We start from the raw sequence: 72,089 nt of genomic DNA on the forward strand, positions 1-72,089 counted from the left end.
TACATAGGTATTAAAGGAGATAATTCCCTACCCTAAAACTGGTTAAGCTGACATTCAACCAACGAATCACTTAAGCAAGTGAGCATTTATGGAGCATTTATTATGTGTCAGGCCCTAATGGTAAGTTCTACAGAAACAAGGAAAAAGCAAACTTAGTCCTTGGCCTCTGGGAGCTTACATTCTAATGGGGAGGATGATATCAAGCAATCAATTAATAAACATTTATTTACATGATTGCACATGTATAACCTGTATCTAATTGCTTACTGTCTCAGGGAGAGGAGAAGCGAGGGAGGGATAGAATTTGGGACTCAAAACTTTAAAAAAAATTTAAATGTTTAAAATTGTTTTAACATATAATTGGGGGGAAATAAAATATATATTCTATATAATATATATTTATATATTTTAAAAGCTAATAAACATTTATTAAGCACCTACTATGTGCCATATGGGCAGCTAGGTGGCTCAGTGGATAGAGTGCAGGGCCTGGAGTCAGGAAGACTCACCTTCCTGAGTTCAAATCTGGATTCAGACAATTACTAGCTGTATGATGCTGGGCAAGTCACTTAACCCTGTTTGCCTTAATCCAATGGAGAAGGAAATGGCAAACCACTCCAATATCTTTACCAAGAAAAACCCACAGACTGGCTTAACAACAACAAGATATAAGGTAACTTTAGGGAGGACTAGCAATCTGGGGGACGAGGAAGGACCTCCCACAGAACGGAGTTGTTGAACTGAGTCTTGAATGAAGACAAAGTGCCTATGTTTTATTTTTTATCATATCTTTTCTGTTATTTAAAAAGTCATTTCAAAAGCAGGGGAGATAGTAATTCTGCTCCCCGCCCCCCCACCTTGGAATGGAAACTTTACTAAACCAGGTGTTGGATTAAGTCTGTGGAATACCAAAATATCCAGTCAATTGAGTACAAATAAACAGAAATCAGGCAGTTCAAGCAAGAATACAGTCATATGCTTGTTGTTGTTTTGTCTGATACAGCAACCGACTAACTGATTATTATTTTTGTACCTTTTAAGCAAACTGCTGTGGCATTGGCAGACCTAATTCCAGGGTTCCAGTCTTTCTTAAGGAACGATTTACTTTTCTCATTAGCCAAATATGTGTGTTGGGGGGAGGAGCTCATACCTGAAAGTTTTTTTTCTGTCATGGGGGAGAGATTTTCAACATATCTAATGTGATCTAATATGTCTAAGACGTAAAATGTTTGGTGAGCAAATGTCGTATCTTCTCCACTAGCAATTGTCCTATATCTTTGCCCCCTTTTTTTGATTAAACTCCTTGAGAAGGCCATATAGTGCCTAAACTTCCTTTCCTCTCCCTTTCTTTTAAAGTCTCTACAGTCTGTCTTTAAATCTCAATTTGACCAAAACTACTCATTTCACAGTTACCTTCCCAGTTGCACTTCTTGGGACTGGGCTCCATCATGTCCCCACAGCTGGGTACCTTCCCTTCCCTTTCACTTGGTGTTCTCCTTAACTTCAGGACTCTCTCTTTCCTCTTATAGCCAATCTATTGCCAAGGCTTGTTGATTTCCCTTTTGTAGCATCTCTTAAACACATCCCCTTTTCTCCTTGTACATTGGTGCAAACCCTCATCACCCCTCACCTGGACTACTACAATAGCCTCCTGGTTGTTCTACCTGTCACAAGTCTCTCCCTACTCCAGTCCATTCTCAACTCAGCTGTCCAAATGATCTTCCTAAAGCTCACTTACAACCATATCAACCCACCTGAATTCAAGTCACTCCCTACAACTTCCAGATTTAAATATAAAATTCTTTGGCATTCAAAAACATTTGTACTTTTTTGTTCCCTGCATTTCCATCTTTGTACACCCCACCTCACCAAGTACTCTGTGATCCAGTGACACTGGTCTCCTTGCTATTTCTGAAACAAGACAGTCTATCTCTAGGCATTTTTTCTGACTGCTCTCCCTCCTTACCTCTGCTTCTTAGCTTCCCTGACTTCCTTCAAATCCCAGCTAAAATCCCACCTTCTAAAGGAAACCTTTCCTGATCCCTGTAAATGCTGGTGCCTTCCCCCTGTTGAATATTTCTAATTTATCTTGGATGTAACTTGTTTGTATATGGTTATTTGCATGTTATTTCCCCCATTACACTGTGAGCTCCTTAAGATCAGGGACTGTCTCACACCTTTCTGTTTATCTCCAACACTTAGCACAGTGCCTGACACATAAGTGCTTAATAAATGTTTATGGACTAACTTAGTTTAATTTGTTTCCACTTGGACATTATGACAAGGCCAATAGATTCAACTACCAAAATATTTTATACTAAGCATTTTATTATAAAATTTAAAAATTATCTTTATTTTGAAAGCTGGATGAAATTACAAATGAATAAGCCAGAAGATGGCGTTGAAGATTAACCGTGTTATTTTTAAACAAGGTGAACTGGTGCTGTTTGAAAAGCTTTCCTTTAATGACTGTTGTTTTGTACTTTTGAAAGCGGAGGATGTGGATGTGTGAGGGAAATGATGAAACTGACTAAACCTGTGCAGAGAGGACACGTGTATGAAAGGCTGAAACCCTCTAAGAATGATTTTTGTTCCAAATCCTCTCCTTCCTCCTCCTCTGTCACTTTATCAGTATTTTAATGAAAAGAAACTTAACTGATTTAAAAAGAATGGGGACCAAAATCCAAATTGCTGTGGTGATTCTTTCTGAACAAAGATGCTATTTCACAGTTCTTGGCTAGTTTTATTATTTTAAGTTTTGTTAGGCACCCCTACTAGGGAGTGGTCTTTCTCTGAGATGAAAACTGGTTTCCAAGTGGGAATTAGAGTTTAGGGACAGCAGAATACTTGGATAATTTATTCTCCTTCTTGGCTACCTCTGTAATTTAGACTGGGAGGGGCAGTTTGATATATCCAAATACCCTCAATCCACCTTAATTCAGACACGATAGGGCATGGACATTTGACTTGGTATATCTACAGTATGAGACGCAAACTCAAATAGTGGACAGAGGTATGGCTTTGTAGAAGACCTGGGATGAAATCCTGCCTAGGAATGCTTCCTGACCCTGTGACTCCATAAGGCAAGTCACTAAAAAGTTTCCATGCCCCCAGACAGCTAAGACTAATTTACAAAGCAACTGCCAGCCCATATCAGTGAAATGAGTTTCCACAGAAATGAAATCTTAGGTCCAGAGCAAACAACAAACAAAAAGTGTGTGTATATTATGTTCTCCCTCTCTCTCTCTCTCTCTCTCTCTCTCTCTCTCTCTCTCTCTCTCTCTCTCTCTCTCACACACACACACACACACACACACATATTCACACACACACACACACACACACACACACACACACAAGACCACTACTGATACAAAGTAGTATCAATTTAAAGATTCTTTTTTTTTTTGAATTGTGCTACTTCCTTACTTCCACAAATAGGTAGGTTTCTTGGTGTCACTTGGAGGCTGCTGTGACCACTGCTGCTGGCCTTATCATCATCATCATCATCATCATCATCTTCTTCTTCTTCTTCTTCTTCTTCTTCTTCTTCTTCTTCTTCTTCTTCTTCTTCTTCTTCTTCTTCTTCTTCTTCTTCTTCTTCTTCTTCTTCTTCGCTTCTTCTTCTTTTCTGAATAGTACTAATCAGGATTTCCAAAGCAAATCGTGCCACGGTGGTTAACTCCTCATTTCCCTCTTTTAATTCTTAGGGCTAGAACGCTAAATTGTCAAGCGCCACAGCTGGGTGGCCAAGGGAAAGAGTTTACGCCAGAAGTAAACTCTTCCAGGCTGCTGTGGACAGTTCCCTTGAGATCCAAGGAGTTTTCTTAGCTGCTAGGGAATCTGGGGTGGCTAGGACGCAGGGTTCAGTCTTCTCCCTGCAAGCGTTGTACGAATTTGGGTCTCCTTTTTCTCTCCTCCTCCTCCCACTCTCCTCCTTCTCTTTTTTCTCCTCCTCTTTCTCCCTCTTCTCCCCTCCTTTCCCTATTCTTCTTGTCCTCCTCCTCGCCATCCTCCACAACCCCAGCTCATGCTTCTGCACAAAAAGAAGCCAATTCAGTCGCTACAGTGCTTTCCAGATCGCACATGTTTCCCCGCCCGGTCCCCGTTATTAAAATAGCAGAAATTCGTGTAACAGAGCCTCGGTCCCCGCCCTGGGAAGCCGCACCCCCTTCCCGCCTCCCTCGCATTCTCCGCCCTCAGCCCACTCCTCCCTACACCAGCCGTCCTGACCCCTCCCCGCCCCCCTCCTGTCCCCGCCCCCAGCAGGGCTTTCACGCTTCATATAAAGTTCCTCTTTTCCCCCCACAGGCTTGTAGTTTCACCACTTTTAGCTTTGGGACCAACACTAGCTATTTCTTCGGAGGCTGGGGACAGAGGTAAGAGCTGTTGGTCCCGGGAGCCTCTGCCAAGGTGGGAGGGAAGTATTAGCCAAGGAGGTCTAAGGAAGCTTGTGTGAAAAAGAGGGGTTATCCCTGGGAGTCTCAGCTGGGAGGAAGTGAGCAGGGCTACCCCGAAATTCGCAAGCGCTTATTCAGGTCACATGCAGGTGATGAATGGTTACCACTGAACCGCTGTCACGTTGGAGTGTTGCTGGAAGAAAACTCTCACGCTGAGTGAGGATTCGAGACAGAAATCCACGTGTGGGTACGGGAGAGGAGAGGAGAAGAAGAAAGGAGAGGGGAGGAGAGGTGTGATATAGAAACAGAGAGAGACAGACAGGGAGTGACAGAGAGAGAGAGAGAGAGAGAGAGAGAGAGAGAGAGAGAGAGAGAGAGAGAGAGAGAGAGAGAGAGAGAGAGAGAGAGAGAGGAGAGCCGGGAATCACTACAGTTTTCCTAGCAGCGGCCAGGGATGGGAAGGGAACAAGCATTAAACGTCTCCTATGTGGCAAGCACTATGCTAAGCGTTTTACAAATATTATTTCAGGATGCTATGTGACTGACATCACGAGGATAGTTGAAATCTGTAGGCTGTGAGGCTGTAGGCTGTATATTCCTGCGGGGAAATACAGAGTGTCCCCAAAGTCTTGGTGCAATGTTTAGCTTTAAACTAAGACTTTGGAAAGACCCTGTATAAGTACCCTTGCGCTCCTCTGGGCACTTTACTAAAGCTTCACGTGGTGGCTGCTAACGAGTGCAGGAGGCGGAGGCAGGGGGTAGAAATATGGTGAAACAAATACAAGCAGCTACTGGTGAGACCTCGGTAGTTTAATTCCTGAGCAAAGGAGAAAAAAATGGACAGAATTTGAGTTGAGTTGCGGAGAATCTCTGAGCTGCCTTTTCCGGCGCAGTTCGTAGGTGCCTGACGAGAGTAGGGCTCTCCCGTTACTCGCCCTGGATCAGAAGTGTGGGAGTACTCTTAGCTCTGTTAACTCCACTTGAAACAGGGGTGGGCTTAGATGCAGCTCTTGAACTGACACTGCACCTCCATCCTCTCTTTTCTCTGGGCGACAGTGACCAAGGTGGGGTCTGGAAACCCTGTGGGTCTCTTGTAAAGTTACATCAGCTCTTGACTTTGATACTACTCTCATATCCCACCAGCTTCTCATATTCTATCTCTTCTCCCCAATCAAATAAGCCTTCCTAGCTCTCATCTCTAGTCTCGGGACCCTGATCTTTTCCTTATAGCACCGTAGGCACATTTATCTTGGGAGTGATGGAAAGTTAACTACGGTGTAAGGAGAGCGTGAGAGTAGAGGCAGAAGGCGTCTCTAAAGGTAGAGTTAACTTTTTTGCTTGGAAACACTGTGAGGCCAGGGTCGGGAAGAGTTTGCCTTAGCCCCCCATAGCTAGGCGTGCTGGGGGTACGGCTCCCACAAGACGTATTCCCAACTGATGTGGCAAATAAAAAGTCCCCGCGCTCACGTGGGAGGGCATAGCAGGTGTGGAGAGCCGTGCGAAGTCTAAAAGGAGGGTGTTGGGTGTGTTGGGAGTGTGCCCAGAGAGGTCATAACTGGTAAGAAGATGATGCCTTCCAGATGAGGAAACGCGGGCCTCTGATGAGAGAATTGGTGGGGAAAGGAGAGAAATAGCTAGCAAGCCAGAAGTCAAAGAAAGCTGATTTACGATCCCTAAGAGTGCGCACTCAGGGCTTCGGAAGTCCTGAAGGTGTCCGGAGGAGAGTAGTGTGCAAAAGAGTGTAGTACGCACAGTCTCAATTGGGAGAGTTGGAATCCTTAATAAAGCAGAAGCCTCCTTTCTCTCTTGATTGTGGGGTTAACGGGAGGGAGCAAGAGTGGGGCTGAAGAGGCTTCACTGGTGCCTCTGAGCTCCCAGGGTCTCCAGTGACTGAAGGGGCCGGGCTCCTGTTTCCTTATCCCCTCTCTTTAGTTTGGGGCCGGGGCGTTTGCGAGAGGAGCAGAGGCAGCAGCAGAGGCGGCAGCGGCGGCCTCGGCAGCGGCACCAGGGGACCCGGCGCGCGGGGCATGAACTTGGAGGGAGGCGGTAGCGGTAGCGGCGGCGGCGGCGGCAGCAGTAGCGAGTGCGGGATGAGTTCTGTGAGTTGCGGAAACGGCAAACTCCGCCAATGGCTGATTGACCAGATCGACAGCGGCAAGTACCCTGGCCTCGTGTGGGAGAATGAGGAGAAGAGCATCTTCCGCATCCCCTGGAAACACGCCGGCAAGCAAGACTACAACCGCGAGGAGGATGCTGCCCTCTTCAAGGTTGTTAACGCATGGGGAACTAGGAGAAGAGCTGAAAGGGAGGGGGGAGGGCCCTTGAGCTCCCGACCTAGGGATACGCCTTGTCCCCAGGCGAGGGAGCAGGGGGAGAGGGGGGAGGAGGGAAGCTTGCTCTCACACCCATCCCAGGTCTTGCAAGTAGCTCTCCCCCAGTTACTGTTTGCAGTAGCAGGCAGAGGAGGCAGGGGCGGTGGTTGGGGTTGTGGGGCTGTTAGGGGAGGACCCGGGAAATGGGTAGATGTCTGTGGGATCGGAACCCTTAGGTACAGTCCCGGTGGAGACCACATGAGAAAACGAAAAGCTGGTAGCTTTCTGAGGTGTTTGCACAAATGAGGGGCCAAGTCACAACTCCCGAGAGTGCTAGGTGAGCAATATCTAGAAATTAGTGCTGCTGGCCCAGACAGGGAGATCTCCTTCCCTAGGCAGAGGGAGCTGAAGGGCTTAGGTTTAGGATATGAGACTCCATTTGTCCCTCTGTCTCTAATACCTCTCTCTGTTTCAGTCGGTCTCTATCTCTTTTAGGTCTTTCTATCCCGGTATCCCTGTGTGTGTCTCTTAGTCTGCAGACAAAACTTGTTCCATTCTAGAGCAGGTTATATGTTGATCTAATGAGAAAATAGTCTTGCCACCTGTAATGTTACAAAAGCAAAGGAGAGAGTCTTTTCTTAGATTTCAGGTTCCTAAGAGTTTAGACAATCCTTCAGAATGTATTCCTTATACAGACTATCCTTCTTTTCCTGTTTCCTTTTCCCTCCTCAACCCCCCCACCGCACCCCCAGGTCATCGGAGATGAAAAAGTCTTGGATTTTCAGTCGGATGATCCAGGTTCCTATCCGGGAAACCCAGTCTTACTACCTGTGTGACACTTGGGCAAACCATTTCTGACTTTAGTTCCCTCCTGTGGGAAATTAAGCCTCAGTTTCTTTATCTGGAGGGGATGATCTTTGAGGCCTCATCCAGATCTAAATCTCTGATTCTAAGATAATGAAGCTGATTATTTGAATAGATAACCACAGCCTTATCAAAATCCCTAAGCTCTTTAAGCTTCCTTCCTCCATTTTTGAGTCATTTTGACATGTAACTGTCCAGTCTATCAGTCAACCAGGTATTCCTCTTACTCAGACCATTTCTCTTGAGCTCAACAATGATATTTCTCAAAGGAAATAGTGTGCAGAAGTACTACTTTATTTGTAAATCAATACCTCTAAGCAGTTTTTTTTTAATGACCAGCATTTTAATTTTAAGTTTCCCTTCTTAACTTTTCTTCTCAGGCTTGGGCACTCTTTAAAGGGAAGTTCAGGGAAGGTATTGACAAACCAGACCCTCCAACCTGGAAGACAAGGTTGCGCTGTGCTCTCAACAAGAGTAATGACTTTGAAGAGTTGGTTGACAGAAGCCAATTGGATATCTCAGATCCATACAAAGTTTACAGAATTGTTCCTGAAGGGGCCAAGAAAGGTAGGGGGAATTTACTTGCTGTTGTTATTTTTAAAATCAAATCTCATTTTCTTGCATTTTAATCTGTTAACAGTGGAAAAACATTCAGTGCCTTAATTCTATTTTGTCAATTTTTTTTTCCTGTCTTCTTGCAAACTGCCAGTCAGGTTGAAAACTCATAAAGGTTTGGCCTCATTCTTTGAGGCACTAATTTGAGTTTTCTAGAGTATTCTTGAGTGTGATTCCAGTCCAAGATCCTATCACAACTTTCCCCCTTAATCACTCCTCCAAGCCTTCCCCCTTCCAGACTTCCCTATTATGATGAAGGGCATCTCTATTCTTCAAGCTAGCCAAGTTCTCAGCCTGGGTATCATCCTCATCCTTGATTCTTCATTTTCTATTATCTTCTCCCCCCCCCCCCATATCTAACCTGTTGTCAAGTTCCATCGATTTCACCTTTGTCACATCTCTCCTTTGCCTCCTCCTCTCTTCTGACACTGCCACCACCTGGTACAGACCCTCACCACCTCATGTTTTCTCTATTGCTGTAGGCTTTTGGTTGATATCCCTGACTTGTCTCTGCCTACTTCATCCTTCTCTTAGCTGTCAAATTGATCTTCAAGTGCAGGGCTGACTATTTCACCTCCCTAATCAATAAACTCCAGTGGCTCCCTATCACCTCAAGGATCAAATATAAAATCTTCTGTTTAGCATTCAAAACCCTTCATAATCTATCCCTCTCTTACTTTCCCAGTCTTCTTACTCCTTATTCAGTCCCATGTACTCTGATCCAGTAACTCTGGCCTCCTTACTGATCCTCAAATGAAATATTCCATCTCCCAACTTCAGGTATTTTCCCTGGCTGTCTTCCATGCCTGGAATCATCATCACCCTCCTTATGTCTGCCTACTGGCTTCCTATAAGTCCTAGCTAAAACTCCCCCCTTCTATGGGAAGTCTTTCCTGATCCCCCTTAAGAGTTTTCCTTCGTTGGTATTTACAATTTGTCTTGTACATAACTTGTTTGTACAGAATTTGTTTGCATGTTGTCTCCACCATTAGACTGTGAGTTCTTTAAAAGTAGGAAATATTTTTTAACCTTTCTTTGGATCCCCAGTGCTTAGCATAGTGCTAGCATGTAGTAGGTGCTTAACAAAAGCTTATTGATTGACCGCCTGACATCACTCACAGAGAGGCATATTACAGATCCCCTGACATTCTTTCTTTGATCAGTCAGTGAATTACTCTAGTAATGCCATAGGCCACATTTCTGGCCATAACTAGATGAGCACTGGACACTGGGGACTTTGGTTATTCCCAAGAGCCTTTAGTGACTACCTACCACCCAAAAGGCTAAATGAGTTTATTTGCTCTTATGAGTATCCTGCCCATCAATCCTTGTAGGAATCCTTTTCTCATTCACAGAAAAATCTACAAATATTGCTGGCAAATATCTTGTTTGATATACTTTCTGGACTGGATATTTTCTCAGGTCCCTTTTCATTCTGTCTCCAAATTTATTTTTTAACCTTAAATTTTATTATTATTATTATTATTATTATTATTATCTTTAATGTACTATTTCCTCTTTGCCTACATACAAATAGGAGCTAAACAATTGGGCTTGGAGGATCCCCAGATAATTATGAACCACTCTTTTGCAATGCCTGCTCCCTACCCATCACTACAAACTCAGGTGAGTCAATGAATCTTGTGAGAGTAAGTCATAACAAAACAACTAGTAAGTTCAGTTTTTAAAATCAAGCTCGTTGGTTATGTGGTAAGAACATGGAAAAAAACTAACGTTTTTTCATTGACAAAATTTTTAAATTTTCAAATGGTTTGTCAAAGCAACATTGGTTTAACTGATGGTGGGTTTTATAAGAATTATGTTTGATGGGAGCAAGGAAGAGAGAGACAGAGACAGACTGAGAGAGACATAGGCAGAGATTAAGATTGAGTTAGAGAGAGAGAGACAGAGGGAGACAGAGAGACACAAAGATAAGAAGGCGTAAGGAAAGATTGAGGAGTAGAATACCTTTTTTTCCCAATTGATTCTAAAATCTTCTGGGAAATAGGCCTTTTGTTGAAATTTATAACTTAGGAAGAAGTGCTTTATCATGTGAAACCACAGGGCAGCTGATCCTAGCTGGCTTTTTCTAAAGTGAATTACAGCTCTGTTTGATTGAATGTGGTGGGTGAAGGGAGTTAATTTTCCCTGTAGTATTTTTGGTGCCAGAGTTTAGCCATATGATGAAGCTTTGCATAAATCACCATTTTGCCACAGTGCCTTGATTGTATTTTTAAAATATTCTTTAACTTGTCAGTGAGATGAACAGCTCATTCTAAACTTTTTTCCCCTGAAGATAGAATCATTCTTGGCCACCTGCCAAATAAGTGAATCCCTAGGAACTCGGGGAGTATACAAAAAAAAAAGTCCTGTATCAAAATGATGATTTGAGATGAGTTCCCCAAAGCCCTCATTCTTCTCTTTTGATCTGAACAGGTTCCAAACTATATGATGCCCCATGACCGTAATTGGAGAGATTTTGTTCCAGAGCAGCCTCACCCAGAAATCCCTTATCAATGTGCAACTGTCCCTTTTGGACCTCGAAGTCACCATTGGCAGGGTCCTACTTGTGAGAATGGTAAGAAGAATTCCAGTCCTGGTTTCCTTTATCTGCAGTCTGTGCTTTTGGCCCACTGATACTGAATTCACTGATAATGAAACCACAGTTAAAAAAAAAATCACTGCTAGCCTAGTGTTGTCTATCAGTGACAAGGAGCTTCCCCTTTCTGAGGACAATGTAAAGAAAGATTTCCATCTACAAATGCAGAGGCAAGATTTCCATCTACAAATGCAGAGGCAAGATGATTTACTGGACTAATGAATGTCTCTTTACTCTATACCTATTAACTGGACTATTCTCCGTCTCTTCCTTTGTCTCTATTGGAAGTAAAAAAAGGAATATTGATCTTCTGGTGCTGATGATAAGTTAATGTATTAAGATTATGGTAATCAAGTGACACTGAATCTTATCCTAAAGAGAAGCCATCACGTGTTTGGCATAGTAGATTTCTTGAATTCTAAATTTTATTCCCAGCCCTATGATGTGGGCCAAGAAATTCCTCATCCTTTCCTATCTGAGGATTCATGAGATAGTGAGGAAGTGCCAAATAGTTTTGCCTTCAGTGGATGGCATATCAGGCTTAGGGTCAGAAAGACTCATCTTCCTGAGTTCAAATCTGGCCTTAGACACTTACTAGATGTGTGACCCTGGGTCAGTCACATCACCCTGTTAGCTTCAGTTTCCTCATCTGTAAAATGAGCTGGAGAAGCAAATAGCTAACTGCCAAAAAACCCCAAATGGGATCATGAAAAGTTGGATATGACTGAACAACATTTTCCTCATTTCTAAAATATGAATTATTGTAGCTCTCTAAAGGCAATACATTGAGATAGGTAGTGGGCAGGCCTTGGAAAGTCAGAAAGCGCTAGGTTCAAGTCTTGCCTCTGACATTAATAAGTTGTGTGATCCTGGGCAAGTCACTATACTTATCAATGTCTTAGGGAACTCTCTAAGAATATTAGTTACAGATGAGTTGCTGATATGTATTGAGGGAGGGAGTTTGCATGCAAGAGTTCCTTATATTGATGAAATAACAAGGGTGTATCAAAAAAAAAATAGCAGCTGTTGCTTCTATCCTACCTTTGATTCAGTTTACTATTCTAACATTACTGTCTCTGTTGTGACCTGAGTCTCTCTGAGAAAGGTGATGGATAGGACCATAGGATTTTAGAGTTGAAAGAAAACTTTCAAAGTCATTTAGTCCAAACTCCTTATTTTAATCATGGGGAGCCTGAAGTCAAGACAGGAGAAATAACTTGTCTGAGGTGACACAGGTAGCATTGAGTAGTTGAGCTAGGCTTTGCATTCCTGCTTTGTAATCCAAACCTAGTGTTCTTTCTGGCACACCTTGATACTCAAGTGGATTCATAATCTCATCAGTTTAAAGTTTCCTCCAGCTCCATGCTCATCCCAGAAGTTTGCCACAGGGTGTCCACTTGATTGAAACGTTTATAAAATGCATTTATAATGGAAGCACTTAACCTTTTTTGGTGTTGGACTCTTGATGAAGCATAGGGACCCCTTCTTAAAATAATGCTTTTAAATACATAAAAATATATATGATTGTAAAGAAAATCAATTATATTGAAATATAATTATCTACATCAGTATAGTATACCTATATAAAAGCATATAGACACTATATAGAAACAGGTTTATAATTTTAAATTTAGATACATTAAAAGAAAGCCAACCAAATAAATTCAATGGATCCCATGTTGAGAATGCCTAATTTATAAGATCATAAAAATAATTTACTAATGCAAAAATAAAAGATTCATAACCCTATTAAGTTCCAGAGGGGTTTTATTACATTTGGACTAGACCAGGTCATAACTCTTAAGGAGATTCCCCCCAACACTGAAAGGAAATTTCACAGGAGATATTTGGCTCAACATAGCAAAAGCAGCATAAGGAAAGACTATTTGATATAGCACATAGGAAATTCTTAATATAGTATTACAGAGATGAGTTAGCATAATATACTAGAGAATGCTAGGACTTTTAAAAGCCTGTTCTTTGGATAGAAATACTGAAAGAACACCTAATAATTTGCTTCTTTTGCATATTCTGGGACCGTTTTCTCCTATTTAACCAACATATGTTACATTCTGTGTATGTTCAGTCAACCAATAAATTGACAAGTGTTTTTTTAAGCACCTACTATGTGCCTGGCACTATACTAGACACTGAGTATACCAAGACAAAGAATTTAACAATCCTTAGTCCCAAAAAGCATTCAGCTTTATGCTGTTAATTCATTATCATGTGATGTATATTTTGTATCTTATATCCACAGCATTCTATATTCACTTATTTGAATTATTCAGAGGTGATTTCCAATATTGCCATATTCTTCCCATTTTTGAGATGAATAAAGCAAGATTAGAACAACATTCCTGGGCCCCAGGTCTATGTACAGTGGAGCTAGATCTATTAGATTGATAGCCATAAGTATTAACTATGAGACTGTGGTTATAAATACAGGATGTCTCGAAAGTCTTAGAGAAGTTTAAAGCCTTAATAATTTAAAACTGCACTAAGACTTTGGGGATACCCTGTACATAAGGAGAGGGAATGACAGGCAAATCTCCGAAGGAAAAATGAGATGAAATAAATGGAAAGGAATGTCCATTGCAGAGTCTTTCTTTATTAAAAGAGATCAGGATTGTTCCTCTCCTTGCTCAGTTCCCCCAAACTCATCAAAAGCAGGCTAAAAAAAAAGTAAACTAAATATTTGAAAAGTTCCCACTCAGTTTTGCTCATGTCAGAAAGTTCAAAGAAAGTGCAGGGAATTCTTTGGTTCCAGGATCTACATGGCAGAACTTTGGGCTCCTTAGCTTCTTCTCCCCGTGCTGCAGTTTCCTACGAGCCAAGATTTCAACCTGGCACCCTGGACCCTTGTCTCATAGAGCTGAGGTGGGATACAGTCAGCTTTGAGCTTCTTGGGTTCTTGCACTGTAAGGCCCACCATAGTGGGCTCTGTGTAAGGCCTCCACTTTATTTCCCAGATTTATTTTGTGGGTTGGTAGGAATAGCAACATTGCTTCACAAAGATGCGGCCTCTTGCTGCCTTTGACTGTCAGTTAAGAAATGATTTGGTTTTTATTTGTAAATACAGGTTGCCAGGTGACGGGCACCTTTTACGCATGCGCGCCGCCTGAGTCACAGACTCCTGGAATACCCATCGAGCCAAGCATAAGGTCTGCTGAAGCCCTGGCCCTCTCAGGTGAGTGTGACGTTCCGTCAGTCTGTCAGTGTAAGCCACAGAGAGAATGTGGTAAGAGCAGCTATTGCTTGTGTCTCACATTTGTGGACTAATCAGTGAGCAGATCTGTGGTGACTTGAACTTCCCTGAAAAAGAGGACTAATCAATCAATAAATATTTATTAGAAGCCTACTATGTGCCAGATGCCATGCTAGATGCTGGGGATACAAAAAGACGCAAAAAAAGTCTCTGATCAAAAGCTAACAATCTAACAAGGAGACAACATGCAAACAGATATATAAAAAGCAAGCTAAATACAGGATAAATAGGAAATAATTAAAAGAGGGAAAGCACTGGAATTAAGAAGAGTTGGGGAAGCCTTCCAGTAAAAGACGAGATTTTAATTGGGATTTTAGTTTCTTTGAGTAAAGGAAGCCAGGAGGCATAGAACTTTAGTTAAGATTTTAGATTTAGTTTTAGATTTTAGTTCCTTTAAGGAAAGGAAGCCAGGAAGCATAGAAATTCATCACTAATATGGTGCTTTCAGGAAACAGTGACTTGTTACAGCATGAAAAGTACAGTATAGGGCAGCTGGTACTGGCCTCTTCCCTCTTTTCCTGCACATGTATACACGTGTACACATGTGTAATATGTGTACATGTGTATGCTAAAATTGAAACTTGGACTATTGGAAGTAAACGATAAAAAACCAAAATTTTATTAAATCACCCCCCTAGAATCATCTTTCTATTTTCTTTTTTCAGTGACCATTATCTGAATGCAATTCCCTATAGTTTATTATTGTTGACTGCCTTGTCAATAAACAAAAGGAGACAACAGTTGTAAACCATTTTACAAACCTTAAAATACTATGTAAATGTTAGCTATTCTTATTAGTAATAAGAATGACGTGCCCAAGTTTCACTTTTGATGATGCATGAGTGGGCACTTTAGCAGAGTTCATTCTTAGCAAATGTTACTGTAGAGCCTGATTTCTGAACAAGGGCTGACAATGAATGTTTGTTGACTGACTGTCTAACTAGCAAATATAGGTAACAACTTTCATTGTGACGATTATCTTTGCATAACAACTAGATTTATGGACCCCAGTTTCTGTCATTTTAGGAATATCTGATGCAGTATAATTGTAGGCCAACCAAAAAAGTTAGATAACTCCTGTGGATTGCGTTGTGAAGGGATTTGACCTGTACGATTGGTATTAACGTTTGGTATTACTCACCTTGAAACTACCCCCATTTTAAAACTGATGTTAGAGATTGTGCTATATGGGGGGAGGGACAGGGTGAGGTTATTTTTCATAGTGGCTTTTGGACACTTGATTTTCATTGATGGCAGTGTCAGAGCTAAAACGGAAAAGACACCAGAAGTCACAATGACTGAGAATGCATTTTGAGAGGAGGTGTCTTAGGACTGTAAGAATTGTGTATGAGAACATCTGTGTTTTTAGAACTTTCATATTCTTTTCATGGGTGCCCCAGTCTGCGTGGGTGCTAGAGGAGTAGGAAATAAATAGCTATTTATGTCAGTGTGACCTTGTGATAACTGACGTCACTAAATGAAATGAAACCTGCCCCAAGAGTCACCTCCAAAAGGCAACACCTCTTCTTTGTCAGTAGATATTCTGCCTGAGCCCTTGGTGCTGAAGTCTGTCTGCACAAACACATTGAGTGGCAAGCTGAACCAGTTCTCTAGACTGGAGGAAACAGGAAAGTTTTATGGGCTTTGTCTTTGGGAGCCTTCCTTGTCAAGACTGATTTGTGTCTTTTGATTCAATTCATTGAAAAGATGCTCACTTTCCCCACTTAAATATCCACAGCCACTGAATATGTAGTATTGGGGGATCTGAAACCTGTCCAGAGCCTTTGCTTAAGATTTTAAAGAACTCTAACTACTAGGGCAACTTCTTCCCCTTCATCTTGTAAATGTTATTTAGGATCTTTCCTAAATAGGTAAAATGAATAAATTTGCATATCTCACCATCTAAAACATTAGAAGGACTTAAGGACTGTTGTCAAACATCAGTGGACAGATAGATAGGCTTTTAATTAAATTTGTTTAAATGTTGCCTTTAAGAAACATTCCCCCCCCCCCATTACTGGTTAGGTTGCAAAGCATTTGTGGGTATACGATATTTCCTTTCATTTTGACAAAATCCCATTTAAAAAAATCTTCCCTTCCTTTCCTTTCTTTTTCTTTCCTTTTTCTTCTCTGCCTTTCCCTTTCCCTTCCATTTCCTTTCCCTTCTTTTCCCACTCCTCTTCCCCTCCCATCTCATTCATTCCCTTTTTTCCATTTCACTTATTTTCACTTTTATCCAATGATTCCCATAAGAATGCTTGCCTATCACTCTGTCTCGAATGAGATGTGGTACTTTTAGTCCCCCACTTCATGCCTGCTCTAGTCTTTCCACGGAGCATGTCCTCAGAGGATATATCACCCAAAGCTGAAGAAAAGCACAAAGGACAGAGCACCAAAGCTTGGGAAACATCATTCTTTTCACTGGTTGCAGCTGACTCTAGAGTTAGCTCTCTTGTTTGAAAACAAATTCTTGATAATTAGTACAAGACTTGCTATTTTAGAAATATTAGCCCCATCATCAGCAATATGAAAACAAGTTAAATATCCTTTCGGCGAGTTAAAATCTTTCAGTGTGATGTCTGATAGGATGGGCATACAGTACTTTTCTGTTGATACTGACTGTGAAACAAATCTCTCTCTTCAGATTGCCGGCTGCACATCTGTTTGTATTACCGTGAAATACTGGTGAAGGAGATAACCACCTCGAGCCCTGAAGGCTGTAGGATATCTCATGGCCAGAGCTATGATGCCAGTACACTTGATCAGGTTCTCTTCCCCTATCCAGAGGATAACGTCCAGAGGAAAAACATAGAAAAATTGTTGAGCCATTTGGAAAGGGGAGTCATTCTCTGGATGGCGCCTGATGGGCTGTATGCTAAGAGACTTTGTCAAAGCAGGATCTACTGGGATGGACCTTTGGCATTATGCAGTGACCGTCCTAATAAGCTGGAAAGGGATCAGACCTGCAAACTTTTTGACACGCAACAGTTTTTATCAGGTATGCATATGCTTGTCTAGATGTCTGTTAGTGGTATAGCTAGGAGGGAGGTGGCAGTAAGGATAACTAGCTTATCTACACATAGTCCAGAGACCTTTCCTATGACAATTCTGCACCCTGCCAAGGATCATCCAGATTTTCTGGTTCATCTGCCATACCTGTTATCCCACCAAACATTGCCTTGTACTCTAAGTTGGCAGGGGTGGGGGATATGGAAATCCAGATGAAATGCTTGATAGGATGGCCTTTTACATTCTGGTTTTCAACAAATAGTATCCCATGAATAGAAATCTAGGTGTTTTAGCAATATGTTCTCTGAGAGCATATGTAATAATGTCTCAGACCTTTAAATTTCCTAGAAAAATTGTAAAGGTTAGAGTTAGAAGTATGTTATTAATAATGCAAGCTCAGATGTATCATCTTTATGCAACTGCCTTTTGGCACATGGAAACTTGAAATGGGTCTATTGACTTTGACTAAAGAGGGAAATTATTAAGCGTTATTGTTTTGAGTTATTTTTGTGATGCATACATTTACATAGCATGTGTTGATTATAATGGGCTGCTTTTGCAATATACCTTTTGTTATGTATTTGTTAGATTTCTACTAAACTAACTTTCCCAATAACAACTGGTCCACTCTTTTGAAGCCTATCCTAAAGGACTAATTGTGGGGTCTGGGATTGCCCCTTTTGGAGAGGAGAAGGAATGGATAGTAGCTGACCATTGCCCATTTCCTGCCCTTCATTCAACCTTTAATCCCATAAATTTATCATTGATTTCTGGCAGCCCCTCCCTAGAAGTCCTCCATCTTTACATGCATCCTTTGACCCTAGAGGTTCTTCTTACTGACCTAGAAGGTTAGGCAGATGCCAGCAATGCCAGGCTGAGATAGTCTAGGCCTTTGTAGAACCTCTTAAATGCCATTCTCTCTCCTGAAAAAGTTACTATTTTGGTCTTGATCATTTTAGTTTACACTCTTAACTTGAGATTTATTTGAAATGAAAAAAGTACATAGGTCGAGATAAGGATCGAACCTGTTATTTCACTGATTTAGGGAACTCCTGGGTGAGGACGCTTCCTTCATCGGTGTTGGCTGACACCTTATCTGCAGCTTAGAGTTTTCAGAGCATTGAAAAGTTAAAAGATTTGCTCTGGGTCAGATATCCAGTATTTGTCAGAGGTACAACTAAAACCTAGGTCTTGGTGTCAAGACCACTTCTCTATCCATTGTACCATGCTGCCTCTGGTACACGTAAAATAACTGTATTACAGCTCCTGGAAACATTTGTAAAATGTTCTTATAAAATTCACTGGTTATTGCCTGCGCTCCTGTTTTAAGCAAACTGAATTGGGGTTGGGGAAAGCATGGCCTATATTTGGACTTACAGTTTGCTGACCCAGAGGACTTAAACAAGAAGGAGGTGACAATTTTTCTCTAAGGAAGTAAAATGGCAAGGGTACTTAATGGGTGACTCAGTGGATGGAGTAGTCAGGAAGACTGGTGTTTGAATTCTGCCTCAGACTCTTACTAGCTGTGTGACCCTGGATAAGCAACTTCCCCCAGTTTCTTACTACTGTAAGATAAGGAGGTCAGACTCAATGGCTTTGAAGGTTCCCTCCAGCCCTAAATCTGTGATCCTATAAAGTAAACCCTTTAGGTTCTTAGGGGCAACTTAGGCAATACTACAGAACTCTCTTCAGGCCCAGACTTCAGTTGTTCCATTGTGCTCAGTTGAATGGGTACCCTATGGTACTGGAAGGGGAAGGGCGGTAAGCAAAGAAAGCAGCTAAGCCCACGTTTGTGGACCCTGCCTGCACTGGATTCAGAGTGTCAGGATGGCCTCTCTAAAGGTAGAACAAGGTTAAGAGGAAAGGACACCAGAAGTAGGGTCAGAGAGTCTAGGGTCCAATACAGGCCCTCCTTGTCCTCTCTGTGGATCTCTCTTGGCCTCAGTTCCTCATCTTTAAAAACGAGGGGACTAGACTGGGTGATCCTTCTGGATTATTTTGGCCCTCAGGTTCTGCAGACCTGATGAGTGAGGTTGCATAGGATTGGAGATTGGAAGGAGCCAGAGAAGGCTGTGCATTGTGAGCTGGGCACAGCCAGGGTTGGGCTTGCCACAGATAAGAAGGCACTGCCTGCTTCGGTTGAGGGAAGTCACACAAGTAGGGGCTTTTAGCTCAAGAATCCTAAGAAATTCAAGAACATCACTTCTGCCTTCCTGAGTTCCCCTTGAAGTTCCACTCTGTATTTCCTTCCTGTTCTGAGCTTCAGCTGCGTGTTCTCAAGCCATAACCTGCTCTGTACCTGAAAGACTGGTGTATTCAAGGAGTGCGTAGAAGGATTTCTGTAGAAGTTATTATTTAAGCCAATTACCAGAACTCTTTGAGCCAGTTGTGATTTGTTTATACCTGGAATGCTTCCCTCTCAGGGCTGTTGTGAATATCAAAGATCACTGGAGATCGGAGCCTAGAGCTAATAGTGGAAGGGAGTGAGCTTAGAGGGCGCCTAGTTCACCCCCCCAACCCCTTCATTTCAAAGATGAGAAAACTGAAGTCTAGGGGGGATGAAGAGACTTGTCCAAGGTCATATAAGGAATAAGTATCAGAGGCAAGATTTGAATCCAGGTCCTCTGACTCCTGAATCAGAGAATGTGCTTTCCATTATCTAGAAACCTTAGAGTGCTATATAAAGATCAGCCAGTATTCTGATTATTTGTTGTTGTTCAGTCAGTTCAGTCATGTCTGAATGTTGTTCAGTCAGTTCAGTCTTCATGATCCCATTTGGAGCTTTTTTTTGGCAAAGATATTGGAGTGGTGGGATGCTATTTCCTTCTATAGTTCATTTTACAGATGAGGAAACTGAGGCAAACAGGGTTAAGTAACTTGACCTGGGTCATACAGCTAGTAAGTGTCTGAGGCTGGATTTGCACTCAGGAAGATGAGTCTTTTTCACTTGAGGCCAGTACTCTATCTACTATGTCACCTAGCTGCTGCTGCTTCTTCTTCTCCTTCCCATTCTTCTTCTCCTTTTTCTCCTTCTTCTCCTTCTTCTCCTTCTTCTCCTCCTCCTCCTCATCCTCCTCCTCCTCCTCCTCCTCCTCTTCCTCCTCCTCCTCCTTCTTCTTCTTCTTCTTCTTCTTCTTCTCTTCTTCTTCTTCTTCTTCTTCTTCTTCTTCTTCTCCTTCTCCTTCTCCTTCTCCTCCTTCTCCTGCTTCTCCTCCTCCTCCTCCTCCTCCTCCTCCTCCTCCTCTTCCTCTTCCTTCTTCTTCTCATTATTAAATTATTATTATTATTATTATTATTATTTATTATTATTATTAGAGAGCTGGGAGATTACCAGAACAGAACTGAGACCACTCTTCAGCTCTGGGTGTTCAGATGGCATCCACATAGGCAAAATCAAGTGTAGAAATGAGCATTTATCCAGTGTACATGGGTTATGTAGACAAATAGCATAGACCACAAACTCTTCTTTTCTCTTACCAGGCTTTGGGGAGGTTGGTCACCCAGCATGTTGCCTCAGCTTTCTCCTGTCCTGGACTTGTTTCCAGGTTTCATTGAAGTAGTTCTGTTTAGTTTGAATTCTGGAAACAACTGCCTACTCTGACTCTCCATACCCCCGTCTCTCACATAGTCAAGTGAGTTAGCTAGAAACTCTTCTGCGTTTGAAGAGGATGATGGAAACTTTTTTCATATCTACCCATCCAGGATACACAAACTGTAAGGGACAGTCCCCTGAAAGCAGGAACCAGGAGCATCTAGCTGATAAAAGAGGCATCTAGGGCTGTGGCGCATTTTAAAACTATCCTGTCAAATAGATTTGGAGACCTGAGATGTTACCCTTTCCTTAATGAACTGAAACAGCCCAAGACAGGAATGTTATCTTGAACACCAACAAAGGGAAGATGGGCTGATGTAATAGACTGAGCATTTCTCTGTTCAGTGAGGCTCCAGTTTCAATTATAAGTATTCAGGGAAGGAGCTGCAGGTCTGGGCTGTACTCTGTCTCCAGACGTACTCTTGTGCTTGGCAGCAATAATCAATGGCTGATTGATTACATATGTTGTTCCATCCCACATCACCCTTCTGCTTCAGCAGGTGCCTGAAAATACATTTCAGCCTGAAATGTTTTAGGCATGGTACTTACTAAAAGATGTCCAAAATGTGTAGCATGAATACATCCCAAATTGAATGCAGTCTATGACTCACATTACTTCTTCAGGGTATACCTTTATTTTTCTTTGTAAAGAAATCTTATTTTATATGAGGTCTAAAATGATCTAGACTAAAATGATAATCAGAGGCAGCTAGGTGGTGCAGTGGATAGAGTGCTAGGCCTAGAGGGAGGAAGACTCATCTTTGTGAGTTCAAATATGGATTCAGACAATTACTAGCTGTGTGACCCTGGGCAAGTCATTTAACCCTGTTTGCGTCAGTTTCGTCTTCTGTAAAATGAGCTGGAGAAGGAAATGGTGAACCACTCCAGTATTTTGCCAATTAAACCCCAAAAGGGGTCATGAAGAGTCAGACATGACTGAACAACAAAAATGATACTCATTTTAGGTCAAGGATATTGGAGACCAAAGCAATAATCTGCTGCAGGACTAGGGAAGGTTAAATAACAGTCTGTAGAGCATAGATCCATGCTACCAGCCTTCAAGGGAGACAGGACCTTAGAAGGTCACCCAGACTGTCTCTAAGTTACACAAGGGAGGAAGTTGGTGACTTACCCAGAAGCACCCACTGAGTCACTAATAGAGCTGGAATGAATACCTGGGTCTCCTGCCTGCTAGTCTGTGCACTTTCTTCTGCATCCACTATGCTGCTTCCCAAACAATGAAGTCTTCTCTCTGCCTTGGCTTGCCTTGGTTTGGTCACAGAGTGAAGCTCTGTGATTTATTTGAAAGTAGGGATGGCATTGGAATGCCACAGAAGTGACATGGTAGATAGAGGGAGAAAAAAGCTCAGGAAACATTTCTTTAAATTTTTGATTTTTTTCCCATGGAAAATAAAATATTTTAAAACCTTTTGTAGTTAAGTAACCGCTCTCAAACTATGATGACCTTTATGAACATTATATTCCTTTTGCACTCTCTTCTCTCTCTCACTTTTACTTTCTCCCTTTTTTCTCTTTCATTTTCTTTCCTTCTCTTCCTTCTGTCCCTTGCTCCTTCTTGCTTCCCTCCCTCCCTTCTCTCACTCATTCATCTTAGCAGGTTCACCCTTATTCATCTCTTTTTTTTTTCCTCTTTCAGTACCTTTCCTTTTATTCCAGGGGTATTTAAATACCTTGAGGTCTATGAACTTAAAAAAATTTTTTAAATAATTTTTCAATATAATTGATTTCCTTTGTAATTCTATGCATTTTGTTTTATGCATTTTAAAAACATTATTCTGAGAAGAGGGGTCCATAGGCTTCACCATTGTGTCAGAGGGGTACATGACACAAACAGTGCTATTTTACACTGCCACATCCTTTATGGACACATGCCTTGTCTTCTAGAGCATTATTACTATTAAGCATTTGCTGTATGGCTTGGAAACTTATAGTCAGTGGAGACAGTTTTCTGAATGTCCTTTTTTAATCTCCAGAGTTACAAGCATTTGCTCATCATGGCCGCCCTCTACCAAGATTCCAGGTAGTTTTGTGCTTTGGAGAGGAATTTCCAGACCCCCAGAGGCAAAGGAAGCTTATTACAGCCCAAGTAAGTGACTGGCATTTAAAAATTTTGGTTCCAAGTAAAGAATGAACCATTGTAACTTGGGTAAATAAAATACAGAGACAGAGAGAGAGAAAGAGGAGGGGAGATGAAGGGAGAGGAAGGAAGGAAGGGAGGGAGGGAGAGAGAGACAGGAAGGGGGAGAGACAGAGACAGAGACACAGAGACACAGAGACACAGAGACAAAGAAAGATAGAGAGAGAAACATATAGAAACAGAGAGATATACAGAGAGAGATAGAAAATGATAAATATACAGAGAAAGAGAAAGGCAGAGACAAAGATGGGAGGAGGAAACAGAATGCAATAAACAGCACGAAAAACTAATCTTCAAGGAACTTCACTTCTGTTCTTCGCCATTGTATTGATTCCCTGCATGATCTTAAGGCAGGCAACTTAACCATAGTGTACCTCAGTTGTCCTCATCTGTTTAAAAAAAAATTCCTATCGCATAGAAGTGTACTAGGAGCTGACAATCTGACTCTTCTATGAAATTCTCTATTTTCATTTTGAAAAAATAGTCTAGATGAAATTTCCCAATTAGCCTTTTTCCGTATTAGGTCTTAAAGCTAGCTGGAAGGGATATTGGAGGTCATTTAATTTGACCCCTTAATTTTTAAAGGGGTTTTTAACCTGGGGTTAAAAAAATTTTTTTGGGGATAACTGTATATCAGTATATTTGGTTTTGTTTGTAGTCCTATGAATTTTATTTTGTGCTTTAAAAAACATCATTCTGAGAATGATGAGAAAAGATAGGTTTCATTGGACTTCTAAAAGGATCCATAGCACAGATGGTATTAAGAACCCCTGTTTTACAGATATGGCTCTGAGAAGCGAGGTCAGGCAGAAAAAGAGCAAAGATGAAATTTGGACTTACGTCCTCTGACTCAGTCAGTGGACCCCACCATCTCTAAAAGGATGAATTTTGTAGGTCCCCTTCATCTAGGGAATGATACCCTTGCAATTTTCTCTGCCAGAAAGCTTTTCTGACTTGTCTGTCTGTAAGAGGGAGGTGGGTTACTGGGAATTATTCAAATCAGAATTTTCTCCATATCCCCAATAACTCGAGGTTTTTGTCCTTACAACAAATGCAATAAATGTGGGAAGTTTTAGTTTATTGGACTCAAGCCATTCAGATAATTGCCCCAGTCCTCAGTTTCATTTTACCTGGATATAGGTAAAGTTTCAGTGGCTTGTAAATTTCAAGTCACAGGTAAGAAAAATTGGGAAGGAACCTTAGACTTCATTTAGGCAGTTTATAGTAGGAGGCGCAGAACGAAGAATCACCTTGCTCAGGAACACAAATCTAGACAGTGGCAAGGCCCAGGCTAGAATCCAGGTTTTCTTGGGTCTAGTCTAATACACTTTAAGTCTCAAGAAAGAAGATCATCAGTAGATTCTGATTAGCATTTCATGTGAAATAAACATCTGGATGAATAATGGGGAAAAAGTCAACTATCTGGATGCTTCCCAAAGTCTGTATGTTTTGGTCTTGGGTGGATGTAGACTCAGATTTGCATTTCATAGTGATAGTGTTTGTTAGCTGATTAAGAACAAAGTGCACTTCATGAAGCATTATCACTGTCTTTTTTTTTTAATTTATCATTAAGGTTGAGCCATTACTAGCCAAACAGCTCTACTACTTCGCTCAGCAAAATAGTGGACATTTTCTGAGAGGCTTTGATTTACAAGAACATATTACCCGGCCAGAGGATTACCATCGACCAATTCGACATTCCTCCATCCAAGAATGAAAATGCTGAAAGCAAGTTTTTAAAAATGGCATCACAATGAATGAATTAAGAAGAATAGCTGTGAAACTTTTTTTTCCTTTCTTTTCTTGAGCAACACAGTATTGGGGCAACAATTCAGGAGAAATCTCAACTGGATTATGGACAAGTGATAAGATATGTTAGAATGAAAAATGGACTCATCCCAAAAGGACTCATAGCAGTGAAAGGTCTTCTGGGTTGTCCATTGAGTTATTCTGGTCTCACAAGGATTCTGCTGTCATTGGGAATAACTGGAAAACCAACCAAATAGCATGTTTACATTTACTTAAATGTTATCTTTGATTTGATAATGGCTATTTCTTACTGAAGATGGAAAATACTGCCTTTTCAGGATTGAAATTTGACTAGGATGATATGGCTTAAGCTAGGGCAGCTAAGTGGTACAGTGGATATAGCGTTGTACCTGGAATCAGGAGGACCTGAGTTTAAATCTGGCTTCAGACACTTACTAGCTGTGTGACTTTGGGCAAGTCTCTTAACCCTGTTTGCCTCAGTTCCTCATCTGTAAAATGAGCTAGAGAAGGAAATGACAAACCACTCCAGTATCTTTGCCAAGAAAACTCCAAATGGGGTCACGAAGAGTTGGACACAACCGAAATGGCCGAACAACAACAAAATAGCAAAAGCTATTTATGTGTTCTGAATCTCAGGGAAAATAAATCTGTTCATGAAGTTATTATATCTACATATTAACACATTAATTAGCTCACAGAGAAATTATAGCTCTTGCAGAAAAGTTTTTGACCAGAAGGGAATTATTTTTGGGCATAGACTAACTCAGTAATGGCTCTTTCCATGAGGATCATGGGTTTCATTCCCATAAGCCACCTCTTCCCCTCTTCTGATACCCTCTAGTATCCTAAATCATGGTATAAATTGAGATCTTCCCCTTGGGCTACTCCCATCCCCTCCCCCAGCTTAGAAATGGAGTCATAATGATGGTTAAGATTAGGCGTGTATACTTTCAGTGTTGTGCGGGGAATAGACAGAAATGTGTGTGTGTGTGTGTGTGTGTGTGTGTGTGTGTACAATTTATAAATAGATGTTCAGCTTTTCCTCTATGATTTGAAAAATGTTTTAGTACATTCTTCAAGAAGCAGTTCAATTGCTAAAGGTTTTTACAGCTCGTGACATTTTCCCTCTTGTTTTGCTCGGTTTGTTTGGCTATTAGTCAGTTACCCATGGTTACACTAAAGAGGAGGAGCCTGGACAGTCAATGTGATGACTTGTATTATGAAAATTGATGACAGCATTGAACTTATTGCAAACTCTGAGTTGTTTTTGCTTATGTCTGGATGTCACATCCTTCCTTATACCAATAATTCTTTAACAGAGGTTTGGATTTGTTATGCTTTGTCCAATGTGTAGATGAGGAAATATATTCACAAAGACAACCAGTTCCTTAAATAGTTCTTGCAAATTGTTTAGGAGAAGTGGAGTGTGTATTTCCCAGTACAAAACATGCTTTGGGGAGTGTGGAATACTGGAAAGATTATTGGACTAGGAGTAGGTACATTTCTAGTCCTGGCTACCCCATTTACTGTGTGTGTGACCTTGGGCAAATCATCTCACTTCTCCAGGGCTCAGTTTCCTTATCTGTAAAATGAAGGATGTTGGCTCACTTCATCCTCAAGGGTCTCTCCCAGCTGCAGATCCTTTGACCTGTGCTTTTCTATGTCCTGATTTCAATAATTTTTTGGTAGATGCAAACATTGACTTGAAAGTATTCCAACAGCTAGTGAGTGTATCTGGCCATGCTCTTAGGGGTGTGGAGGTTTTTGTTTTAATGCATTGTAGTGATGTATACATCTTATAGATGCAAAATATTGTGGGGTATATTATCCTATTTGTGTGGAAGGGAACTGGTTCACTATGCTTGTATCTTCTATTATTTGTAAGACAAAGGAAGGTTCATAATCACTCTTGAGTTAATGTCTCTGTTATCAGGATTCAGTCTGTATTTTCTTCAAGGCAGAATGCTCAGATACAAATCAATCCTTTGAAGGTGCTCATAGCATCGCTTTCAGAATTAAGACATATATAATTCCCATTTAATTTAATTCTGAAATCAGACGCTAGATTTCAATAAAAGAAGTGGTTTCAATATGAGGTTTTTAAACCATTTTAGAAATCTATACTCTCACCAGAATACTGCTTTTAGAGTAATGTCAGATTTTCTGTCATTGGCTGAGAATCACTTCCTCTTTGTAACCTTACTGTCTCTCAGTCTGACTTTTGGAAGGAATGGAGGCTGGTATATGGCCTAAAGGGCTAAGATAGGATTAAATGATCATTGAAAACATCAAGATCCTGAAGGGCACAGTTCACTTCATTTATTCATCTTTTCATTAGAAAACCAGGATCAGTAGACCAGAATGGTAGCAGAATCAGTCAGTGGCCATATTGCTGCTGACCAAAAATAATACAGGAAGGAAACAAACATTTTAAAAACATCTACTATGTTCCAGGCAAACATTATCCCCTTTGATCATAACAATAACCCTGAGGAATAGGTGCTATTATTATCTTCACTTTACGGTTGAAGAAATTGAAGCAGGCAAAGGTTAGGTGACTTGCCCAGGGTCACACAGCTAGTAAGTATCTGAGATTGGATTTGAACTGAGGTCTTCTTGACTACAGGATCAGTCTCCCTCCACCCACTGTACCACATAGCTGCCTCTAGTTTCAGGACAGTGGAACACCTTGTTGGGTGAAGAGATGATGAGAGAGAGAGAGAGAGAGAGAGAGAGAGAGAGAGAGAGAGAGAGAGAGAGAGAGAGACAGAGAGAGAGAGAGACAGAGAGAGACAGAGAGAGAGAGACAGAGACAGACAGACAGAGACAGAGACAGACAGATGGACAGAGACAGAGATGCTTTGGCCCCCTGAGGGGGGTAGTTGATTGCTCCCAGGTTTACCTGTAGAATTTACCAGCTGCTGGACAAGAAGAGGCAATATTTTCTGACATATTGCAGATAGGTCAGCTGAGGGAAGTTAGAATTACCTCCCTGCCTTTGGAATATTGCCTCAAGAAAGAAGAGATGGACCAAAATGGAAAGAGAATGATCCAACGGGAAAATTGTAAAGCTGGGAGATTGGAAGGAACAACGTGCCACAGCAGTGGAACATCTGCATGATTGGTACCACATGAATACACATGCTAGTATGCCTGGAGCCTATGTTCAGAATAGTCTGTCTTTCAGACTCAGAACCCTTGGGGTTAGGTTTCTGTTACATGTCACTCTGTGAAATGCCCAGAGGACCACTAGCATTCTTACATAATAAGGGCTTCTTAACACTCAGTGTTAATTCTCCAGCAAACTAGATGTACAGCTTTACCAGTAAGAGGCCCTGGCACAGCTATTTGCTTTAGCAAAAATCCCTTATTTTTCCTGTTCTTAGGCAGAAATATAGTGTGAAACATTGTTAAATTGTGGAGGACTAAAATAATAGGATGACAAGGGGTTATAAGGAAGTAGAAAAGACGAGTGATAATGAGTAAAAGTCTTTACATTCCATCCCATCCTCCACAACCATAGCTTTGAGTTAACAAGGCAGGTGCCAGAAAGTAAGTAATCCAAGAAAGACTTTGTAGTACGCTAATATTTCCGAAACTATTGTTTATGCAATTGCTGTTGTGGAGCTATGGAAAAGTTTTTCATTTTCTGACAACTATCTCTGAATATAATTGTATCATGAATTTTGTTGTAAAGCGATCAGAAAGGGTGGCATTTGTAATATGTGATAATCTCCTATTGTTTTAAATAGTTAATTGCCAATAAAGTCATTTTTACAGATTGATGAATTGCTCTTTTTTTTCCTTAAACAACAAAAAACAAAGTCAGCGACATGGTCTTGATAGTTTTAGAAATACTTCCTACTTCTGTCCCATCCCTTCTGAGAGCAAGTTGCTGCTTTGGCTGTCTACTTCCTTCCTGACTGTATGTGCCCTTGAAATCAAATCTCTTAGTGTTCAGCCAGCCTGTAGAAATCTGCAAAGAAGGACAAGTTCTGGGGGTGGGGACCGTTCTCCTGGAATATGTAAATCCAGCATATAGCAATCTGCCTTTTCCCACCATCCCCATCCCCCTTTCATGTCTGTTTTAAGATGTCTGTTGTGAGCATGTGTTGGCTTTTTTATCACGGAGACTTACTTCTCTTTCCCTCAATAAGCATACAGTAACAATGGAGGGGATGTAGGTTAACCAAACCTTCTTAATGTGAAGTCTAACGTAAAACTGTTTGTGGAACAAAAAACACAGGATGGAGGTGAAATCCCCTTGGCCTTTAGGGTGTCAGCCTGTATTGTTTACAACTTCTGTGAGGGAGCCGGAGGTGGGGAAACACCAGACTCGTCAGGGCTCTTTCAGGAAAGAGACATGCTTGCAGTCACAGCTTCCACTGCTAGGTGCACATTCCCCTTTCTGATGTAAGAAAAAAAAAGGATTTCTCTTTTTTTTTTTTTTTTTCTTCTTCTTCTTCTTCTTCTTCTCTTCTTCTTCTTCTTCTTCTTCTTCTTCTTCTTCTTCTTCTTCTTCTTCTTCTTCTTCTTCTTCAGTTTTATACCATTTATTAACTGAAATGATGCCTTAACTGTACTGTGGAGCTAAGTGGTAGCTGTAGCTTAACTAACAATGTGGAAAGGAAAGATTTGTTGTCATAGACCTTTTATTTATTATTATAAATGTTTTACTCTATATTGGAAACTGGAAGCTTTTGTCAGTGGGGTTTTTATTGACCGGGCCCAGGAACCCCCAAGTACTGGAAGTAGATACCTTGGAGGCTGATAAAGTACCAACATTCATTTCTATTATTTCATTGGCACGGGCACTCCTTCCCTTGACACAGGCCACAATCCCTCTGGGCCTTAGCAGATGGTGTCATTAATAGACAGAGCCAATCAATCAAGTATTTAGTAGGCATATATTATGTTCCAGGCACTGTGTTAGGCACTAGGGACACAAAACCCAAAGCAGTTACTGCCCTCAAGGAACTTACATTCTATAGGAGGAGACAACATGATGATAGCTAACTAACATTTACATAGCTCTTCAAGATTTCAAAGTGTTTTACATATATTATCTCATATTGTCCTCACAACAATCTTGTGCGGTAGGTGTGATTATTATCACCATTTTACAGATGAGGAAACTGAGGCTGAGAGAGGTTAAGTGACTTGCCCAGGATCACATAGCTGGCAGGTTTCTGAAGTAAGATTTGAACTCAGGTCTTTCTGACTTCAAGTCCAGCACACTATTCACTAAACCAACTAGCTGCTTCTGTGTTATAAGCCTTTTATGTGTGTTTATGTATATGTGTGTATATATAGACATTTGTGAATATATATATAAATACACATATCTATATATCTATGTATCTATATACATTTGCAAGCTGAACCCCAAAACTCATTGATTTGGGGCTCTCCTTATTGGGGGATATTAGTGCCTGAAACCTGCTTAAGGAATCAGTTTCTTCAGGCTTCTAGTTTCCAGTTTCGAGAAATTAGATGGATGATGCCAACATCTACTTAAGTTGCTGAAAGTTTTCTGGGAAGGAACAGACATGTAGAAGTTCAGTCATGTTTCCATTTCCAGCGAGCTGCACTGAGAACTTGAGGAATTTCCCCTTGGATGAGATCTGGGTTTCTCTCTCTCTCTCTCTCTCTCTCTCTCTCTCTCTCTCTCTCTCACTCACCGTTCCTCCTTCCCTCTCTTCTTCTTCTTTCTCTCTCTCCCTCTTTCCCTCTCACCTTCTTCTTCTTCTTCTTCTTCTTCTTCTCTTCTTCTTCTTCTTCTTCTTCTTCTTCTTCTTCTTCTTCTTCTTCTTCTTCTTCTTCTTCTCTTCCTCCTCCTCCTCCTCCTCCTCCTCTCTTCTCTCTCTCTTCTCTCTCTCCTCTCTCTCTCTCTCTCTTCTCTCTCTCTCTCTCTCTCTCTGCTCTCGCTCTCACTCTCGCTCTTGCTCTCTCTTGCTTCAACCTATATTGTCTAGGATATGATCATACATATAGGCTTTCTCTGATTTCTGTTTTGCTATTGACTTGGATAAATGGGTTTCTTTGCCATTTGCTATGTATGTTCCGTGAAACAGACATTTGGTAGGAAGGGAGTCAAGCCTTGGACAAAGTGTTTGGGGTCCTCCCCACTCCTTTCCGTCAAGAAATAGAAATCAGGACCTTATTGAATTGAATCTTAAATTTACATCCTCTATAGACTAATAGCATTTAAGGGAGCAGATAGATATAATTATAATCCAATATCTCCTCTCTCCCTGAGGAGACCAGAGACCAAGCTCTGGCCCCAACCTTCTGTTTCCCCTCCTGGAAGGAATCAGAGTTTTCTTTGTAGAAGGGTCAGAGGCAGAGATATTCGAGACAAATCTATTCTGGTCTCTCTGTGAGTCACACATGACACTCCTTACACATTAGCTGCAAAGTCACCAACATTTTTGGGGATGAGCTTCTTCTACTTAGGCTGGTCATTGGACAATGTGATTGCAATATGTCACCAGATCAATACTCGAAGTCTTTCCGACGTGGTAGCCTCTGCCAAGCTTATAACAATGCCTTGAAGAAACCATGACAAGGCATTGATTAGAGAAGGATCTTAGTGAAGGCTAACAAGGTGGACAAAGATGTGCAAATGGAATATCTTTCTATTTCATGTCTAACCTTTCTGTACCTATGGTAACTTGAACTCTGCTAATCAAATGCAAGTCCTGTATCAGTTGATCAGAATGGTTTCAATCAGCTTAACAAATGTTTATGAGCATTTGGGAGGAGCATCAGGATGCTGGCAAATAGTTTTCTTAAATAGTTTAAACCATTCCCAGGTATGACAAAGTTATAGAAAAAGCTCCTCCTTTCCAGTATTTCTAGTGCTTTCTTGAAGCTTCATGGAGACTTAGGTAATTTGTATGACCTGATCTTCCCAGTTCCTACAAAGGGAGAGGGCGATGGGAGTTAGAAAAGCATTAGTGTTTTCACTAACCCCTCCCAAATCAGTGGGAGTTAGTAACCATACTGGGGGACATACTACCATCACTCTTAAGTGCGGAATAGGTAAATGGAATTCAGTCACCCTAACTTGAGAGATGAGGATTAGATAGGTAGTGACAGGCAAGTGAGGAGGTCTCCCCAAGGTATGAGATTTATGCCACTTGATGGGTAGAACTATGAACCTAACGAAAGCAAAAGAATCGGAAATCTGTCATAATAATGGTAACAACATTTATATAAAGGTTTAAGGTTTGCAAAGTGCTTTCCATATTATTTTCTTTGATTCTCACAATAGCCCTTGTGATTTAGGTGCAAACACAGAAGCTGAGAAGTTAAATGATTTGCTTAGGGTCATACAGTTAGTGTCTGAGGCAGGATTTGAATTCAGGTTTATCTCTCACTCTATTCAATGTGCCACTTTATTGTTATTGCTGAGTATTTCTTCAGTCATGTCTGACTCTCCATGACCCTGTTTGGGGTTTTCTTGGCAAGATACTGGAGTGGTTTGCCATTTCCTTCTCCAACTCATTTTACAGATGAGGAACTGAGGCAAACAGGGTTAAGTGATTTGCCCAGGGTCACACAGCTAGTAAGTGTCTGAGGCCAGATCTGAACTCAGGAAGATGAGTCTTCTTGACTTTCAACCTGGTGCTCGATTCACTATACCACCTAGGGCCACTTAGCTGCCCCTAAATCTGTTGAACAGTCCAGGGGCATGTCGGTCACTCATTGTAAGAGCTGTAACACTTCCCTGAGAAGGGAGAATCAGAGAGTAATAACAACAGCATAGTAGCAGTGTGGCTTAGTATTAGGATCTCCAAGATTAATAGGAGTAAGAGACTGGGATAGTATTGAACCCCGTACAGTGTGTGTGAGAGAGACTTGGGGCAGAAAAAGGGAGAAAAGAAGAGAAGGAAAGGGGGAGGGCGGGGAAAGAGGAAAGGAGAGAGAGGGAGAGAAAGAAGAGAGGGAGAGAGAGAGAGAGAGAGAGAGAGAGAGAGAGAGAGAGAGAGAGAGAGAGAGAGAAAGGGAGAGAGATAGATAGACAGAAAGAGAGACACAAAGATACAGAGGGAGGGAGGGAGAGGGAGGAGAAGAGAGAGGGAAGGAGAGAGAGAGAGAGAGAGAGAGAGAAGAGAGAGAGAGAGAGAGAGAGAGAGAAAGGGAGAGAGATAGATAGACAGAGAGACACAAAGATACAGAGGGAGGGAGGGAGAAGGAGGAGAAGAGAGAGGGAAGGAGAGAGAGAGAGAGAGAGAGAGAGAGAGAGAGAGAAAGAAAGAGAAAGAAAGAGAAAGGAAAGCCCAGAGCTGAGGAGCAATGAAGCACAGAACTAACATATAGAGGAGTAAACCCTGACCTGGACCTACCTCCATTGTTACTGTGAGTCTTGTGGACTGTGAAGGTCTGAGATTTGAGGAGCTGGACTCTCTAATTACCACGAGTATTTTCCTTTCATGGAGGGGGTTCAATCCTAGAGTGATGCTATAAGTCTGGAGTATAGATCCCTGAAAAAATCTTTGTGTGTGTGTGTGTGTGTGTGTGTGTGTGTGTGTTTTACTAAAGGGATTAGTTACTTGATTCCCTAGCAACCCCAAGTTCTTTTCTTTTTAAAATGTTTTATTGACATTTTTTTTACATCACCATAGTTGTCCTGAAAGAGCCATCCCATATAACAAATGGCATTTTTTTAAGGACAAAAAAGAAAGAAGAAATCATCAGCATAAGTGTTCAATACATTAAAAAAAAAGCATGAAAACATGTGCAAAGTTGTATGGTTTTTACTTCATTCTTGAAATGGACCATGACATCAGGAAGATGATGCCATGACTTGCAAGTGAATTGGATTTAAGTGAGAGTGGGCTGTGCAAAGTCACCAGCCACACTTTCTCCTCCAGAGCCATCTGGGTCCAGTGGCCACATGTGGATCAAGATAACTTGAGTATTTCCCATCTCTACAAAGGGGTGATGTGGGAGTATCTTCTCATATCTCTTCTTTCACACCATACTTATTCGTTGTAATTTTGCAACGTCTTCTTTGTTTTTTTGGTGCATTTGATTATTTTCATTTACATTGTTGTAGTCATTGTGTATATTGTTTTCTTGCATCTGCTTGCTAGGAGAAAAATATGGGAAAACCTCAATGTTAAGATGGTGCTATAAGTTTGTAATGACAACATAGATCCTTAAAAAAGATAGGGTCCAAAAAAGAGAAAAATGTCCTTGGTAGCCTATGGGCTTGTATTTTAATGAAGATTGTTTTCTATTCTAGATCTTTTTAGCCTGGAATGGTTGAAGGAGAACTTCATATTTCTATACTGGAACTGGAAATAAATAAAATTTAGGTGTTCTAAGATCCTGAACATGAGTTGGGGCAAAATGAACCATAGAGATAAAAATATTTTAGTGCCACAAAGTGTACCCAGGGAAGGGAACTTGAAATATACCTTCAGAAAACAAAACCCCATGGGAGAGAGAATTTGGTTGACTTGCGCTGAAGAGTTAACACCACAAGGACACCACAAGCCCACTTCTGGAGCTTGGGATTAAGCCAATTTAGGATGAAGGAAGGCAGGACCAGGGAAGGAGGAGTTCATTTGGAGTGTGGTGACTGGCAGAAGACATTTTCCATCTGAAATCTTCTTATTTTAACAAATTATTTTAAAATTTATTTATTTATTTTTAACATTCCTTTAAAATTTTTTTTCAGTTCCAAATTCCCTCCCTCCCTTCAGTCCCCCCCACATTGATAAGGCAAACAATATGATATGAATTATACACATGAAATCATGCAAAATATATTTCCATATTAGCCATGTCACAAAAAAGGAAAAACAATAAAACAAAAAAAAATCACACTTCAATTTGCACTCAAGAGTTTATCAGTTCTTTCTCTGGAGGTGGATAGCACTTTTCATCATGAGTCTTTCAGAACTGTCTTGAATCATTGTATTGATCAGAGTAGTTAAGCCTTTCACAATTGATCATTGTTACAATATTGCTATTACTATGTACTGTGATCTCCTGCTTCTGCTCACTTCACTCTGTATCAATTCATATAGGTTTTCCCAGGTTTTCCTGAAGCCATCCTGCTCATCATTTCTTGTAACACAATAGTATTCCATCACAATCATGTACCACAACTTGTTTAGTCATTCCCTAATTAATGGGCAATCCCCTCCATTTCCAATTCATTGCCACCACAAAAATAGTTGCTATGAATGTCTTTGATCTCTTTGGGATACAGATCTAGTAGTTATATTGCTGGGTCAAAGGGTATGCACAGTTTTAGTCCTTTGGGCATAGTTCCAAATTGTTCTCCAGAGTGGTTGGACCAACCTATTTTTCCACAACCCCTGCAACGTGTCATTTTCCTTTTCTGTCACATTAGGTAATCTGATAGATGTGAGATGGCACCTCAGACTTATTTTGACTTGCATTTCTCTAATCAATAGTGATTTAGAGCATTTCTTCATATGACTATAGATAACTTTGATTTCTTCTGAAAACTCTCATATTCGTTGACCATTTATCAATTGGGTGATGGTTCTTATTTTTATAAATTTGACTCAGTTCCCTATACAGTTGAGAAATGGGGCCTTTGTCAGAGAAACTTGCTGCAAAAATTTTTTAACATTACTTCATTGTCTATGATACCTTTTAGCAGAATGTAGTTTCCCTGATTATCTCCTTTAATTAGATCTATTGTTGCTTTTGCTTTGTCTGAGATCATGATTGCTATCCCTGTTTTTTTTTACCTCAGTTGAAGCATAATAGATTCTGCTCTAGCCTCTTATTTTAACTCTTTGTGTGTCTTTAGTGTTTCTTGTACACAATGTATTGTTGGATTCTGGTTTCTAATTCATTCTGCTATCTGTTTCTGTTTTGTGGGTGAGTTCATCCCATTCACATTCACAGTTATGATTACTAACTGTATATTTTCCTTTATCCTATTTTTTCCTGTTTATTCTACTCTTTCTCTTTTTTAACTTGTCCCTTCTCAAAAATTTATTTTGCTTCTAATCACTGCCTCCCTTAATCCTCCTTACCTTTTATCACCATCCCCTCCCCCCTGCTTTTCTCTTATCCCTCTTTCCTCCTACTTCCCTGTTGGGTAAGCTAGATTTTTATACCCACCTGATTATGTATATATGTGTTTTTCCTTCTTTGAACCAGTTCTGATAAAAATGATGTCAAGTGTTGCACACTACTCTCTCTCTCCTCCCCCCCTCATTTCCCCCTTCACTGTAAAAGCTCTTCCTTGTGTGCCTCTTTTATGGGAGATAATTTCCCCCATCCTTCCTCTTCCTTCTCCATTCCCCCAGTGCATTCCTCTTTCCGACCTCTTCAATTTTTTTAGATCATCCCAACATAATCAACTGATATGTGTGCCTTCTGTCTATAAAGACTCCATCTAACTGCTTTAATATTGTTAGGTTCTTAGGAGTTAACATATAACATTTTCATATAAGAATGTAAACAATTTAATATTATTGAGTTCTTGTGATTTCTCTTTCATGTTTACCTATTTATACTTCTCTGGAATCTTGTGTTTGAATGTCAACATTTCTATTCAGCTCTGGTCTTTTCATTAGGAAAACTTGAAAGTCCTCTGTTTCATTAAATACCCATTTTGTCCTCTGAAGGAAAATGCTCAGTTTTGCTGGGTACATTATTCTTGGTTGTAATCCTAGCTCCTTTGCTTTCCAGAATATCAAATTCCAAGTCTTCCTCTCTTTTATGTGGAAGCTGCTAAATCTTGTGTAATCCTGACTGTGGCCCCATGACATCTGAATGTTTTGTTTCACGTTGCTTTGCAATATTTCATCCTTGATGTAGGAGCTCAGAAATTTAGCTATAATATTCCTGGGAGTTTCCATTTTGGGATCTCTTTCAGAAAGTGATCAGTGGATTCTTTCAATTTCAATTTTACCCTCTGGATCTAAGATATCAGAGCATATTTTCCTTTATAATTTCTTGAAACATGATAGCTAGGCTTTTTAAAAATTATGGCTTTCAGGTAATCCAACAGTTCTTAAATTATCTCTCCTGGGTTTATTTTCCAACTTAGTTGTTTTTCTGATGAGATATTTCATATTTTCTTTTTTTTTTCATTCTTTTGACATTTGATTGTTTCTCAGTGTTACAGGGAGCCATTAAATTCCATTTACCCAATTCTAATTTTTAAGGAATTATTTCCTTCAGTGAGCTTTTGTACCTCTTTTGCCATTTGGCCTATTCTGTTTTTTAAGGTGTTATTTCTTCAGTATTTTTTGTGCCTCTTTTACCAAGCTGTTAACTCTCTTTTCATCATTTTCTTGTGTCACTCTCATTTCTTTTCCCAATGTTCCCTCTACCTCCTATCTCTTTCTTTAGCTCTTCCAAGGAATTCTTGTTGGGCTTGTATCCAATTAGTATTTTTCTTTGTGCTTTTAGTTGTAGCTGTTTTCACATTGTCTTCTCTGCTCATAGTAGCTTTTTATGGTCAGGTCCTTTGTTGTTGTTGTTGTTGTTGTTGTTGTTGTTGTTAGCTCATTTTTTCCAGGCTATTTCTTGACTTTGAATTTTATGTTGAAATTGGGCTCTGTCCCCAGCATGATTGTGGTTGTGGTGGGAGATGTCCCAAACTTCAGCCTTTTTCAACACTGCTGCTTTCAGAGCTAGTTCTTGGAGTCTTCAAGTTTTCAGTGCTTCCAAGGTGGTAATATCCTGGGATAGGTGTGGTCACTGCTCTCCAGGTCTGTGCTGAGGTCTTTACCCAGGAAAGGCTCCTGTTCCTCTATAGCCACAAGTGCTAGCACTCCTCCTAGCCCTGAAACAGAGACCTGAGTCCCCGCTATCTTGCAGCCACAAGCACTGGTACTGTTCTCCACCATGGAACTGCAACCCAATAGTAGAGTGGCCAAACAGCAACCACTTGTACATCCAGTGTCAGCTCAGAGTTCCCTGTAATCTTTCCGACCAGTCGTCCAATTCCTTCTACCATCTCTTGGCTGAGAACTCCTGAAGCTGCTGCTGCTGCTGCTATTGCTGCCTCCAAGGTCCACCCTAGCATCACAGACCTCTTCTGCCAATCTCCTAAATTGTCTTGGGATAGAAAAATGTCTTACCCCAACCTTTTGTTGGCTATGCCCTTTCAGAATTTGATTTGGTGTTTTATTTTTAAGTTTTTTGGAGAGAAATATTGGGAGATTTCAGCTGGGCTGTTGCCTATTCCACCATCTTGAGAATCATCTTAATAAATTATTCTTTCTAATAAGCTCAGTTTTTTCTTACCTGCCAAAGGAGTGCAAGAACTGTCAATTCCCCAAATTGTTGTACCCTGGGACAAAGCACCATTACTGTACTCTGGTTATAGGATACTTATAGGAACCTAGGATCATAGATTCAGAGCTGGAAGGGACATTGAAGGTCATTGAGTTGAATCATCTCATTTACAGATGTGGAAACTGAGGCTCAGAAAGGTTAAATAGTTTCTCCAGATCATACAGCTATCAATTATCTGAGGCAGGATTTAAACCCAGAACTGCCTGATTCCAAACCCACTGTGTCTTGCTGTTTCTAATTATTGTAGAGCCTCCAAAGCTGAAACTGGGAGCTCAGAGCTTTAGTATGTAATCCATGAGTTACACTTGTTTATACTACTAGTCTTCCTAGCAAATTCTATATTTAGTCCTAAGGTATTAAATTCTCACAAATTCCAAAATAGTGCAGTTAAAAATTATAGATTTTTTTGCTGCATTTAACTCAGTTTCCTCAAGGCTGTTTGGGACCTTAATAATAGAGTTCTTTCTCACCTCCATATCTATTTGCTTAATAGTTATTTCTCTATCTCAGAAACAGAGCTGTAACTAGGGTGTAATAATCAGGGTGTTCTGCCAGGGCTCTTTATTTAGAGGGCATCCATAACACTTGCAGTCCTGTAGCAGTATAGATGCTGCAGAACTTAGAACTTAGCACAAATAATTAGTTAAAAGAGGGAGCTACCAGATGGAGGCTGTGGTGAGATCTTCCCTAAAACATTCCTATGGTGGCTTTCCGGGTAGTAGCTTCTTGGTGGTGTCCTAGGGTCCCTAGGTTCTCCATCTGTCTTTTCTGGATTGGTTCTGTCTCCACCCTTGCTCCCCATGAGAACCCACTTTGTACACTTGCCCTAGGCTCAATAATTCCTGATTAAGGCTCTGCCTAGGGAAATGCACTGATTTTCTCTAAGACCCCATCATTCTAGTGCAGTGAAAAGGATGCTTGATTTGTGGTCAGAAAACCCAAGTTCAAATCCCATTTCTTTTACTTATTCCTTATGTGACCATGGAGAGGTCACTTAATTTTTTGGGGGGTGTCTCATTTTTCTAATTGTTGGGGGGGAGGGTTGGACTAGATGAGCTTTTCTAGCTATTTGCTCCTACAATGTGTGTAAAACCAACTTGGGCATATGGTTATCTTCACAGGTCCAGATAAAGTAGGGCAACTTCTAGCCTCTCAAGATCTGTTTTAGTACGTCTCAAGCTTTAGAGGAAAGATCTTCCAGCATCTAGCCTGAATTTCTAGCCTCTATTTCTCTTGTCCTCTCAAATAGAAATGGAGCATCTCCACTAGCATCTTCTATAAGATCCCTTAATATTGACTCTAGCCTCAATATTTCAGGCTAATTGGGAGGTTACTCAGTCTGAAATAGTTGGAATTTGCTTAAAGAAATGTATTTAAAAGAAATTGAGTGTATTACTTGCAAAGACATGCTATTAGGTAAGGTTGGAATAATGTTGAAAGATGAAATCAGTAGTAACATGTTTTTTTTTGGGGGGGAAGGGGTCTTGACCCTTGATTTCACTGGTGTGGAAACTCCCTACACTGATGTAGGTTGGCATCTTTTCCACAGCTTATAGTCTTTGAGAGTTGGCTTGTCTAGGGTCACACAATATAAACTCAGGTCTCCCTGACCTGAGCTCTCTATAAATATCTCCAGATTGCCTCTCAACTTCTAACAAGCAAGCTCATCCCAAAGTGCTTGAAAAAAGTTTGAATCTCAACTGGGCTGAGCATTCCCTCACCAACCTTGCTTTATTTGCCAATGATATGCTTTTATTGTTGATACTAAGGCTCCATCTGGAGTCAGGAAGAATTGGGCTCCTCAGAACCTCGCTGTGGGATCCTGGGAGAGTTATTTACACCTGAGATACAAAGAGAAAAACCTGCTGGATTTGGAGCCAGAGGAGCTCACTTGGAATCCTCATTCTGCCACTTATAACCTATTTCTGACCCTCAATTTCCTCTTCTAAAATTGAGGATATTGAACTAGATGACTTCGAAGGTCCTCTACAGCTCTGAATGTTTGAGCCCATCCATGAACATTTCTAAGCCTCCAGTCTCCTCATCAAGAAAATGGGAATAGTAATAGCTCCTACTTCTCAGAGGCATTGAGAGGATTGAAGGAGATAATGTATGTAAGGTGCTTTTGTGAGTAATTATTATTATTATTTTTAGCAAAGGGAAATTTTTGGCAAACTTCTGTGAGAATTGTCCCTGATTCTGAATTAATGGAGTCACAAGATCATAGATACAGAATGCGAAGGCTACAAAGGTCAGCTAGCTACCTCTTTTTTCACCTAACAGAGTCATTCAGCATGCTCAGGTTTGCCTGCCTCCACTTCCCCAAATGGAAATAGGGACCAGAGAATCACTGGCATAGCCCTAAAACATGGGTTAGAAAAAGGCAATAAAACCAAGACTGGATTGATTAGCAGTAAGGCAAGGCTCACTGTCTCTCCTCTTTGATGTAGCTTCCTGGTAGCCTTTGACTGTGTTGACCTGGCTTCCTTGTCACTTTAGGTAGGGGTTGGTAAACTATAGCTTGGCTGTACTTTATAAGAAAGGTGAAATAAAACTTTATTTTAAAACCATTTCTAGCTCCAAAGGCCATACAAAAGCAGGGGGCAAGGCCTCGCTCCCCCACCCCCTTAGTGCCTTCCCTTGGAGACTCTTCCAGTACTTTCTATAGCTCTTGTAAGTATATGGCTCTTTGCTTGTCTCTCTAATTAGAACATGAACTCTTTAAAGGCAGAGACCCTGTGTTGCCTTTTTCTTTCCCTAACGCTTGTTACGACGCCCAGCACTTAGTAATTGCTTGTTGACTGCTTCAGAAACTTTTGCTTGTCTCCTCTCCACGAGCCCATTTCCTTTATTCTTTCCTTACGGGCTCAGCCAAGGAGCCCCTTCGTTACTGGAAGTCTTCAAGAGGAGGCTGGAAGGTCACCTGTAGTGATACAGAGAGGATTCCTGTTAAGGGACCCAGACAGCCTCTGAGATGTCATCCAAGTCTGAAAGCCAGTGATTCTGTGACAAAGATTAAATTCTAGAAAATCACTCTAACCTCCCACTCCATATAACAGTTTGCCTCTCACTTTTCCTTGCTGTGTGTCAGGTTTCCATGGTAACATTTGTTTGTGGAAAGCTCTGATAAATGCACTGCTAGAAAACACATGCTGGTACATATGCACTTTGATAAGGGGAGCAAAAGGAAGGAGGTGCAGACGGGAGAGTGGGGAAGGTGAGGGGGCCTGGGTAATGAAAGGCAGGAGGAGGCCCTCAGTCTCCAAAGGTGCTGTGGGCTTCACTGACTTAGAAAGTAAGCTGGACTGGGGATGGTGGATGTGCTCCCTGGGGTAGGCTGAGGTTCATAGATCCCTTGGGCTCAGGGACTCTGAGATGCCATAGGATGAAAGCTGATGGAGGCACCAACATGGTGAGCCTCCAGGAGGACTCCCAAAAGAGGTTGAGTCAACCCAGGTTGGAAGCTCTCCCAAGGCCTCCATGACCCTACTCTGTCCTTGAGCAGGGAACTAAAAAACATCATTCCTGAAGCCCTCTCTTGATATCACTGAGTGAAATCTTTCCCTCTGCTACTTCAGAGATGTCAACGGATGGAACAGTCAGAAGCTGCCCCTGTTTAGAAGGGGATGAAAACTTCCCTGGAACCCTACCTCGTTGCTCCACCCCTCTTCCCCTGCAGTGTTCCCTCGGGTGTCTTTAGCCAAGCCCTGTGGTTTTAAAGCCCATCGAATAAAGGGTCCCATTGATTTTAACATCAATAGACTCATTTAATTCTTAAATCCCAGCAATGGAACTCATCAACCACCTGTCTTATTCTGGACTCTATACCAGTGGGAAATAGCTTCAAGGCCACATGTGGCCTTCTAGGTTCTCAAGTGCAACCTTTGACTGAACCCAAACTTCCCAGAACAAATCCCCTTAATAAAAGAATTTGTTCTGGGAAGTTTGGATTCAGTCAAAGGGCTGCACTTGAGGACTTAGAGGGCCACATGTGGCCTCGAGATGGCAGGTTCCCTAACTCTTCAATACCATTAATAAATTTAGAGTCTGAGGACCTTGGTTTGAATCTGGGCTATGCTACTTATAAGCTGAGTGACCTCGGTGAAGTCCCTTAACCTTTCCTGACTTCAATTTCCTCAACCATAAAATGAGGAGACTGACTAATGAGAGTACTTTTGAAACCTTAAAGTGTTGCATAAATGTTATCATCATCATCACCACCACCACCACCACCACCACCACCACTACCATCACCACCATGGTCACGATCATTATTATTGTAATGTATCTGGGGCCTTCCAGCCCTTGATCCTAGAACTAACTGCCAAATCTCCTCATGCTGTTAGGCACAGACTACATACGGTTAGACTATTTTAGTATGGCTGGGAGTTCGGCTGCTAGCAAAAAAAGTCCATCCTGATTTGCAAACTTCAAAGAAATTAGTATATCTCTATTTGAAAATTGGTGAATTGTTTCTTTAGAAGTAACTTGCTCATTCATATTAACAGGGCTCATTCTGTAATGAGAAATTGCAGTTTGCTAAAAAGAAAAAAACTCACTCCTTGGTTCTCCAGCTACCCTATCTGTGCCTCCATGGGCTTTCTGCATGGGGTGTTAGAGTCAGTAAGAGCGAAATGCCTCTATGTCCCAGATACTTCACTTTGAAAATTGTGCTCTTTTCTGTAAATGATTTAACTGTGGGACCTTTTCCTGGCAAGCGGACTAAATGAGTGCAAAACTATGGCCTGAAATCAAGCAGTGGGGCTGGAAAATTCACACTCATTTCAGTAGCCTGCATTACTACATGCAGACATACAGCAAGGCTGCCTGTTCAGGGCTTACCTTTCCAGCACATCTCTCATGCACATTCTATCCAAGAAGGCTCTAAGGCTTCCTGTAATGAGCCAATGTGAGTCACTTTCAGTTACACTTACACTTACTTGGGGAGGCATCCCTTGGACTTTTATGACCACCCAGAGCCTTGACAATGTTTGTCTATTTAGACTAGAAGTAGTGCATGGTAGTAATGTACTTTTTTTTTTTAGTTTAGTTTTTTCTTTTTTAAGGAAAAGGGGAAAGAAAGACCCATGTCAGCAAATTTGTCAAGGTCAATCATTCTCTCTCCCTGGATGCTGTCTCCTTTCTGAGCCTTAATGACACTGCTTTCTCCTGGGTCTCCCATATGTCCGATGGCTCCTTCTCAATCTCCTGTGTTGGCTCTTCATCCTTCCCAATAGTGTTCCCTAATTGTGGCTATTCCCCAAGGCACTATCCAAGGCCCCCTACCCTCTATGCTTTCTCTTTTGGTGACCTCATCAGCTTTCACTATAGTGATCATCTCTGTGCTAATGATTCCCAGATCTGTATTTCCAGCTCCAATCTCCACATTGCCAGTTGTCTTTTGGACATTCAAACTGAATCTGAAACTCAACGTGTCCCAAATAATGCTCATGTTATCCAATAAACTCACCACCTTTCCAAAATTTCTCTATTCTTGTTGAAGATCCTACCATTCTTCTGGTCTTTTGCTTGGGTGACCATCCCCCTCTCTCTGAACCTCAGTTTCACCATCTATAAAATGGGATACTTGGACTAGCTGATCTCTGAGGTTTCTTGCAGCCCTAATAGTATCTTATTTTATTTCATAGTTTTTTTCTGGTGAAGGTATATGCTAACACTGGAATTCTTGCTTTGATGAATCAGGCTGGGGATTGGAATAGGCCTTAGTCAGCAGAGTTGCTCCTTGATCTATCAAGATAACTGTATATTGTCCTTCATTCTTGAAGAGGACCAAAATGATATCAATATGTTAGAGAAGTTACAATATGTCTAACTGTGTCTGATCAGACCAATAGGAGCTCAGAATGCTCTACAAGTCGGGCACAAATAGTCCATGTGAACATTTGGGGTGGACTCTCTACATTTGTGCATCTAGAGTTTCTTTTGAGCTACTTCAATTCTGCTTTGCTCATAGACGAGGGCCCGCCATGCTGGGTGGTCCCGTGCCGGTGTCTCCCACATCACACAATCAATCCCAAAGTTCTTCAGTGAGACTCTGAGAGTGTCCTTGTATTGCTTCTTTGGACCACCATGTGAACACTTGCCCCATGTGAGTTCTCCATAAAAGTCTTTTAGGCAAGCATACATTTGGCATTCTAACAATGGGCCATCGGAGTTGCGCTCTCTGCAATAGTTTGAATGCTTGGCAATGAGGGGTGTGTAGCTCTGGCCCACAACGGAACAACATTACCAGGAGCACTCAGACTATAAGACCATAAGGAAATTAAAGCTTGGTCATTTTCTAGTGAATTCTGAATCATCTGGGCAATTCATACCCCAGGCTATGAATTATTTGATGTCAATTTGGTAGCTGCCCTCAAACCAATTGATAATTGTGAATTGTGCCACAGTCTCATGGAAAAATGGTCAGAGTCACCATTATAATAACATATCACATTCATAAGTTTGATAACTATAAGTATATAGGATTCACATTTAGGATTTGAAAAGTACATATCTTTCTCTAGTGCTCTGAGCCAAGCAGCACAAGTATTATTATCCTCATTTTACAGATGAGAAAATTGAGATTTAGTGACTATCTCATGTTCACAGAGCTACTATATAATGACCAAGATTCCAATCCTTGTCTTCTTCTCCTTCTTCTCCTTCTCCTTCTTCTCTTCCTCCTTCTCCTTCTTCTCCTCCTCCTCCTCATCCTCCTCCTCCTCCTCCTCTCCTCCTCCTCCTCCCCCCTCCTCCTCTTCTCTTCTTCTTCTTCTTCTTCTTCTTCTTCTTCTTCTTCTTCTTCTTCTTCTTCTTCTTCTTCTTCTTCTTCTTCTTCTTCTTCTTCTTCTTCTTCTTCTTCTTTTTAGCTAGGCAATGGGGTTAAGTGACTTGTCAAGGGTCAAAAAGCTAGTAAGTGCCAAGTGTCTGAGGCCAAATTTGAGCTCAGGTCCTCCTGACTCCAGGGCCTCTATCCACTGTACCACCTAGCTGCCTTTCTAACCCATGTGTTCTTAATCTAAGCCCAGGGTTTCTTTCACCAAAGTAGGAAGCAAACAAGCATTTATTGAATAAATGTGCTAAGCACTTTACTAACATTGTCTCATTTGATCCTCACAACAACCCTGTGGGATGGGTGTCATTATTATCACCATTTTGCAGTTGAGGAAACTGAGGCCAACAGAGGTTAAATGACTTGCCCAGGATTACACAGTTAGTAAGTGTCTGAGGTCAGATTTGAACTCACGTCAATCAGATTCCAGGCCCAACATTCTTTTCATTATACCAGCACCACACCATACTTTTCTTCTCCCTTCACTGCCCACAAAGGATAGCTATGATTATTATGCGATATTCTCCTGAAGCAATTCACAGCAGGAATTCTCAGCCTGAGGTTTATGTACTTGTTAAAAATTTTTTTTTGATAATGATATTTCAATATAATTATTTTCTTTTGTATCCCTATTACTTTATGCATTTAAAAACATTATTTTGAGAAGGGGTCAATAGGCCTCAGCAGAATGTCAAAGGGGACCAGGACACAAAGAAGAAATTCCTAAGAACTACTGAGCTAAAAGAAGAGATAGGTAAGCAGCTCAGCTAATGTTTGTTCTTGATAACATGTCTACAAAGGGACTGGCACCCAGGGGAAGGTCTGGGCTCTGGTTCTAGCTCTAGCATTCACTAATATCTCAGCCCTGACATTTCCCATTTTCCTTCCTTGGGCCTTGGTTCTCTCATCTATAAAATGAGAGATTGGACTGAGTGATCTCTCAAAGCTTTTTCCAACTCTTCACAGCCCATGATTTTCTGATTCCATGATTTTTGTCAGGTCCCTCAAGATCTTTCAGTTTGGAGGTCCATTTTGGCTTTTTCCTGGTAACCCCTCCTCTCACCCCCACTAAAAGTCCCCACCAGTCCAGAATGATGAATAATTTTCTATGCAATAAGAACCAAAGAGAAAAAAAAACCCTCTGGTCAGGGGAAAAACAACCCTTTACTCATTTGACAGCCTTGGGGCTCCTCTCGCCCCTGTAGCATCTTCAGTCAGATGGTTTACTGAGATCTGCCTTCATTGGCTGCTGGCTTTCAGGCAATGAGAATCCTGGTCTCAATACACAAAACCTTAGTTTCTGCAGATCTCTGCTCCCCAACCTGTATATCCAAGCATTCAGTTCTTGATTTCTATTCCTGTTTCTTGCTCTTTCGCTCCTCTTCCCCTTATACTTCTGGGGTTCATTTTTTTCTCCTCAATTTGCCTCCATAGGATTCCAATTTCCCCCCACCCCCTCACCTCCAGCCCAGATTGCTCTTTGGAATTTCCTTTCGGTCCTACTCCTACAATGGACAGGGAGGGCATCTAAGGAAGTGAGATTTATCTAATGTCAAAAGTCTCTGATAACCTGACCATAGTGGGGCACAGCCTTAGGGTGCTACAACTGTAACTGAGAATGTTTTCATGTGAGGTAAGAAACAGTTGAAGGAGGGAGGGAAGGGGGAGGGATGGTTTCAGGAATCAGCAGTTTAGGGAATGATCTCACTTGTCACACTGGGAGAAGGAAGACATGGCCCTGACCCATGCAGGAGTTGAAGAGGGAAGACTTCCCAAGAGAAGAACATCGTGGTCATGGATGTTGGGGGGAATCGCTTAGAAGCAGTTGTACAAGTTTGGTGGTACAAGCCTTGGAGGACCAGGACATGAGGCAAGGGGATGAAGGCCATTGTGGGGAAGAAGAACATGTTCCCTGGATGTTAGTACCTTGGGACATAAGATCCCTTTACTCCATACTGATTATGCCTTGGCTTTGAGCCTCCAGGGAAGGGAGGCCTTTGAAAACATCCCATTTTTAAAACGTTCCTTACAGAACCTTCATGTCTCCAGATCCCAATATCTGTTTCTTTAAAATGATGCACTGGAGAGACTTTAAACCCCTCTTGCCTACAATGCGATCTTTTTATGTGGGATTGCCCCATACCATCTTATTTCAGGGTGCCAGTAGGTTGGTGCCAGGGTCATCTCAGAAGATAACCTCAGATCCAATCCCCTTCAAGTTGCATATATCTTCTCATTGTTCCTTTCAGGGTAGGATTGCTCCATCCAGGCATGCTCGTGGACAACCTGAGTATTCATCACGGAGTGGTGCTGGTGCAGGTGGTACTGGTGAGTGATTATATCTAAACCACAAAGTGTGGCAGCTGTCTGCTTATGAATCCTATCCCCTGCCTCGGTTTGACCTATGTGTATATGTATATATTTGTGGATAGGTAGGGAAGGAACTGTGCTTCTATCCTTCTGCCAGCTTTATGCCATCTCGCTGCCCCCAACAGATGTATGACTGGTCCACTCAGACTACCTCACACTCACTGAATGTTACCTCTGGTTTTGGTTCCACTTTCTAAGACTTCTCTTGGAAGGGATATATTATTCTTTTTCCTGGCATAGGAAATATTCCTTGGGAAGGACTCAGGGGAGAAGGATTCTCACCTTAGAGGGAGAGTGAGGAGTCACACTTTGTGCCTAAGGGCCATATTTCCCTACAGGAAGAATTCATTCCTCTCCTTGAGCCCCTTTTAGAAATGAATGATTTAAAAACAAACAAACCAACCAACCCCGGTAACTAACAGAAACCACAGCAAAAACCTTCTGAGCCCACTCATTTTTTATCATGATCACTTAATCCAATCCAACCTTTTTCCACTTAACTCTATTGTCTTTCTTTTTTTCCTCTCTAGCAGATAAGATGATTGTGAAGGAAAATCAGGTAAATTGGAAAGATAGGATTTTTTCCCTCATAAATCCTTGGCAAAAAAAAAAAAGGCTTTTCTCTTCATTATATGATCAAGAGCTAAAAGGGACCTGGGAGATGACCTAATCTAACCTATTTCATTTTTTGATCAATTGTTTCAGTTGTCTGACTCTTTGTGACTCCACATTTGGGGTTTTCTTGGCAAAGATGCTAGAGTGGTTTGCCATTTCCTTCTCTAGCTCATTTTATAGATGAGGAAACAGAGACCAACAGGGTGAAATGACTTGCCCAGGGTCACACAGCTAATAAGTGTCTGAGGATAGTTTTGAACTCAGAAGATGAATCTTTCTAACTCCAGGCCTGGTGCTTTAACCATTTTACCATCTGGTTGGCCCTGTTTCATTTTATGATTAGGTAAACTGAGTCCCAGAAAGGGTAAGAAACTTTGCTTGGTGTCACATAGCAAAGTCAGGATTCATATTCAGATCCCCTGACTCTAAAATCCGTGTTCTTTCCACTGTCATACTACTCTATGTCTGGCCATGTTTTTATCTTTTATTTCCTTTAAACAAAAACATATTTTATGGTAGTGACGATAGGATTTAGCAAGTTATTGTTTTTTTTTTCCTTTAGTTCCGCCTTTTGAAATGATGCCATCTCCTAACATTCTGGGGTTTTTTAAGCATTTTTTTCCCTCTAGGTCCAAACAAATCCTTTAGGGAGGGCCTCACCCCACCTTCTTTTATTTTTGCTTTTAGGGTAGGGTCAGAATGATTCAGATAGGCTTTGGGGATGGGAAGGTCAGGATCAGTGGCTGAGCAGCTATGTCCAGCAGCTCATTTCCCATCTGGTTGCAGTCCTTTGGTCTTCTCGATCATGCCCTTGTGCCCACCTCCGCCCTTCCCCTAACTGCCCTTCTCCCCTCCATCCTCCCCCTCCCCTGCTTTTCAGCTTCCTTGCCTATGTCATCTTCAATCACTAGATTATAAACTTCTCTAGTGCAAGGACTGTCTTTGTATTCATATCCCTAGCACTTAGCATAGTGCCTGGCACCTAGATGTTGTTGTTGTTTGCTTAGTTCAGTCATGTCTGACTCTTTGTGACCCCATTTGGGGTTTTCTTGGCAAAGTACTTTGCCATTTCCTTCTTCAACTCATTTCACAGATGAAGAAATGGATTCAAACAAGATTAAGTGACTTGCCCAAGATCATACAGCTACTAAGTATCTGAGGCTAGATCTGAGCTCAGGCCTTCCTGACTCCAGCTCTAAGCACTAGGTCACCTTGCTAGCCACCCCATAAAGCACATAGTAGGTGCTTAATATTTTTTTGAAATGACTGACTCTGGCTTTTCTCTTTCCACCCTATGTCTTTCAGGATCTTTTGACAGATTGTAGATGGGTAAGAGAAAGGAGAGCGAGTCCTAAAGTGTAACCAAAATGCCCAGTTCCTCAAATTTAATTCCACATCATAAAATAGGGGCAGTCTGGATAGGAGTGTGAGGTTGGAACTGAAGGCTGAGCAATAGGGCTGGTCTAGTCTACATTGATAGTCCAAATTTTAAGGAAGCATTTGGCAATAATATATTAATGATGTAATTGCAAACCCAATGTTGTTTGGTTTCTAAGACATTTCTTCTTATAATTACTACCCTTAAGCTACTGGAATAGCTTTCAATTTTAGGAAAGTACCCAGGCCAGTTATACCTTCATTCCTTTAGAGATTCTACTTTTAACTCACTGGACTTTCTCCATCACACCAGTGACCTTCTCACCCTGGAAGTTCGCTCTACCCCTGTGTCTCCTTCATCTGATCAACTGGTTCCTCCGTGAAGATCCATTGTTAGCAAGGTCCCCAGATCAACCATGTTTCCCTTCTCCTCAGGCTTCCCCTCCTGACCCTCCAGAATTGCTCCACTGTTCTCAGTTTCCTCATCTATAAAATGAGCTGGAGAAGGAAATGGCAAACCACTCCAATATCTCTTCCAAGAAAACCCTAGGAGCAGCTCGGTGGCGCAATGGATAGAGCTCCAGCCTTGGAGTCAGGAGGACCTGAGTTCAAATTCGGCCTCAGACACTTGATACTTACTAGCTGTGTGACCCTGGGCAAGTCACTTAACCCCAATTGCCTCAACAAAAACAAACAAAAAACAAACAAAACAAAACAAAAAAATCCTAAAAGGGGGCCATGAAGACATTCTACTGAAATGACTGATCAAAAAATGAAACAGGTTGGATTAGGTGATCTCTCAGGTTCCTTTCAGCTCTTGATGCTATAAGAAACAGAAAAGACATTTTCACAACTGAAAATGATCGAACCATAACAATTTAGACATAGAATCTTCCTTCTACCTTTCAAATGAAAGACTAATATTTACAGAATGAGGGGCCATTGGAAAAGAAAGTACCTCTAATACATTGATCAAAATTTTAATTTCTGATTTGTTTAAAGGCAAAAAAGAATCTAGGAATTCTGCTGTTCTGCCTTGAATGTTGCAAATTGGAACTGTTGTTTCACGAGCACCGGCCAGACACTATTTCCTTAGTTAGAGATGGGAACCGGACCTGTGATTTCATTGCTTGTAGGTGAGGAAAATTCCTCTAACAGTTCAGATCTATAACTTACAGACTTAGAGAGCTATCATAAGTACTGAGTTGAATTAACTAGCCCAGGGTCCCACTGTCAGTACATATCAGAAGCAAGACTTGAATCCAGGCCTTCCTGACTGTGAGGCCAACTCTCCATCCATTATACCATTGTTTTTTGGCCTTTCTTTGTATGCCAAGTGCTTAGCACGGTACTTAGTACATAATAGGCACTTAATATTTATTGACTGACTAATTATATTCACTTATCATAAAGAGAGGCAGCTAGTGGTCAATAGAGCACTGGGCCAGGAGTCAGGAAGACTTCAGTTCAAATCTGGTCTCAGATGCTTACTAGCTGTATGATCCTGGACAAATCATTTAATCTCTGTCTGCTTCAGTTTCCTCCTTTGCCAAATGGGGATAATAACAGCATCTACCTTGCAGGGTTGTTATGAGGATCAAATGAGATAATATTTGTAAAAGCACTTACCTCAGTACCTGGCACATAGTAGGTGTTTTAAATGCTTATTCATTTCCCACCCCCCCTTTTCTTCCCCTTAAAAAGGCTCACAAGTACATACTGTTCTCCCACTGTAGGCATTGATTAGTTAAGTACCAGATGTAGCTAACTTTCATTGGCATTAGAGGCCTTAGGGCAAATTACAAAGCAGATGAAGCTTGTCTTAGGAATTTTTTTTTTTTAGTGTGCCTTGCCCACATGAATCAGTACTGTTGAAATGGGGGGGGGAATTAATTTTGAGCAGGGCAAGGCACAAGCAGAAAAGGCTTCATAGATTGGGCAGTAGTGGCCTCAAGGCGGTCATCCTCTCCATTTCCATGGTCATCATCATTGGGCACACTGTTTTCCAGGTTCTTCTTACTTCACTTTGCCTCCTTTCTCCTCCACCCCAGTACCTAAGACTCCTTCTACACTTCCCTGGATTCAGCACAGGCATTGCTTCTTCCAGCACAACAATAGTCCACCCCATTCATGTGCATCAATTTCTTTAGTCATCACAGCAGCACATTTTGTGGTGGCAAAGAACTGCAAGCAAAGTCGATACCCACTGACTGGGGTATCACTGACTGTGAACAGAGGCAGATCAAAGTAAGCTAAACCAGGAAAACAACATACATGATGATGACATCAGTGTAAATGGGAAGGACAGAGCTGAAGCTGAATTCTGTGTAATTCTAATGACCAAACTTGACCCCAGGGAAGAGACAAGAAAATGTACCTTTCCTTTCCTTCTTTGTAGAGATGGGCTCGTATGGGTGTGAAACATTGAATATGTTGTCTGACTTGGTTGACACAGTGACTTTTTTTGATGAACTGTTTTCTTCCCCTCTTTCTTTTGAATTCTTTATTGTAAGAGCTGGCTTGAAGGCTAGGGAAAGAGAGTAGGGAGGAATATATTCAGAAATTATGGTAAAGTAAAAGAAAATATTTTTTTTAAAAAAGGCTACAAATATTCAAATAGTCACTGCCACCACTTGCTCTGTCCTTACCAGAGCATAGACATCCTACATCCACAGGTATAGGCAAGTATATCGCCTGAGTCAGTATGGGCACTATTATGGAGAAATATTTAAGATGTTTCTTTGGCCTGTTATTGAGTCTCTGCTTTTTGTTATTCTCCAACTTCTGTGAATGCACTTTTAAAATTGATTGCTTAATTATGACTGGCATTTATATAGTCCTTTCAAGTCTGTAAAGTGCTTTACATATATACATTTTATTTAAGCCTACCACAACCTTGTATGGTATTATAGATGTTGTCATCCCTAGAGTATAGGGTATTTTAATGGGTTAAGACGACAGTGGGACAAAATATTTGCAATCAGGAAGGTATCTGTAATTACCATAATTATAGTTTAAATAGGTTTAGTTTGGCTGCCCTGGAAAATGTTATATAGTAGTATATTTTCTTATGAGAAAATGCTTTAGCATTTCAAACAGAATATGAACAGAGTACAATGAGGTCACGTGCTGCTTGTATAACACAGGTTGAATATATTTGATCTATTATTATTCATGTCCTGTTTCTTATGTATGGGAATACCCCAAAGCTCTATAGTTTGCTTTTCACGCCCCCTGCCCCTCTCAATGATCTCATCACATTCAATGTGCTCAATTATCATCTTTATGGAGATGACGCTCAGATCTATCTCTCCAGACTTAGTTTCTCTCCTGAGTTCCCGTCCTGCTACCCTAACAGGATACTTCCAACTGGACATCCTGTAACATCTCTCTCTTTTTGTGTGTGTGTGAGGCAATTGGGGTTAAGTGATTTGCCCAGAGTCACACAGCTAGTAAGTATCAAGAGTCTGATTCCAAGGCTGGAGCTCTATCCGCTGCGCCACCTACCTGCCCCACATCCTGTAACATCTCAAAGTCAGTATATCCAAAGCAGAATTCATCATCTTTTCCCCCAAAACCTATCCTTCTTCTAAATTTCCCTTTTTCTGTTAAAGGCACTATTATATTTCTAGTCACCTAGATTCCCAACCTCAGAGTCTCAATCAGTCACGTTCCCTCACTCCCTATGTCCAATCAATTGGCCAGTTAACCCTACCTCCATGACCTATATTGCATATATCTCTTTTTTCCTCCATTGGCACACAACTGCCACCCTGGTTTAAGCCCTCATCAACTCAGCCTAAATTATGACAATTGTCTCCTAATTGGACTCCAATTTCCCTTCTCTAATCCATCTCCAAACAGCCGCCAAAATGATCTTCCTTAATCACAGGTCTGACCGTATCACTCTTCTGTTCAACAAACCCTTTAGAAGCAAATATAGACGGCTCATTTGTTGACGTTTAAAGCCCTTCACATCTAACTTTTCAGGCTTGTTATACAACCCTCCACTTCATTTCACTCACTTCAGCCAAATAGCCCTACTTGGTGTTCCTCAATCTCTCCTTTCTATGCCTTTTCCCGGACCTAGAATGGCCTCTTTCCTCACTTCTGCTTCTTAAAATCCCTGGCTTCCTTCCAAGCTCGGCTCAAGAAACATCTCTTACATGAAACCTTTCCTGATGCCCTGAGTTTTTCAAGCCTCTCCCACCACCATAACTTTGTATGTATTTTGTGCCTTCTCATACATTACACCCCACACCCCCCAACACATAAGCAGTTTTAATTTCTACCTTTGTATTCTCAGTGCCTATCACAATGTGCCTGGTGCATGGTAAGTCATTAATAAATTGCTGGCTGATTAATGGATTAACTAATTAGAGAACATCTTAATGAAAGTGTCAGACATGTGGTAAAGAGGAAGGCGAAGCTTGTTCAGAGGCCGGGAGGGAGGAATTAACAGGTGATATGGAAGGGAAGGCAAGCAGATTGTTTGGGGGTCATGTGGGGAGAAGCAGTGAGAGCCCCAGACACTTGAGAAGGCATTAGGTGTTAGGATATGATGTACAAAGTACTATGTAAACCAGTAGCACCTGTTTTGGAAAATGCTTGGTTTGAACTGGTTGGAAAATGTTGTAATGGAGAGAATTTTTTTCTCCCTATCTTTGTTGCTTCTTCAAAAAAAAAATTATAAGTAATTCAACTGTATGATGCCACTGGTAATATGTTGCTCTAAGTTATTCCAAATTCTTGCTTAATTTCCATACAAGACAGGACTTGCCTGTAGAATGCACTGATAAAAGCAGCCCTCTATATTTAGAGTAGAAGATAGCATCTACAAATTACAGGGAAATGATTACATCAAGGTCCTTGGCTGACAGAGAAAACCACAAGAGGAAAATTAAGAGTCTAACAGGAACAACATCCTAAGAGTCACCGAGAAGCTCACTCACTCTTTGGCTTTATCACTTCTGGTTATCCCCTTCCCTCTCAAGGATCCAGTAGGTACCTGCAAAGTGGGACGTATCTGTGGCTTCAGGGAGTTTAAGGGACATCAAAACAGAATGACAATTTCCTCCCTAGACCGAGAAAGTGATGATTATGTCCCCATTTCAGAATATAGTGTGAAGCAGCCAGTCATTGGGACAACTGGATTTGTTTATGAGACAGGATGTGGAGTGGCATTTGTGACGTTGCTGCTGGCTTAAATTTGACATTGGCATTCAGTCCCATTAAGTGAGTACTGATTGGGGGCCTATTTTAGGTAGCGTGCTTGACGCTAGAAATGATATAAAAACAAAATACTCCTTGTGCTCAGGGAGCTGGTATTCTCCTGAGGGTGACAATATGCACACAGAGAAGTAGAATAAAAGCAAAAGATGGAGACTTACAGATAAACACAAAAAGAGCAACAAAAATGTATACGTATGTAGTTTTACATATATGTGAAGGGGGTTTATATAAAAAAGCAACTTCAGGGGTGGAAGATGAAGCAATTAATAGGCATTCATTAAGTGTCTACTGTGTGCCAGATGGGGCAGGTAGGCCATGTAATGGATAGAGTGCTGGTCCTGGAGTCAGGAAGACCTGAGTTCAAATCTGGCCGCAGACATTTACTAGCTGTGTGACTCTGGGCAAGTCACTTCACCCTGTTGGGTTTTCTCACCTGTGAAATGAGCTGGAGAAGGAAATTGTAAACCATACCAGTATCTCTGCCCGGAAAATCTCAAATGGGGTTATGAAGAGCCGGATACAAATAAAAGGACTGAGTCACAACACATACCAAACACTGTGCTGAATAGTCCTTGACCTCAAGGAGTTTGCGTTCTTGGTGGGGGATGTGTACATGTGTGGGGATATATTTGGAAGGGTATATGTATAAATGTATATGTCAGATGTTGTAATTATGAATGATATGTAATGTATGTAACTTATTTTGTATATAATGTATGTAATTGATTATTTTTGTACAAATGTATGTGTGTCTATATACATATATATGTGTATATATGTGTGTGTGTGTATATATATATGTGTATATATACACATATATATATATATAAACGTATGCCTGTAAGTCTATAAAACATACAAGAAAATTTGGGAGTGGAAGGGGGAAACACCAGCTGATGAGAGGATCAGAAAAGCTTTGTAGGAGATGGTGATTGAACTGACCCTCGGAGGAAATTAGGGATTCTAAGAGGCAGAGGTGAGGAAGGCAGTGCATTTTGGGAATGCGAGAGAGCCAATGCAAAGGCGAGGAAATGGGAAATGGGGCATCTTGTGTGAGAAGCAGCAGAAAGGCCACTTATGGGAGATGACCTTGAAGGGAGCTGGGGATTCCGGGATGCAGGAGGGCATCCTAGGTAAGAGGGCCGGTGTGTGCAAAGAGATCATTGAGATCATTTCGTTCAACTCTCAATTGTATTGACCAAGTGATCAAGACTCTCCACTGGCTTCCTCGATAAGTCGGAAAGCAGAGAGGTTAAACTTTTTTTTTTTTGAGGTTAAACTTCTTGCCCAAAGTCACAAAGTTGGTTAGCTGAAGAGCTGAGTCTTAAACTGGGACCTCCTGGCTCCCAGTCCGATTACCTTTCCACTAAACCATGCTACCTTTTTTGCAGCTCTATTCTTTCAAATAATGAAGAATGGGCTAATGCAAAGAATATTGTATCAAGAGCTAGGAGACTTAGTTTGTAGACCCAGTTCTGCCACCAATCAGTTGGGTAACTTTGGGTGAATGACTTCATTTCTCTAGGTTTCAGTTTCTTCATTAATAAAATTAAAAGGTTGGAGTAGGTGGTTTCTAGGATCTTCCCCAGGGTTAACATTCTATTTTTGTGTAAAATATTCCTTTCTCTCATTTATCTCTCAGATTTTAGGAGAAATTGTAGATCTAGGAATACACTTTCCTTATGAATGCTAGTGAGGAATAATTGGGGAAAAAAACAGCAAATGAAAAAGTAGCCTTGTGTTTGAAATATGGGGACCTCCCTCCCTTTTCTTGACACCATTATCTTCCCCTTGTCTTATTTGAGTGGCTGTTGCTCCCTTCTTGTATGTCTCTGATCTGGCCAGCAGCTGGGGAAATCCCACCAAGACCATACAGGTCATGTGAAAATGAGACAGTAAGTTGAATGTCATAACCATACTGGGGCAAGGCCTATCTTAGAACTATCATCTTCTTTCCCCAAATGGGCCCCACCACCATTTTGAATAAGGGAGTTGACAGAGTGGAACCCTGTACCCTGCTCTCCCTCCTGAAGGAAGAAATAATGCTACTGACTCACTAAGTAGAGGTGATGTGCATGAAGTATTGTGGAATGAGTAGATGGATTTGGATCAGACGACCTGGGCTGGAGCCCTGCCTCCTTCACTGACTTGTGACTTTGAGCAAAACACTCAACCTCTCCTAATGGCAGTGTCCGCACCTGTAAATGGAGACACTACTACATGTGCCTTCTCCTTCATCTTGTTGCTATGAGAATCAAATGACATGTGAGATGAAAGCAGCTCATAAATCACAGAATGTTATGCAAATGTGTATTCAGATTGGGATGAGCCCCACCCACCCAGACTGTAGTTCCCATTTATGACTGGGTAGGAAAATACTGAGGTCCAGGGTCACACAGTTAATGAATGTCAGTGATTGAATTTGAAGCCAGGTCTTTCTAACTCTTAAGCTAGACAATCTAAGGAACCATGATTCCTCTGTTTCCTAGAAGGTTGATGCAGGACCAGCTAACTCTCTCATGACTTTCACCTCCTGGGTAGGGCCTTTCCATCAATTCAGCTACCCAGTCACAGGAGCATAATAAATATCACAACAGGACCACAGAACTTGACATCTCCAGTCCAGGGTTTTCAGATTAGTGACCAAAATCTCATGACTGTGGCAATGATGATAGAGGTGGAAGAACACATGGAGGAACCTGACCTTTGTGCTCTGCCCACAAGACAACCAAAAAAGGGAGAGGAAGTTCCAGAAAATTCCTTTGTCTCCAGAACACATGCAGCTTGGGTCAGATGCAGGAGCTGACTATGCTTGCCGAAGCAGCTATGGCTTGCATGTATATAGAACAAATGGTTTAGGTGTGACCACATCTACCATGGTTAGGCTCCCAGACCAGGAAATTCTGCAGATGAAAGGAGACCACAGGAGAAAGGTCAAAGCTACTTTACCACAGAGCCCATAGAGTCAAAGGTTTCCAGAGGTCAGTTAATAATGCAGTCCTAACTATGATCATAGGATTTAGAGCTCAAAAGAGTTCAGAGATCATCCAGTTCAACCTCCTGATTTTCCCAAATGAGGAGGTAAGGGCCTAGAGAGAGATGACTTATCTAAATTCACTCAGCTAGCTGGGATTCAAACCCACATTCCCTGACTCCCAAACCGGTATGCTGCAGTACCAACTATCATTTTCATTCTCACCTTCCAGAGAGTTAGAAATGAATGTATGCTGAAAACCAATGATTTAAGGTCTTCAGAACTAAGGAAGACATTTATCCCACCTGAGAAATGTGCAGAATTCCACATGGTTGGAAAATAGCTAAGCCAGACCTGTCCTTTAGCTTTTGCAAAAATAAAACTCAGCAAACTAAAAAGGGAGAAGAAGATGGTCTTCTGATGTTATGGCACTGCTCAATTACCGGCATTGTGAAAGTATGCTGATGATGTGGGATGCCCATCATTTGTCCAAAGCAGCAAGGGCCAGGTTGGGAGGTAGCACATTTCCCATCGCTCAAGGTCTTGAGGTAAAGTATGATGATATTATAGAGAAGATTCTTGTTGAGGTTTTGATGTGCCAGATGACCTCTTAGATTCTATAATTCTGTGATTCTAGACCCATTCCCAGAAAATAAGACCTAAACTTGGACCAATAGCTCATTACCTGGGGATGGGGAAGTTACTGGATCCCATGATTACAAGGAAGAGTATCCAATATCCATTGGTACCAAGGCGATAGGATCATAAGGTCAAAGATAGAGAATTGTAAAAACCCTTAAAGGCCGTCTAGTTCAGCATCCTTATTTTATAAATGAGGAAGCTGAGGCACAGAGAGGTTGTGACTCACCCAAGGTAACACAGACAATAAGTGGCAGAGCCAGGATCCAAACCCAGGTCGACCGGCTCCAAACCCATCTTTCTTTCTACTATATCACATACCCTCTCTTGCATGCTTGTCGGTTCACGTTAGTGACTAAGTAGGGAGATAATGATAGCACCACCAGACCATGCAGTTGTGGGACCCGAGAATCAATTTTCTGGGAGAAGAGGTGATTCTGTAAATATCAGGGGGAACTTGGCCTAGGTCAAGAGTTGGGATGTGGAGCATAGAGTCGGAACCCTTAAAGCATTAGGCGGAACAGGTGATGCTCCTTTGCCCATCAAAGGAGCCCAACCAGCATTCTTGGAATCATAGGCTTCTAAAGTTGGAAGAAATCTCACGTTGAATCTAATTCCTGAAAAGGAATCCCTACCAGGAGATTTCCAACAAGGGTTCACACAGCCTCTTCTGGAAGGCCTCCAATGAGGGAGGAACCTACTACTGACCAACTCTCTAATGGTTAGGAAGTTCTTCCTGACATCTAGCTTAAATTTTCCTCTTTTCCTCTTTATTGTTCCTAGCTCTACCCACTGGAGTTGATCAGAATTAACCTGATCCACTTTCCCCATTATAGCTCTTCAAAGTTTTGAAGGAATGTGCTTTAGGTGGACTGGCTAGGCAGAGGAAGAGACTGAAAGGGGAACCAGAAATTTCCAGGAGCCAGAATTTGGAGACTTCAGAAAAAGGATGAAAAAGCTCCAGTTCGAAACCAGGGTGGCTACAGGACAGCTTTGGGACCGAACTGGGAAAAGTCTCACTAAGAGCCAAAGGGATGAGTGGAAGGGAAGGGAGCTCATGGTCTTCACGACCAGAAGTCAAGGGAGAGAAATCCTATGGAAGGCCAGGCCTTGGGAAGACAGTATGAGCAGTAGAAGGACTCATTCAGCCCCTAGAGTCCTCCTCCCATTATTGAGGGCTGGAGAAGCTACAGGGCTAAGACCTGGTAGTATGGCTAGCCCAGTCCAAGGCACTAGAGAAAACTGAGCTAACATCAGTGTGAGCCTGAGCAGAAGGAGGGTAAGCAGGATTGGAAAGGGAGCTAAGAAAGGACAAAGTCTAGATCCTGTGGATGGTATATAAGGTCAGAATGAAATTATAAGAACCATGGTGACTTGCATGATTGAATGAAAAAAAGCATTTACTAAGTGCTTACTATATGCCTAGCACTGTATTAAGCTTTGGAGACACAAATAGAAAAAGTAAGATGGTTTCTAATCTCAAGGAGAGGCTGCTAGGTGACTCGGTGGATGGCAGGCTATCCCTGAAGTAAGGAAGACTTGAGTTCAAATCCATCCTCAGACACTAGCTACATGACCCTCAGCATGTCACTTAACTGCTGCCTTCCTCAGTTTCTTCTTCTTTAAAATGGGGATAATAATAGAACCTACCTCCCAGGGTTATTGTGAGGATCAAATGAGATTATATTTGTAAAGCATGTTGCAAAGCACATATAAATGCTAACTAGTAATTATTAAAGAACTCAAACTCTAATTGGGGGAGATGATATGTAAGGGAAAGTTCAGCTGTAGGGAGGACAAAAAGGTCTCCCAAATCTTCAGAGTGCAGTGTTGGTGTGGATGGCAAGGCTCAGGGGTCCCTCGGGTGCACAGTAAGTTAAATAACAGTGCCTGGGATGGAGGTGGGGTGGCTTCTGGAGAGTATAGAGGTAAGGCAGATGGGAAGGCCTTCAACTCATTACGTGCCCTCTTCCCTTTCTTCACCACCTTATTGGATCTCCGTGTAGTGTTTTCTAATAAAATCCCTTAAAAATACCAAAGGGGGTGCTTTTCTGCTTTTGAGAAACATGGGAAAGGAGATAGGTAAGAAAAATCACTGGCCTCCTCCAGGGGTCCCAAGGATAAAGGAACTTGGGAAAACTAGGTCAGATAGTGGGGATGAGGATTCAGTTGATGGCCCTGAGTGAGGAGGTGGCTGGTTGAAGGTAAGATGGGGTGCGTGGGATGAAGCAGTGAACTCCCACTCCCCAGGCTCCGATCCTCTGGTGCCACTGATCTCAAGGGACTTCCTTGTTCCCAGGCTAAGAAATAGCAGAAGAGTCAGGTGGCCTGCCAGCGTTGTTTTAGTGGCTAAAGGAAGGGGACTTCCACGTCAGCCACTGCACTTTACAAGTGAAGAGCCAGAATGCTCAGGACCACACAGCTGCTTGGTACGTTAGGAGGACTAGGGTCTATTTCTCTTGGTTCAGCGCTCAGCCTACTCTGCCATCCTGCCCCTTCTGTACTCAGTGGAAGACAATGAGCAGAGAATACTTGTTCCTGGGGGATATTCCATAGGATTCTTTATTGGGGGGGGATGTAATTTGTGCATTTTTAGCAGATAAACATCATAACATGCTTTCCCATTCCTGTTCATAATTTCCTGCCTTCTCCTATATCATTTACTTTCATTTCCTCTCCCCCTCCATTTTATAAGAGCAAATACCTATCTACCCACCCAGCCTATATGAGCTCATACCAAGCTTATCAGTATTAATATGATCCTTGTTATTATTTCAGGCCAGATCTGTGATTTCTTCAGGATAGGGGGGTCCAGGTGAGAAACTCTACCTCCCAATGCAGATCAGCACCTTCTCTATTAGTCTTAGAGAGTTGCCCAGGGCATTGAAAGGTTAAGTGATTCACCCAGATAGCCGTTGTGTGTCAGAGGTGGTGCTTGACCCCAGGCCTTCTTGACAGAGGTCGGGTCTCTAGAACACTATTATGATCATTAATTTTAATAAGGCTAATGGTCATCTGGGAATGATTTTTTTAGAGGTAGGAGGAGGGGGACTTGAATTGGGAAGAGTCTTACTAAGAGTCAAAGGGGTAGGTGGAAGGGAAGGGAACTCTCTAAGTCCTCATGACCAGAAGTCAAGTAAGAAGAATTGTATGAGAAGCAGTTCAGGGGCATCCTGAATTAAAGACGTGAATACATTTTTGGATGGAAAACAGGCCCTGAATAATGCTCTATTTTGACTTTTGAAGCATAACAAGAATATAGGATCGTTGTCTCCTTAGAAAGAAAACAAAAAATCAGTAATGAAATGCGCTCTTGGTCCACTAGGGACAAATTGGATTATGGAGGGGGAATCTCAGAGGCATGTGTTGTAGGATGGTTACATGGAGGTTTCTTTTCCTCCTCATCTTTTCCACTCCTAGTCACCATCCAGCAAGGAATAAGAGTCCTATATGTCTTTGTCCACTGGCAGCTAAGTGGTACAGTAGATAGAGTGCTGAGCCTGGAGTCAGGAAGAGTCATCTTCCTGAGTTCAAATCTGGCCTCAGACACTTACTAGCTATGTGATCCTGGGCAAGTCACTTAACCATGTTTACCTCAGTTTCCTCATCTGCAAAGTGAGCTGGAGAAGGAAATGGCAAACCACCCAGTATCTTTGCCAAGAAAACCCCAAATGGGGTCACGAAGTCAGTCTGAAAAATGACTAAGCAATTCAATGTCCTTGTTTGGTTAGAAGCTCAACAGTTACTTGTGACTCCTGGAGGGTCAGTGAGGAACCTCTGCTAGTCTGATGATAATGAGAGGCCATGGATTTTACTCACTCAGAAATGAGGGAAAGGAAAGGAAATCTTTATAAAGGAGAACTGAAATTCTGTCCTCCTTTGTTCCACCCCACCTCAGGTCCTGAGGCTGCTCATCTGGCATAACTTCTTCCTCATTTTTTATCTTGCACTCTGTCAGAAGGGTACAAAGCTAAATCATATGGAGATACATCATAATGTAGAAGAAAATCTGGAAACACAAGGCCCAGGTTTGAATCCCACTCTGCCGCTTACTCTGTAGGTGACCTTGGTCAAGTCCTTTAACTTATCTGAGTCTTAGTTTCCTCATCTGTAAAATAAGGGGTTTGGATTAGATGACCTCTGAGGCCCTTAGCTCTACATATTTGTTGGCTATGAAATCTTGAGTCCTTCTCTTCCATAAAATGAGAAACTTGGACTAAATTTTCTAGCAATGAAATCTTATCATTTTTTTGCCCTGAGGTATCTGGCACAGTGGATAGAGCTCCAGGCCTAGGGTCAGTAAAATTCATTTTACTGAGTTCAAATCTGGCCTCAGATACTTACTAGCTGTGTGACCCTGGGCAAGTCATTTAACCCTGTTTGCCTCACTTTCCTCATCTGTAAAGTGAGATGTTGAAGGAAATGGCAAACCACTCCAGTATCCTTGCCAAGAAAATCCCAAATGGGATCACAAAGAGTCAGACATGACTGAAAATTTATGACTGAAATTCTGAAATAAGTAACAAGAGGAAGAAACAAAAGCCCCCGAGACCCTCTTGATCTGAAACCTTATCTCTGTGAATTCAAAGTTACAAGCCAAGTACTTTCAATGTGCCCTCAAACCCCCCTCCCAAACCATCAGACATGGGGTATGTCTATCTTTACTTTTCTTCATAATGGTGGAGCCACAAAGGAAGTAGTAACAGATGGAGCTACACCTTGGCAGGTACTTAGGTGTGACATCCATCATTCTTCAGGGCCTGAAACTTCCACAATCAGAGTCTCTCTTGGTTTCTTGTTGTTTTTAGTCTTTTCAGCCATTTCTGACTCTTTGTGACCTCACTTGGTGTTTTCTTGGCAAAGATATTGAAGTGGTTTGCCATTTCCTTCTTCAGTTCATTTTACAGATGAGGAAACTAAGGCAAACAGGGTTAGGTGACTTGACCAGGGTGGCGTAGCTAGTGTCTGAGGCTGGATTTGAACTCACATCTTCCTGACTCCAGGCCCAGTGCTCTATCCACTGTACCACTGTGCTGTCCCTTTCTTGGTTTATGCATTCTCTACTGAAGACTTTCATTAGAGTATCAATGCATTATTCAGGAGAGACTACTCATCAATTCTCTAGTACTGATGAGTGAGGATCAGGACTCTCTGGAACTCCCAGATTCAAAGATGTTTGGGGCCTTTCCTCATATTTGTGAATTAAAAAAACCCAAGCCATTAAATTGTTATTGCAATGAAAAAAAACCCCTATATTTATGCTACATTTTTCAAGGGAAAAAGTGGCTTGTTCCATTGTTTTCTTTATGACTTGTTTTCTTAATATTGGAAATTTTTATATTCCTTCTTTAAAGTCCCACTCCACTTCTTTAAAGTGGGGTGACTGAGGCTTCCTTAAGGCTTTGCTAATGGAATACAAGGAAAGGAGGCTAGCACCCTGGATAAATCTTCAAGTACAGCTCCAGGGATGGGCTGTTGTTTGAAGACCAGAGTCTCTGAGAGACAGAAGGGTGCAGTGGAGAGAATGCCCTTGTTGGAGTGTTGAAGTTGGTGTCACTTAACTCTTGTCTGAATCCTGGTGCTGTCCCTTGTTAGCTGTATGACTTTGGCTAAGTCACTTCCTCACCTGTAAAAGAAAGGGTTGAATTAGATGGCCTTTGAGGTCACTTCAAGTTCCTATGATTCTAATTTCAGAGAGTTTTGTCACCCAGAGGCTAGGTACCAATTGCTGATTTTTTTTTTCCCAAAGCTGTTCACAAAATCTTCTATTAAGTGGTAAAAGACTTGCAATCTGCATCAGTGGCGGGTATGCCCATTTTGATAAAAATCATGGGCCTCCTGAAGTAGTGGAGGAATTTATAATTTAAGACAAACCGTTTTCATTTGAAATTGGTCCTGAATCTTAATTTGACTTTTGTAAGATCATAGGGTCAGAGATCTAGAGCTGGGAAGGACTTTGGAGGTCATCTGATCAGAATCTTTCATTTTCCAGATGAGGAAACTGAGGACATGTAAAGTTATAAAAGAAAAATTGGATTAGAAAAATCAAAAAGTTCTTCTTTGATGTCTCATTCTGTCATGGAGGTGACCGTGTGTTCTTGAAAGCTCTTCTAAAGAACACAAACCTCAGCCTGCTCTAGCAAACTGGAAAGGCTTCTGGAAAAGGAGTGATGGTGAAATTTTAATGATGTGGGTATCAGTTGGAAGAATTCTCTCTCCATCAAAACAGTAGGGGTCGGGGTATGGGGGAAGAAAAAAAAGAAGAAAATTTACATGATAACTTTGTTATATATTTAAAAGGAATAGCAAGTTGTACACAATAGATTTGCAGTTTCATGTGCAGTCATCTTTTTTTTTTTATTATACATGTTATGGAAATGCTTGTTTTATTCCATAAATTAAAAATAAAATAAATTGTTTTTAAAAAAAGAACATGGACCAGTTCTATAAAAACTGTGTAAGTAGTGCTGATGCTCAGAATGAACTGGAATTTACAAGGGAAACTAAAGACAATAAAAGGGATTTTTAAAAAATCATAAAAATTGTATATATAATCATACAAAATCATATAAGGAATTTTTAAAAATTATAACATATGAGGAAAAAAAGAAGCTCAAGAAGGGAGAGAACCTCTTTTTAGGGTGGATGGGACGATACCTGACAATAGAGAAAACCTCAGCTTTTATTTATTTTTCTTATTTTCTCTGCAAAGGAGAATTAATTTTGCATTGTAAAGGGCAAAAAAAAATATTAATAGGGAGTTGATACTCAAGATAAGTAAGGGAATAGTAAGAGAAGACCTAGTTGCCCTCGATGAATTCATGAAGATGAATGGACAGACAGGATTCAAGTATAAGCCACTGCCAGTGATATTCGAAAGATCGTGGAAAATGAGAGTAGTACCACAAGACCAGGGAAGGGATAAAAGTAAATGTTTTGAACATGGGTGCAAATAATTAACTTCACAAGTATGAGATATGGGGGTGGGGGATGGGGAGGACATGGTTAGATAACACTTTGTCTCAAAAAGAACTGGGGGTTTCAGGTGACCACAAGCTCAGTATGAGTCAGCAATGTGGTATGGTAGCCCAAAAGGCTAATATGATTTGGGCTGCATTTAAAAGAGGATTAGCTTCCAGGAATAAGAAGGGGATAGCCCCTCTGTTCTCTGCTCTCATCAGATGTTATTTAGGGTATTGTGTTCAGTTCTGGACAACACAGTTTAAGGACATAGATAAATTGGAGAGTATTCAACAAATTGCAACCAGAACGTTGGAGGGCCTTGCCATCCTTGTCATATGAGAGTCAATTGAAGAAACTGGGGATGTTTAGCTTGAAGAAGAGAAGATTTAGGGGGACATGGAAGCTATTCTATAGTATTTAGGGCTGCCATGTGTCATGATGGATTAGACTTATTCCATTTGGCTCCAGAAGGCAGAAACAGGAACAAAATATGAAAAGAGCAAAGAGGCCAATTAAGGCTTGACGTCCAGAAAAGGCAATTAGAATTTTAACAGAATTGTCATAAGGTACAACAAGCTGCTTTGAGATGTGGTGTGCTCCCCGTTTTTGGAGTTCTTCAAGCAAAGGGTTGGAAGACCATTTTTCAGGTATATTATAGAGGGAATTCCTTTCGGGTTTGGGTTGGACCAGATGGCTGCTAAAATCTCTTCCAGTTCTCCAATTATGTGATTCTAGAATTCTAATTATATAAAAAGCAGGAGCAGCTAATCTTGGCTCCTACTAGTGAAAATGTCACCCTTCAGAAGGTGGAAATCAATGAGGAGAAATTTTATTCTCTATATGATTCTCACCAACTAACCAGGAGGATCTGGTTGCCGAGGTGGAAAAGACAGGAACCCTGGGGAGAAGTGACCCCTCCCTTTTCAAATTTGTAATAAAGGAAAGGAGAGATAGCCATAGTGCAATATGTATCTTGGATTTTGGGAGAACAAATTTCAAAGGGTTCAGAGGAAGGACAAATAGAATCCTGTGGTCTAAAATGTAGGAAGGACAGGAAGCTCTCAAGAATAAAATTATGGAGCAATAAAGAAAAACAATTCCAATGAGGATGAAAAAAAAAAGGAAGTTGTCAAGAGGCCAATGTGGATGCACAGAAAACTCACTAACTGACTGAGACTGAAAAAAGATGAGCAATAAGATAAAAGCTAGAGCAGGTTTAAAGAGATTCAATGTACAAGGATGGCACAGGGGTCTAGTAATGTCAGGAGGGCTCTACTTTGTGAAGGCCTGGGGCTGGTGAGAAAAGTTAAGGTGACATAACCACAAGGATTTTTGGCTTTTGCTGTATCCTGAAGTAGAAAAAGAGGATCAAAGAAAGTATATTCTATATGTGGGGAGGGAAATACAACAATAACTGATGATGGAGAGAAGGCGAAAATGACTCAATGCTTATTTGGCTTTGGTCACGTGGAAAGGTCAAGACAAAAATGGCTGATACAGAGTTGATACCCAAGACCCAGGGTGGGGAACCTGCCCAAAATGAATAGGAAGACAGGAGTGTAGAGCTGCTCTTGAGAAGCTCAAGTCACCTGGTCCAGACAAATTATATACTTAAGTACTAAAAGAACTGGCTGGATTACTGTCAGTGGTCTCTGAAAAAGTGCAGAAAATGTGAGAAGTACTGCAGGACTAGAAAAACACAGATATCATTCCAATTTTGAAAGAGGGGAAAGGCCAAAGTCTATAAATGATGGTCCAGTGAGATTGAATTCAATTCTGCAACCTATTATTCCCTCCAAAAGAAAATAAGAGAGGGGTTGCCTTTCATTATGTCTTTGGGTCTCCATTGCCCAGCCCGGTGCCTTAAAAATAGCAGGTGTTTAACAAATGGTGGTTGAATTGAACTGGAGGGATGGCTAGTTAATGTTATGGTTTCATCCAGAATAGGTCATGCTGAAGCAAAAAAATCCTCTCTGAGCTGTTCTATTTTTTCTTTGTCTTGGTGTCTATCCTCACTTCTGGCAGGTTGATTCTGTTCTAGAGACTTGCCCAACACCCACCTTCCTGTTCTTTTCTGGAAACTTCTGAAAACTTCCATGCCCTCTGCTTGTACAGCAAGGGCTTCCCCTGGTCAATCCCTGGCATCTCCCCCTGCCCATCAGAGATGGGAAACTGGTCAGTTACACCTTTGTGAAACCTCATTTAAGTCCCTAAACAGACTGGTATATAGGCTAACATATCCCCCTCCGCTCCACCTCTGACTTTAAAAAAAAATAATAATTATTAGATTGGTAGATCAGGGGAATACAGCAGTTGTAGTTTACCCACATTTTCAACAAAGCATTGACAGAAGTTTCATGTATTACTTTTTCGGAAAAGATGGAGAGATAAGGGCTAAACATAGTATAATCTGATGGGATTTGGAGTTGGTGAAATGGTTAAACCCAAAGAGTAATCATTAATGATTTGATCTCAACTTGGAAGGAAGTTTCTTTTGGAGGGTCCCAGGCATTTGTGTTTAACATTGTGCTCTTTGGGTAGCTGGGTGGGGCAGTGGATAGAGTGCAGGGTATGGAGTCAGGAAAACTTGTCTTTCTGAGCTCAAATCCAGCCTCAGATACTTACTAGCTGTGTGACCCTGGGCAAGTCGCTTAATCTATTTGCCTCAGTTTCCTCATCCGTAAAGTGAGCTGGAGAAGGAAATAGCAAACCACTCCAGTGACTTTGCCAAGAAAACCCCAAGTGGGGTCATAAAGGGCTGGACATGACTGAACAACAACAAAAATTGTGCTCCTTAATAAGAGATCTTAGATTTAGGACTGTTAGGTCATCTAATCCAAACTCTCATTTTATAGATGAGGAAACTGAGGCACAGAGAAGTTAAATATTTACCAAATTACCCAAGGCAGGGCCAGGATTCCAACCTGGGTCCTCTAGACTTCAAGCCTAACCCTCTTTCCACCGTACCATCTCTGTCAGTGATTTGGATAAAGGTATAAATGATAGACTTATCAAATTTGCATATGACTTAAAGCTGAGTGGGGCAGATGGCATACTGGGTGATGGAATAAGGATCCAAAAAAGATCTTGACAGGCTAACACTGGGCCAAATCTCAGAAGATGAAATTTATTAGGAAAACTATAAAGTCTCGGGTTCCTCCCAAATCACCTTGTCAAGTACAAGATGAAGGAGCTGTGGCTGGGCAGCAATTGGTTTGAAAAAGATCTGGTAGTCTGAGTGGATTGTAAGAGCACCATGAATCAATGGTATGATGTGGCAGCCTCCAAACTCACTAGAGAACCTATGCTACATTTAGAGAGGGGTGACAACCCAGTTCTATTCTGCCCTGGTCAGACCATATTTGGGGTATTGTATTCTGTTCTGGACAATATATTTCAGGAAGAACAGTAAGTGGAAAATGCTCAGAAAAGGGCAATCAGGATGGTGAAAGACCCTGAGGTCATTTAATAGGCAGCTCTGTTAAAGGCACTGAGGATGTTTAAAAGGAGAGAGAAGACAGGGGGAAACCTGACAGCTCAAGTATCTAAAGGGCTGTTGTCATGGGGAAATCAGTCAACAAGCATTTATTAAGCACCTACTGTATGCCAGGCACCATGCCAAGCACTGGGGATACAAAGAAAGGTAAATTTGGGAATTAAATTTGCTCTGCTTATCTTCAAAAAAGAGCTAGGGAACAATAGCTGGCAGGTGTAGAGAGGCAGATTCAGTCTCCCCAGGAAGAAACACTCCCTAATGATTAAGAGTTATTCAAAAGTGGAATGGGTGGCCCCTGTTTGAACCAGAACTTGACCAAGAATGCCCTCTGTCACATGTCCGACAGGAGGTCACCAGCCTTTGCTTGAATACGTCCAGTAGAGGAGACCTCATCTCCTCCTGTGGTAGGCCATTCCCCTGTGAACTAACTCCAGATGGCGCCAATGCAAGGAAGGAAGTAGCGGCGCAGACTTGGGGCATTTGGGGATAATTTTGCCTCCAGGTGATTGATCTGGGACCTTTGGCAAATCAGTAATCTTTTAGGGCTCAGATGACTCTGGAGGAGAGAGTAAGGCTGATGACTGCACAGCTCTGCCTCAGTTAAATCCAAGTCAAGACACCACCTTCCTGATGTCATTGATCCTCTTTGAAAACGGACAAACAGCGGCAGCAGCAATAACAACAACCCTTTTGGGTATTAATTTCCTTTTGTGAAAAATGAGGGGTTGAACTAGGTGATCTCTCTACACTCTCCCATATCTAAATCCAAGTAACTTCTTATGAACAGAAATCCCCTCTACAACATAGGATCACAAATTAAGAGCTGGATGGGACCCTAGAGGCCATCAAATCCAACTCACTCATTTTATAGATGAGGAAACTGAGGCACAGAGAAGTTAACTGACTTGTCCAAGGTCACACAGTTAGTAGGAGTCTGAAGAAGGATTTGGACTCAGGTCTTCCTGACTCCAATTCAGTGCCCTGTGACCTTTGCCATGCTGCCTCATCTCTGACAAATTCTCATTCAGCTCTCACTTGAAGACAGTCAATCATAAGGAACTTGCTACCTCATGAGGCAACTCATTCTAATTTGAGACTGCTATAACTAGGAAGTAGTGGGAAATAAGGTGGGTGAAGTATAGAATCATAGAATCTGAGGGTTGAAGCCATCTAGTCTGACCCATAAGGAAACAGGAAGCCCCTCTCCAACCTCTCTGCCAAATGGTCATCCTACTTCTGCTTGATGACTTCTAATAATGGGGAACTCACTCTCTTGAGGTGGCCCAGCCCACTTTTGGATGGCAATAATTGGTAGGAAGTTGTTCCTTATATGGAGATAAAAATCTGCCCCTCTGCAATTTTGTCATGCTGTTCCTAGGTCTATACTCATTGTCTAAACAAAATGAGCCTGGTCCCTTCTCCACAGTGGTAGCCTTTCAAATACTTGAAGAAACTGATCCTGTCCCTTTACTTTACTCTTCTCTCATCCAGGTTAAATATGACTGGTTTCTTCAATTGATTTCTGTATGGAATATTCTTGAATCTTGTCAGGATCCTGGTAACACTGTTACGTACATGTTCTAATTTTTCTAAAAAATTTTCCCCCTAAAATGTATATACCCAGGAACAAACACATGGAGAGGTAGTATGATATATGAATTGTTGTTCAGTTGTTTTTCAGTCATGTTCACCCCATTTGTGACCCCATTTGGGGTTTTTTTGGCAAAGGCACTAGAGTGGTTTTCCATTTCCTTCTCCAACTCCTTTTACAGGTGAGGAAACTGAGGCAAAAAGAGTGAAGTGACTTGCCCAGGGTCACACAGCTAGTAAGTGTCTGAGGCCAGATTTGAACTTATGAAGATGTCTTCCCAGTTCCAGTCCCAGCTCTCTATCCACTGTACTACTTAGCTCCTTTGTATAATAAATGAAATGTCTGAATTGGAATCAAAAAACTAAGGTTTGAATCCTGCTTCTAAAACTTGCTAACTTGTGTGACCCTAGGCAGTTAATTTATCATTTCTGACTTACAGTTTTATCATCTGTAAAACTGAGGATAATAATAATGTGTACCATACAGGAGTGCTATAAAGCTCTAGGATGATGCATGTAAAGTGATTTATAAACCTAAAAGCCCTATATATATTTGAGTTTTTATTATTAATATTCCAAATTTGGTTTGAACAGACCCTTTATTTTCTCTTTTGGCTTACATGATGTTGATCAGTTTGCTGTGTCATCAGGACATATCAATCTGGAGCCAGCTCATACTGTTTCTTGAGAGCTGATTGTTAAATTTTCAGTGTGAGCATTTATACTCCAGGAATAGGAATATGCTACAAATTAGGGCTTGATTTCCCTATTTGGTTGGTTGTCTAGACTTAAGAAAATGATGGAGAAGATATTAACAATAAAGATTAAACTTAATAGTATGTTGTATTTATAATCTCTCCTCCACCCCAAGAGTTGGTTGTTAAACATTTACCAGCACACCCCTAGACTTTTTTTACACTGTGTTCTTTTGAACTCTTTAACGATTTCAGTAGACAATACATAAGTTCTGCTTGGTTCATTTGCTGATCAATCTGTTGGGATGATATCCTTGGGTTTCTGCTATTCTAGAAGACCCTGGATCCCACCATTCCTCTAACTCTGCTCTTTGCAGAATTGGTTAGGACCCTTGTCCTCAGTTTAATCTCTATACAAAGAAAACCTTGGTAACAATATCACCACTTACACAATTAAGTACCAAATGAGTTCCACTATAAGTGCATTTAAGTTCTGACTAATATCCATGCTAGAGAGGATTATTCATCCTTTTCTGAGCTCCTCAAACTGTCAGCTTTCACAGGGACAACGCCCAGGTCAAGTGTATTTTCTGTTTACTAGTGAAATTCTGTGGTTTTCCCCAAAGCCTTGACTCTTAGCCCCTTGAAATCTGACTCCCATAAAAGCCTACCTGCCTCAGCTCACCTCCCAACTGTCCCGATCCACATCTGATTCCAGCAGTTAAGCCTAGTGAGCAAGGTGTGATTATAAAGTAGCGATGAGACCTGTTTGCTTCAAAACAGACAAGAACTCAGATATCCAAAATATTGTTGCTATCTTCCAATCAATCATTCAATATTTATTAAGTGCCTACTATGTGCCAGGTTGGGCAGCTAGGTGCATAGTGGATAAAGTGCCAGAGGACATGTCAAATCTGACCTCAGACACTAGCTGTGTGACCTTGGTCAAGTCACTTAACCCTGTTTGCTTCAGTTTCCTCATCTGTAAAATGAACTGGAAAAGGAAATGGCAAACCACTCCAAGTGGTGTCTCCAAGGAGACTCCAAGAAAACCCCAGATGAGGTCACAAATAGTCAGATATGCCTGAAATGACTGAACAATATGTACCAGGCACTGCACTAAAGCCCTGGACCAGACCCTGGGCTGGCTGACCTAGGGCCATGGTGCTGCCATTGCTCAGGATGCTTATAGGACTTGTATCCTGGGGTTGCCTTTTGGTCCAGTTCTAAGCTAGAATCTGAGCTGGCTTCTGAGAGAAGTTCTAAACCAGCTTCTAAGGTAGATTCTGAGCCAGAGTCCAAGGAGTATTCTGAGAGAGGCTCTCAGGCAGGGTTCAAGCTGGAGTCCGAGTTGGGTCTCTGAAATGGGTTCTCAGCTGGATTCTGAGTCATGTAACAAAATAGGTTA

The 72,089-nt window shown here is 41.4% G+C and overlaps 1 protein-coding gene across 1 annotated transcript; it reads left to right on the top strand.

Moving 5' to 3' along the window:
• Positions 1-4,278: 4,278 nt before the first annotated feature.
• IRF4 (interferon regulatory factor 4) lies at positions 4,279-28,372 on the top strand. The gene is made up of 9 exons (XM_020976679.2): positions 4,279-4,379; positions 6,333-6,667; positions 7,957-8,143; positions 9,729-9,817; positions 10,628-10,769; positions 13,873-13,980; positions 16,703-17,056; positions 22,654-22,766; positions 24,391-28,372. Exons 2-9 carry the CDS (start codon positions 6,428-6,430, stop codon positions 24,532-24,534), a joined length of 1,377 nt encoding a protein of 458 aa, XP_020832338.1. The 5' UTR covers positions 4,279-4,379; positions 6,333-6,427; the 3' UTR covers positions 24,535-28,372.
• The last annotated feature ends 43,717 nt before the right edge of the window (positions 28,373-72,089 follow it).

Source organism: Phascolarctos cinereus, unplaced genomic scaffold (genome assembly GCF_003287225.1).
Source record: "Phascolarctos cinereus isolate Bilbo 61053 unplaced genomic scaffold, phaCin_HiC Scaffold_4;HRSCAF=312, whole genome shotgun sequence".
NCBI lineage: Eukaryota > Metazoa > Chordata > Mammalia > Diprotodontia > Phascolarctidae > Phascolarctos > Phascolarctos cinereus.

What these genes read in the sequence shown, in the direction of transcription:
- IRF4 (XM_020976679.2), top strand. Translation starts at nt 6,428, where the DNA reads ATGAACTTGGAGGGAGGCGGTAGCGGTAGCGGCGGCGGCGGCGGCAGC. An exon ending in TCCTGAAGGGGCCAAGAAAG is followed by an intron (nt 8,144 to 9,728) that starts GTAGGGGGAATT and finishes ACATACAAATAG; the next exon opens with GAGCTAAACAATTGGGCTTG. An exon ending in TGAAGCCCTGGCCCTCTCAG is followed by an intron (nt 13,981 to 16,702) that starts GTGAGTGTGACG and finishes CTCTCTCTTCAG; the next exon opens with ATTGCCGGCTGCACATCTGT.